At 33.8% G+C, this 72,089-nt stretch overlaps 4 protein-coding genes and 1 pseudogene across 4 annotated transcripts in view; 2 read left to right on the top strand and 3 right to left on the bottom strand.

Moving 5' to 3' along the window:
* LOC133173208 (guanylate cyclase soluble subunit alpha-2-like) overlaps positions 1-9,280 on the top strand; it is a 22,221-nt gene extending 12,941 nt beyond the window's left edge. Inside the window, exons 8-10 of the mRNA XM_061308163.1 lie at positions 1,106-1,249; positions 5,018-5,172; positions 8,849-9,280. Of these exons, the coding sequence (XP_061164147.1) occupies positions 1,106-1,249; positions 5,018-5,172; positions 8,849-9,050 (501 nt within the window). The 3' untranslated portion in view covers positions 9,051-9,280. The remainder of the gene's footprint in view (positions 1-1,105; positions 1,250-5,017; positions 5,173-8,848) is intronic.
* Positions 9,281-21,772: 12,492 nt separating this feature from the next.
* On the bottom strand, positions 21,773-27,612 carry LOC133173263 (guanylate cyclase soluble subunit beta-1-like). Its single transcript, XM_061308247.1, has 8 exons — positions 27,424-27,612; positions 26,329-26,402; positions 24,452-24,552; positions 23,182-24,181; positions 22,864-23,095; positions 22,459-22,602; positions 22,211-22,365; positions 21,773-22,124 (listed from the first exon to the last, which is right to left on the bottom strand). The coding sequence occupies exons 1-8, from the start codon at positions 27,451-27,453 to the stop codon at positions 21,998-22,000; spliced, it is 1,863 nt and encodes a 620-aa protein (XP_061164231.1). The 5' UTR covers positions 27,454-27,612; the 3' UTR covers positions 21,773-21,997.
* A 1,741-nt stretch (positions 27,613-29,353) lies between these two features.
* Positions 29,354-35,825, bottom strand: LOC133173901 (uncharacterized). Its single transcript, XM_061308967.1, has 5 exons — positions 35,770-35,825; positions 34,333-34,455; positions 33,804-33,931; positions 32,976-33,143; positions 29,354-29,589 (listed from the first exon to the last, which is right to left on the bottom strand). The coding sequence occupies exons 1-5, from the start codon at positions 35,823-35,825 to the stop codon at positions 29,354-29,356; spliced, it is 711 nt and encodes a 236-aa protein (XP_061164951.1).
* Positions 35,826-45,185: 9,360 nt separating this feature from the next.
* On the top strand, positions 45,186-51,126 carry LOC133173295 (bone morphogenetic protein 1-like). Its single transcript, XM_061308284.1, has 14 exons — positions 45,186-45,345; positions 46,339-46,447; positions 47,281-47,408; positions 47,531-47,689; positions 47,790-47,883; positions 48,052-48,167; positions 48,285-48,464; positions 48,639-48,777; positions 48,988-49,109; positions 49,434-49,589; positions 49,706-49,805; positions 49,902-50,026; positions 50,222-50,374; positions 50,690-51,126. The coding sequence occupies exons 1-14, from the start codon at positions 45,294-45,296 to the stop codon at positions 51,049-51,051; spliced, it is 1,995 nt and encodes a 664-aa protein (XP_061164268.1). The 5' UTR covers positions 45,186-45,293; the 3' UTR covers positions 51,052-51,126.
* A 17,225-nt stretch (positions 51,127-68,351) lies between these two features.
* LOC133173899 (cholecystokinin receptor type A-like) lies at positions 68,352-69,541 on the bottom strand (annotated as a pseudogene).
* Between the last annotated feature and the right edge of the window lie 2,548 nt (positions 69,542-72,089).

The following is a 72,089-nucleotide window of genomic DNA, read 5'->3' as shown; positions in this document are numbered from 1 at the left end:
CAGAATTTGATTTTACTTATTAAATACAGAATCCCATGTAATGGATACAAATGTCGAACAGGCATGATCGGACAAGATATAAATATATGGTTGATGTGGTTTGGTCGCCAAGTTAGTGACGTCCAGTATGGGTGATATCAGTTGGCGATTTTTCTGAGATTTACGATTCTCTGTGTTCGGGGTTGCTGAACAGACTTGATATAAACAGATAGACAGACATTGATATTGAGACAGGATTGCTTGATTTTTTTTCAATTTAAATGAATATTATTGAAATCTTTCTAGAGAGTGTGGAGAAAAATATTAGCACCAGGTGTTGAGGTGTTTTCAATCATGAATATATAGGTACATGTATTAAACAACACTGACTTTGTTCCATTTTACTGTGCGTTGCTGATTTAGGAAAGAATATTAAAATTATTGTGGTTATAGTGTTGGCTTATACAGCAACGACAATAGGATTGTCCTCGATTCTATATCAATCCTTTTGAAATATTTTCTTGTAACGTATAGCTTTTCATACAGGCAGTCAAACATATTGTTAACATACTTGATACAAATTAATTTCTCTGATAAACAAAGGTTCGACTGAGTATTTCAACCATGTTCTCTAAGAAATATAAGAGCTGTAACAGTTAAAGTAATAGGCTTTAAAGAAATGCTTGGATTTAAGTACAGACCTAAAGAAATGCAAGATCGATCTGTAACAGATAACATAAAGTATAGACCTTGAAGAAGGCCTGAAACAAATTAGAAAGGTGTCTATTAGACTTTGAAGAAATACATGGTGTGTTATACATAAAAAAAGTATAGACCTTGTATTGTAAGACCTTTAAGAAATGTGAAGTCTGTAAACTACAAATAATGTAAGTTTTTATACGGTCCTTGAAATGCAAGGTCTGTAACAGATAAAGTACCTTGATTCAAGGTCTACTTTATCTGTTACAGGCCTTGTTAAAATAGAAGCAAAAAATGTTAAAGCATAGACCATGAGGAAATACAAAACTTATAACGAACACATTTGTTTGTTCGTTTTACTTAAAGGACTAGATGTTAAGTAGATGATGAATTAGACCTCCATCCTAAAATTAAGTTATTGTTTTAGGTAGAAACAATAGGAGATGCATATTGTGTCGCAGGCGGATTACACCGGAAGTCCAACTACCATGCGCAGCAAATTGCGTGGATGGCATTGAAGATGATGGAAACTGCAAAGAATGAGCTGTCCCATGACGGGAATGTAATAAGGGTCAGTATTTTCTATTAAATGTCGACATATTTAAGGATTATAAAAAAATACTTGCCTTTCAGGCAATAGACAATAGTGAGTTTCCAATCAAGGGTCCACAGAGAGGCAAGGAAGAGATACGATTGTAGGCAAAGACAGTAATCAATTATGAGATAAAATTAAATTGCATAAAAGTAAAATACATGCAGAGCAAGTTCTGGTGCTTTACTATGTTATGTTAAATGATTAGAAAGGTAGTTTCCAAGTTGAAGTAAAATATCAAAATTTTCAGATGTAATGATCCAGAAATATTTTTGATAACTATCTATGCTAATTTAAAAATATACATTATATTTCCGTGCTTCATTTAGAAGTTCATAAAACGTATCTAGCTACAGTCAATGTTTCTTCTAGTAAGAGAAAGTTGAAGGAAACTGACAAAGTTCTGAAGCTAATTCTGTGTAATTCATAGCTGAAAATGAATCATTGTATTTTTTTCTTCCCGAATCATTGCTTCTAAATTGCAATATATAAGAGAAAAATCTTTTTCTTTAACTTAATGACCCACTTTCCATCGCAGCCAGGAGAGCTGTGAATTGTTTTCCACTTACCGACACAAAATGTAAATAGGAGAGACGTTCAGGTTCTAATATCTGTTCCTTTGATACATTTATTGCATTTTCTGGTCGGTTGATTTCAATGATTTAAATGTCCGCTTCTTTGCTGAATATAAGCAACAACTACATGTAGCGACATTTAAATTAGTTTGTAAAATTCACAACGGACAACAAAATCGTTGTAAGGGGTTTCAGTACAAGAAAAATAAGCAATGTATATGCACATTTGCATGATTTTATATCATGGGGATTTTATAACACTACAATTAATTTTATTTGCAACTCTCAATCCTGTTGAAATTAAAACTGCATTTTAATATGGTGAATCAATACTGACCAGTAAAAAATGTAGGAATACCGGTGAATAGAAAAATAAACGAATAAAAATTATGTGAAACATGGTTGGCATGCAACTAAATTTCGAATGATTTGGGTATAATTTAAACACAAAACAGTCCATTGCACATACTGTCCACACTTCTGCAGTTATTTGTAAGATATCTATCCATTATTGCTGCATAGAATTAGATACATAAATACACCTAAAAATATCCTTGTGTGCGGTATCTTTTCCGGGTATCATTGGTAAAGCATCACTAAACATGACATAAATTGACAGACATTATATGAACAATGACCCCCGAAAGAAAAGGGGGAAAACCAACACTACGAGGAGAATCTGGCATGTTATCATAGATATGTTGGATTCAGCTGTTATTGGTGTACTTTTACATGGCATACAGTCGAAAATAATGATCAAAGATAGCTGAAAATTAAAGTAATAATTCCCCTTAGGCTTCGTTTTGCCTTTTTTCCCTCTCAAGTATTTGTAGAATTCAATTCGAAGATTATTACTGTAACAGAGAAGTCCTTTTAAATTTAAGCGATACATACAATTAAGAATTGTTACAATAAAAGAATTTTCTATTCGATTTCAGGTTGAATTGCGATTTCTAATACATGTATATACTTTTAAAAAGTTTCCACTAATTTGTATGATTCGTGAGACTGGAAAAACAAAGCTTTGGACATTATTTTGAAACTACATGTACAAAGACCCGCTTGTAAATCATCACTTTTAATTTGCATTCCCCGTCTCAAACTTTCATAAAAAACTTGCCAGTCTGTGTGATATGGTAAGCGAGCGAAAGTAAAGCCATTTCTCTCTGATTTAGGTTCTTACCCGCTCGTTAGACAAATTCTTCAGACAGGATGCTTGTTAAGCCCTCATCAAAATAAAATATCATTAGAAGTATAATATCCCATTAAAAGTCAATAACAATATTGGCGTGTAAAAGTGTTACAAGGGAATCCTCTCCGCGTGAGCGATATGCATCTTTAGCTCAGACGTGTAGAATTCTCAAGCATTTTGTCATCTCTTCACATACAAAAATGTGATTCCTATAATCTAGATAGCCTGTACAGCAGATGTCTACGTATCAAACAAGATGTATGCTTCTGTTTATACCATCAGCCCTTTATCTCTTTTAAAAGTGCGTTTTTTGTGGAATTCTCGGATAGAAGAACACGAACATCTTTAATATTTCAAAATGTGATTTTAAAGCATTAATGAAATACAAAAATATATACCTCCTATGGATTCCGTGGAAAGATCTGTGATGGTTAAGCCAGGGATTCGGTAACATGTCTCATTACAAGACTCTGTAAACTAATCCACATCAGACCGGTATTCAGGTCAGATCAGCAATCAAAATGGTAGGCCGTATCATTCAAAGTACATTAATTAAAGGGTTTATGAATTAACACATTTTTTAAAAATCTTTTTTTCGGCATTATGACATCAGATTTTTCTGTTTCCCACTTGTTAATATATACTCAGTAACAAAGTAAAAAGTTAATATCAACTAACCTATCGAGATACACATTACAAAATTCAACCTATTTAAAAGCAAGGCTAACATATCTCTGTATTCACTATAATATTTTAAAAATGAGATTATTTTTTACAAAGAACAAAATACCCGTCCAATTCTTCGATTCTGTTCCTAACTGAGGTAGAAGGATTTAGGTCTTACAACACGTGCGAAAAGTAATCATCGGAACAAATTTATTGAGCTTCTGTGCAGCGATGAGCAAACCTGTGATTGTAGTAAAGCATGTTCCTGCCACAGAAATCTGAGAACTGTCGTTCTCCTCAGAGCAAGGACGATTTAGCACTGCAAAAACTAATTGACCTTGATTGTTGCCTTCATGTGTAACAAATTTAAGCGACATGCTTTAGAGATAAGGCAGAAGTTTTTCCGAGATTTGATACAAATAATTAGACAACTATTCACTTGTTTAGTGTTTGATGAGTGATATCTTCGTCAGATTGAGGAATTCTAAACAGTTGACTGATGGCACTCGCTGTGAAGCACACAATATTTTAAAGGCGTTTTACAGAGAAATTCATTTTAACATTATTATTTTTATATTGTATTATCCAAAAAACAGATGCTCAAAGCCCTCAATTAGATAAAGTGACATGCTTTCTAAAAATACATTGTTAATCTGTTACACTTCGTGAACTCTCTACCACTGATATAGAAGTCATTCTACGTGTTACAATGCTAAACTAAAGGCTTGTGTTAAACTGTTAAACTAAAGGCTTCCGAAGGTTTTTGAAAAGGTGCTTTACAACAAAATAAATTTAAGAGGGCTCGGTTGCCATGACAATTCTAGACTATTTATAAACCCGGGCCTGAAATAGAAGAGCTCTGTTTATAACTATAGGAAAGTGCATTAAAATGTTAAAGCTGGAACATGCTTTTTTTCTTTACTTAATGATAGTTTCTGGCTAGAAAATCATATTTCATATTTCTAGATGGATCTGCAGGCCCGTAGAACGCGCGGGGGGGGGGGGGGGGGCTCATTTTTCTACGTATACAATGTGGTATTTTGCTAAAGTAAATTTTCCTTTAGATGCTGGCTGCTTCCCCCTCCCTTATTTTATTGCTGTAAGGTCGAGCGCTTAAATATTCCAGGATTTGGACAAGGTAATTAGTTCTTTTTGGTCAGATTTTTTGGGAAGCCCCCCCCCCCCCCTTTTTGAAACCGTTGGTACGAACCTGATCTGTTGAGTAATTTGTTGATCACCCAACTTCCATGACTGTATTTTATTTATATACAAGTGACATAAACTTCACCAATTTATGTTTTTCCCTCTACACAGATGAGAATAGGAATCCACACTGGGTCTGTCTTGGCCGGAGTGGTGGGTGCGCGAATGCCTAGATACTGCTTATTTGGTAACAATGTAAACCTCGCCAATAAGTTTGAATCCGGAAGTGAACCTACAAGGATCAACATTAGTCCAACAACGTACAGGTGAGAAAACGAAGCAAGCTTTTACTTTACTTTTTATTGTATGATTAAATGATTTCTAGTTTCAGACTGGCTAAAATACAGCGTTCTAGAAATCATAAAGAGTTCTGTTTACTAGCACCTGACTTCCAAGGGAACTGAACATTTAATTTGTTCTACATTAAACGAAAAATAGATGGGGAACTTCTAAAATGATACTATGGTTAGCATTTTTTCCTCTCTCATGATTGTGTGTGTGTATGTGTGTGGGTGGATGGGTTGGGATGATGCATCATTAATATTTATACAAGGCCAACAATAAAAAAAATGATTTGTTTGAGGTACTCCGACTGACCCATTAAAATTACCCCTACCCAATCATTTTTTTAGTACTTCAAATTCTTTTTTTTTTAATAGACTAGACTTTGACCCGTGCGTGCACGGGTTGACATTGTTATGAATGCATCCATGTGCATATCGGACATTTACAAAATAGATACATCGACACATTGATATTGTAAGGTACTTTTGAGATAAACAATGAATGTGAATATAATTCTGTTTTGTTTTTTTTTTTTTTTTGTTTTGTTTTTTGTTTTTGTTTGTTTGTTTGTTTGTTTTTGCAAAATTGTTGCGTAACGGCGTAGCGCAGAATGGCTTTGACCACCAGTTAGCTATAAATCAAGTCATGAGTTAGAATCACGCCGGAGCTTACATAAATTTCACCTTTCCAAACAAATTTAGTAAAAGAAATTATGGATATTCATTGAAAATATGACAACAACAAAGAGTTCAGCACTGCTGATACCTATAAAGCGTAGTTACCATGACGACCTTTACATATTTAGAAGAACAGGCTGTCCCTTCTATATAACGTACTGAAGATCAATAACAATAATTTACATATTTCATCCACTTATTTTGAAAGTTAAAGAAATTTTTAGAGGTGAATTTAGATATAAACAATAAAATACTTTCTTTGATGGTTCACGTGGGAAATGCACGGCGCAAGCATTGCAGGGGGTGTTCACCGTATTGTTGACAGACCAGGGTCAGAGGTAATTACATGTATTTACATAACAAAGCTATAAACCTACAATAATGCTATTGATTTCACTGCACTTCTAAGAAATCTAATGTGAATTTTTTGCATGGAATCAAATATTTCTTTGCCCCTAGTTTATGTTTCATATTTACCGCGTTATAAATTTCAGCAGTGAAGGTAATAGTAAACATATGGCGAACAAATTCAAGTTGCAATCATTTAGACACATTTCAAATTGAAAATATCGGTTATATTGACGTTATTTAATTACTTCGATTTATTTCAAAGTTAAGAAATGAAAATAATGTTATTGTAATTTTTGGCGGAAAAAGAATGCTTACTTCACTAAGATGTGATTCTAGCTGGAGTTGTAACCCCCCCCCCCCCAGTGGCGGATTCAGGGGGGTTTGGGGGGGTTCGGGAACCCCCCCCCTCGCCCGATCAAAAAATTTTTTTTTACAAGTGTCATTTTAACAATATATTGCATAAATGCAACTCTATCCAAGCCCATTGTTTTACACAAAGAGGTGAAATATACAGTCACCATGCGAAATCCCTTTCCGCTTGAGCGCACACAATATACAGGTAATCAACAGTACTGTACATGCAGAGATCATGATAGTCCGTGCAGCTAGTGATGACGCAACGTCATACACTAACAACCAAAACTGCACATAGTTATTACGGTTTTGTTTTGGCTAAAGTAATATTGTTTCGAGAATTTTCTTCTTTCTTCGATAATTGAATGTTACTTTATTGAACTACGTGAATAAACTGTGATTATTATTTAATAGAAAAAAAATTAATTAATACATCAGGGACGTATACTAGTTGAAATACGTTGTGACCTGTACCAAAAAGCACATTGAAAGTATTCCTTTTGTAGATGGAAGTTACAATGCAATTTTAAAAAGCAAAAGATCTGCATTTTTTTAAAATTACAGTTGAATGATGTTGAATAAAACCCAACTAACGGTTACAACTTTGTATTAATAATGAATTGTGGTAAAACTAATACGTATAAATTAGAGGTCCTGTCAAAACAAGAATTGGCCACTTTTTTATTGATTGTTTTTCAAGACTTTTTTTCAAACATTGGGCAGGTAAGTGGGTAAAAAAAAAAATAGAATTAAAGAGTGCATTTATGTTAGAAATTATAATTACCCCCCCCCCCCAATGAATAAGCAATAATTCCAATTATTTTCCAAAATAATTTATATTTATTCTTCAATATGAAATATCATTATGTGTATATATTGCAAATTATATGAACTGTATAGTCAAGTAGTTGAAAAGAGTAATTAGGGTCTCTACACAGAATTCGAATGTTCTAAGTGTTGGAAAATTGCACATCATGCAGTTGTATTTTGGTAGACAAAGCTTCACATGCGACAGTGTGTAGGACGTGCATTTTAAAATGAAGAATTGGATATTATATAGCAAATGGCGATATTTCTAATTTTATCAGATTTTACATTTAACTTTTTCTTTAGAAAAGTCTCATTTTTCAAGTTAACATGGAAGTTAAAAATAATCCCAAAATTTTAATTTTTTGTTCAATTTCTTGAAAATTTGGGGAGGTCGGTCTTGAAAAACAACTAGGAAAAAAGTGGCCAAAAACTAATTAATTCAATCTAAAATGCTGGAAAATGCACCATTTGGAGCCATTTTTAAAGAAAATTTCTCGGGGGAGGCCCCCCGAACCCCCACCTATGGGAGGGGGACACCCCCTCCCATGCCCTCCCCCTTCGGCCCTACGGGCCTCAAAACCCCCCCACGTGGACTTCTGGATCCGCCACTGCCCCCCCCCCTTCCCCTCAAAAAAGCATAAAAGAAAGGAAGGATAAAATAAAATCGGGTAGTTACATTAATATTGCTCCTACGATCATGAGCTTTTTGCCCCCCGTTGAGATGGCCAGATACATAAATAACATATAATAAATGTGTCTCCGAGATGGCGAATGATTACCCACGTGACCACAATATCACATTTGTATGGATAAACTCAGAAAGATAATACAAATACGTGTAAATTTTCATTGGAAATTTGCTATATATTCTGTTCATATATATTTATTATATTATTATCTACTTAGTACTTCTTTTGTCTTCTCTCATGATTTGAACACCGTGATTTAGCGTGAATGTAATGCGCACGCGCAAGATTGTAAAATCCAAAAAATCCAGATGATTTCCGGAATTTTTGTGGAATTTTCGTTGATTATTAATTAGCGAAGGCTAATTGAGAAAAAATAAAAACAAATTGGTAATCTTCAAGTACCAATTATGTTTAAAAAATATATAACAAAAGACAGTACTCTTCCGATTTATCGGTATTAAAGGCCAAAAATTCGAGTCTATTATTTTAATATAGTAGTATAGATTATCTGTACATTATTTTTTATAGTTAAGGTGTATCAATATTCTAGGATAATTTTTAGATTAAAAGATTTTAATAATTTAATTTGTTTAGCTGTCAGGTGTCTATGATGAAAATTCTGTGGTTTATAAACGATTGTCAATTGCTAGAAAATATTTTTTAAAAAAAAAAAAAAAAAAACTTACCTTCCTACCTACTACAAAATTTTTAATGATGGCCCAATAAAAAGTGATTAGATGTTGACCTTTTTTTCCTAATCTATTTTTGTGTTTCAGATGCTTACAAGCGACAGAGGGCTTTATATATACCCCAAGAACCAGAGAGGATCTACCATCTGGATTTCCACAGGAAATAGACGGCGTATGCTATTTTTTGGATGGGTATGAACATCCCAGTTTCGCAGGATGTGACGACACTGAATTTGATCATATTGATTTTGCATTGCAAGAGTTAAGTATTTCAAAGGAAGTGACGTAATTATGACGAAATTCAATGCGAGGGAGAAATACCGTCCGTTTCTGTACACTTTGTTTATCGACTACACTTTTAATTTAATGTAGGTTGTATATTTCACTGTTATTAACTTAATCTGTTGACTTTTTAAAATATTAGTTTCGTTTGATTTATATGTGTATCATACAGATGCATTTTATCAATTTTGTATCTTTAATGTTTTTTTAAAAAAATAATAAGTATTTCACAGTCAGTCTTTAATTTTTTTGCTCTACAATTTAATATTTTCCAAAATCAGACATTCACAATAATTTTTTTTCTCATTATCAAAAATATGGATATACACCAATTTGATTCCAATATTGAAATATACCACTGCTCAGGATGACTGGAGATTTTGGACACATCGATAGTTCAGTACACTCTTGTAAAACGATGTTGTTCAAAATGTAATCAGCACTAATTAATCTCCTTTAAAATGCCATAAGTAACATGTGTAATGTGATATTTCAAATTTTCTGTTTCATCTTACACTAAGTACATGTATGTTTATATGTTTGCCATTTATTTGCATTTTTGAAATAATATTAATATTAAATTCACAGTTCAGTATTACGGGTATGATGAGTATCCTTAGTTATTTAGAAATTTATTCGCAAATTGTAAGTTTTATTATCCCCATGTTAGTTTACTTACGCGGAATCAGTTCTATTGAATTTCTATTGACATTCCACGAAAGTGTTCATTTTTAATGATGCATATTTTTTTCACTTCAATATCTGCGAGAGAAGTTTCAGCTGTTAATGCAAGTGACAGGTGGTTAAATTTCATATTTCATGCAATTATCTATATTTACATTCCATAGTTCTATTTATTATAAAAATAACTTTGCAAAATTCTGACCTTCATTTCACTCTAGATAACGGTTTGATCGTTTCTAACAGTGTCACCAAGGTTCGCGATTTTTGCACGTATGATACAGAACTATTGAAAGGAATGGGTTATATTCGATAAAGAACAGCGGGGCTATAGTGTAGATTAAGCTCATTAGGTTGTTATTTCTTTTTAAAAATGTAAGCATTTGAATGGTATATTTTGAAACCTTCGATGCCATGTGTCATGCGGAGGACATAAACGCTTTTAAAATTCACAAACTATTGAATATAGTATGCTATAGAAAATATAACTACTATATATGCCATGCCCCCTCAATACTAACGTGTGATGACCATTTTTTTAGCTTGTCAAGGAGTTTTCATAGTGCTTCCACCAAACTGAAAATGTTTGGTTGTGGCCCCCCCCCCCCCCCCCCCCACTAAAATTGCTTCCTTCGGGCCTGGTGTGAGTTGGCGATATAGAAGAAACCAGGTTAAAAATAAATATCGCATGTGTTTTAAATTAACAAGCATCGATTTAGCGGAAATGAATAAAAAAGAAGACTATGATTGTTATCAGTTAGTATTATTTCTTTCATCTTTAAATCAAAGAAAATATTATAAAAAAAGCTATATATAGCTATATTTATTGCAGATTCCCTATTAATCAAACAAACAACAGAGATATTATTTTGCTTCTTTAATTTGGCGCTTCTGGCCGCGGTGATCAATTTGCTGGGGCTACCACAGGGCTGCCCCACAATCAACAATCAATACAACAAGTGTGACGACCCAAATCGGGCGGATATTGCACTGGGTAGGTCACAAGTGCATGAACGTCACCAATTCAATTATCAATCAAGTTCAATCAATCAATCAATCAATTCAATTATATCAATCAAGTCAACTGCTTGTCAATTACAAGCCAATGCACAAATTCAAATCCTGAATTTCAATTAACATGTGCAATAGGATAAACATCTACATCTACATAATACAGCGTTCCATCAAACCTGATGATTATACGCTGGCCCTGCGCAAACGGACCTCTAAATTATAATTTAAAAAGTATAAATAAACTAAGTGCCATAGAAAGTATAAATAAACTAAGTGTTATGGAAAACAATTTACATTGTGCATGAAAAAGGTGTATATCTATATAATTATATATTTACATTGTGCTCTAATTAGCTCTATAAATATAAGAGCTATGGAGCATAGCTTTTGACCAGAGTTCTGAACTGGTCCAAAGAGGCTGCTGCCAGGACTGAGTGTGGAAGAGAATTCCACAAAGTCACAGTATGGGGAAAGAAGCTAAATTTATAATAATCTGTACGTGTACTGTAGGTCTGAAAATGAAGAGGACTGGTATTACGTGTGATGGTTGTTGTCTGAGGTACTAGATACAGGTTTTGATCTATAGCCACTAATTTGTGTGTAATCTTATATAACATTATCAGTCTACATATTTTCCTTCTATGATCTAATGCTGGCCAATTTAGATGGTGTAACATGTTGGAGACATCACTTGTATTATGGTATTTATGTGTGACATATCGTGCAGCTCGTCTTTGTACATTTTCTAGTTTATCTTTGAGTTTTTTTGTATGTGGTGCCCAGACTGAAGAACAGTATTCAAGGTTAGACCTGACCATTGATTTATACGCCAAAGATTTTGTTTCTTCATTTTTTATCTGCAAATTTCTTTTTAAGAAACCCAATATCTTATTCGCCTTAGAAGTTATATTATTGATATGTGGTTCCCAGGACATGTAGGATAATATTATGCCTAAATATTTTGCTGTCCTTATAGATTCTAGTGTGTGTCTTTTTAAATTATAATTATATTTTACTGGTGTGCGAGATCTGGTGATACTGAGTGAACTACATTTTTGAGGATGAAATTGCATTCCCCAGACATGTTCCCAATTAGCTAAGGAGTCGAGATCTTTTTGAAGGATTACACAGTCATTTTGATTATGAATGGGTCGATAAAGGATGCAGTCATCGGCAAAGAGCCTTGTTTTAGATGTAACAGATGATGGTAAATCATTTATAAAAATTAAGAATAGGAGGGGCCCAAGGACTGACCCTTGAAGAACCCCACTGACCACAGGCATTGGACTGGATACCTCACCATCAAGGACAACCTGTTGTACTCTGTTGCTGAGAAAAGCAGAGACCCACCTCCAGGTGTTACCACGTATCCCATAATTATCCAACTTCCTCAGCAACTTCTGGTGAGGCACCTTATCAAATGCCTTTGAGAAATCCAGAATGATCAGATCAGTCTGAGTGTTTGAATGTAAATTTTCCAGTAATTCATGGCTAAGAGTAAGTAGCTGAGTTTCGCAACTTCTCTTAGCTCTAAATCCATGTTGGCAGTCTACTAAAATATCATGTTGGTCTAAATGGTTCAAGACGTTGCTGACAACTATGTTCTAATAGTTTACAACAAATGCATGTTAATGAAACAGGTCTGTAATTACTTGCCAAATATTTTTCCCCTTTTTTGAATATAGGAATAACATTAGCTACGCCAGTCTGCAGGTACCTCCCCTTGTGCCAGTGAAATGTTAAAAATGTGTGCAAGATGTGGAGCAAATTCAGATGCATATTGTTTCAGAATACGAGCTGGTATTTCATCTGGCCAATGGAATGAGCGTAAGAATATGTGTTGCACTCCTCCAGTTGCGTTGAGGTGCGACGGAATACGCAAACACACAGAATTACCACCGCGATATCGGCTGAAGTGGACGCTGTACCCAGTAAGCAGTCATCACGGAATACGGAAACTCAAAGAATTCACCACCTTGACATATGCTGACTATATACAAATGGATCTAAATTATCCGGAATGATAGCTTGTGACTAAGGGTGAAAATTTATATATATCCGAATGTATGTAACTTATCCGGAATAGATAAATATTACTAGGGTTCTTGAAATAAACTCACTTATCCGAGACCAGGTTCGTATAAATGGTAATATATTTGATTATATACATATGCATGAAGAGTCTGTGTGCAATTTACAATGCAAGGTACCACCGGGGACCTGCGAATGCATGCTCAACATTCTATCATTTTTCTAATGTACGTATTTATGATTTATTTTATTTTACGTTAATGTTTTACGTAAATTCTCTCTCCATCTCTCGCCTTCTTTGCTGCAACTCACTTTCCCAAAACAAGTTTATTTTTTACTTTTCTCTGTTCTCCAAAATTTTCTCATCTTTCCCCGTACTTCGAGTTACCATGTCGACTGCTGTAGGGCAAACATATTGCTATTCATACTCAAAGTATGACCATTTCATATCCATCTTAAATCATGTAATTATTTCTCTCATATTTTGTTGACCTTTATTCCCCATATTTAGGTGGGCGAGTGATATTAAGTCGATTATTCGTTTTCCGTGTGATTTCTCCTCTCGAGAAAAGAAAAGATCTTAAAAGTTTTCACCATACACACAAGCAATGGCTAAGAAAAAAGAGACAATGTTTAATATTTTATAATCTATCAAACAGATTTTCAAATTATCTTTTCATAAAATAAAAGCATTTCATTGCAAGCTTTATATTTTCATTTCTAGCGAAAGGAGAAGATTAACGATTGAAATAAAGTCATGGATAAGGGGCATAATTTCAAAATTATCTAAGGTGATTTGTGCGCTTGTTTCTCTTTTGTTAAGATACTTGCATTTCGAATTTCAAATTTATATAAATGATCTGTAGCAAGTGCCTCACAGAAATAACGGAATTGGTTTTCAGAAGAAATCAACTTCACAGTCATATACATTGTTCATTAGAAAACAAAACAGGCCATCACATGCAGATACTGCCAGATTGGTTTTCAAAAAAATCACTGGCAAGTCTTTAAAATCTGACCCCAGGGAATGTGTGGTGCAATTAAGTTTTCTTGATACACATCAAGCCTTCACATGGAGAGGGGGAGGCTATAAATTCGCTGAATAAATTGACATATTATTAGCAGACCTTACTGACTCAAAAACTATTAGAAGTCTCTTGCTGTGGTCTTCAATTCGACATTTGTAGATATATCGACGACATTTTATCATAACATGTATATTCATTCATAAGTTGATTTGAAATATCCCATCCCATTGAACTCCAAATAAAAGACACCACGGAATTTCACACATCATCTTCATATATTTCGATATTTTCTAAAGAAAGACATTGATGTCAAACTAACAACTAAACTTTATGATAATCGCGAAGACTTAAACCTTTCTATCGTCAACTTCCCTTATTTATGTAACAGTATACCAGTATTACCTAGCTGCATATGAGGTTTATGTCTCCGAGTTGATTTGATACACAGGAGCATATTTTTATTTTTCTAAAAAGAGGCAGGCTACTGACAAACAAGTTGATGATACGAGAGTATCTACAATCTCGTTAAAAGACAACGTTTTACAAATTCAGTGGTCGATACATTTGTTTGCAAATAAAATCTGTCGTTAGGTCGAATGTTGACTGACGTCTTTCATAAAATTCGTTAGATCATTATTTTCATACTAAATTGACTATGGGTTTCTCTCTTTATCCGATCATAACAAAGGGCACACGGCGAGTGTGACCGGTAGACTGGGGAAGTTTACTCCTTCATGGCAACTGACGTACTTCTGATGTTTGCTCTCCTCACAATTTGTATTGTTTCATTGGACTTTTGAGCATGACTACTTTTTCATGTTAAGTTTTCGCTTGACAGAGTCATGTGACTTAATCTATCGAGGCTAAAAAGGGAGCGACTCAGTTAGATCTACGCTAAAGAAAAGAGTCTAGAAATTGCTCTTGTCAAAATACATAAACACAAAGAAAGTAATTATATGAGGATTTTCTACACAAATAAAAAAAAAATGATGTGTATGCATTATGAAAATTTTATTTTGTTGATAATCGTTAAATATAAACAAAACTACTTTGATGCGGTATGTTTTCAAAATGTCTGCGCCAACAATTGTCTACTCCCAGAAGTGTCTGATTAATTTGGATCCTGTTTAATTCAGACCGTGTTCAGAAGTGTTACAACTATGAAATTTACAATGTTAAATTTTAACTTTCATTAGACAGAATTGAATTTTTATCTTAGTTTAATAACACCGTGGAAATCTGCAGCAATTATGATTTTTTTAAACACAGGAAATTGATTAATTTGACCTCATTCCAACATTCATTATTTTTTTTACGCAATAAGATATTCTTATTTGGTAAGAGAATGTAGATAAAGATTGTTCTTGCATGTATTCAGATAACTGAGCTAGAATTTAATAAAAAATAATACTGAGAATCAGTTATCAACATTTTTAGCTCACCTGACCGAAGGCTCAAGGAGCTTTTCTAATCCAAGGATGTGTCGTATGTAGGGGATTAGGTAGGGTGGGGCAACAATTGGCAATCAAAAATTAATAAAGGAATATATAGTGAAGAACACACAGCAAAGCCATGATTAGTCATATTTATATGAAAGCATCCTCAGGTAGTGTAGATTCAAGTTTATTTCTGGTCATGATCCCCCCTCCCGGGGGGGGGGTGTTAGGTCGGGGCCATAATTAATGGGCGATCAAAGTTTGGAATATATAGGAAAAGTCTTTAAAATTCTTCTTCTCAAGAAAAGCAAAGCCATGATTTCATTTTGTCATATTTATATCGAAGCATCCTCAGGTTTAAGTTATTTTAAATCATAACCCTCGGGGTTACTCATAGTGTCTCGGGTGAGCGTTGTGACCCATTAGCCTCTTGTGGTTTGAAACGCATTGTCTACGTATCCAATTTAAAAGAAAAAAATACTCCCAAATTATTTACTCACCAGCAACTCTAATAATTCGAATGATTGCACAAAGAAATAGTCGACTGGTTCCCAAACACCCCATTCCAACAAAAAATAGCGTTTTGTAGGCAAATTTTACAGCTAAATCGTTATGCCAATATCCGATTTTTCCAGCTTGGCTTTGGAACTCAATGACTGCATCGACCGAAAATCAAGAAAACATGGAGGGAAAAAAAGGCTCCTGTATACTGACTTAAATGTTCCGATCACTATCAAAGGAAACAAATAACTAATTTTTAAAAATCAATAGGGTATAATGATTTGTCATCCTTAATCACTTAACCTTCTGCTTTAACGGCAAAATAATACACATTAATGGCGATGAGAGATATAGGGTACCAACAGATGAAGTGTACGTTTTCTTAACGAAAACGCATTTTGAAAAATTGTCTGACGTACTAACCTGCAATATGATCGACATTACAAACACATATTGTTCAATTTGTTCCTTTAAATTGTAAATCTGGTACAAGTTAACCGTGATGAAATGTTAATTTGGTACAAGTTAACTGTGATAAAATGTAAATCTGGTACAAGTTAACCCTGATAAAATGTAAATTTGGTACAAGTTAACCTTTATTAAATGTAAATCTGGTATACAAGTTAACACTGATAAAATGTAAATTTGTTACAAGTTAACCTTTATTAAATGTAAATCTAGTACAAGTTAACCCTGATAAAATGTAAATTTGGTACAAGTTTTAAAACATTTATTAAATGTAAATCTGGTACAAGTTAACCCTGATAAAATGTAAATCTGGTACAAGTTAACCCCTATAACTCATCTCTTGTTTGGAGATCTCATAAGTTAAAAAAAACTATTTTATAAGAAATTCTAAAACGCATCCCGGACAAAATAGAATTTTTTGTCATCGAAGACATGAAAATGTCCGACAGTGCTGAAAATTTGGCTTTGAAAGACTATTAAATTTCCTGAAATGTTTGATGATATTTAACATGATTTGTATATTAAGCAATTCCTCGTATCATTGAACTAAAGAACAGTTGAAGTATCAGAGATTTACTATTCCTCTTGATATCCTAGCGATCTAATGTTCAAATCGTAAATTCATTAGAATTGAAGGATCTTTGATCTACGTTGTAAATAATGATGCATAAATAATGATGTAATGTATCTTGTTCCAATCCAGACAACACTGCATAGTGTAATACAATAGGACGACGCTATAGTTTATGAAAATTAACAAAAGTATTTAAATCACAATTATTGAAGATTAGTATCTTCTATTATAAATAATACTAGTACTTTATTCAGTTTAGACCGGTTCAGTGCATTTGACTGAATATTTCCGTCAATTAGTGATACTGGAACAACCCCCACCCCCACCCCCTCCCGGTAAGTGGGCGTCACACAGTAACCGAGCTGCAAGATTTTTTTTTAAAGAAGCATTGTCATGTGCATTTAACAAACGGAAAATATTTATTACAACCCAAGAAGGATAGTTTGTATAAAATCCATTTTTTCGTAGATATTTTGTCTGAGCATATAAGTCTTTGAAATTTGCTATATATTGATGATAAATGTACTAAACCGAAGGCAGTGATTATTTTTCACTCTAGACTACTTGTCCACGATTTTACCGGACAACCCTCGTATTTCTTTTACGGTACGCTCTAAAATGACTCATTTTTACTTTTTTTTTTTACATTATTATCATAGACCCAAATGAAAATATACACTCTATGGAAAAAAAAAATTGAGGAATATTACTTAATTTGGACACGGTGCCAAATTTGGCCCCAAACGTACCGTGTCCTTTGAGATAAGAAGTTCGTTGCCGTTTACTACAGAAATATATGCTGCATTGAAAGTAGATTCGCGACAAGTTGCTGAGGAAAATTACGAGGTTCATGGCCCAAAACCTTTACCCTTACTACATGATGTTGATTCACATATAAACTTGTTCACAACTCAGATTGTACGACTTATTACCAAGATCCAGTCATCATTTCACATATCAAAGGCATGTAACACCATGAAATAACCGTTCAATTAATACTAATCCTACAGATTAAAATATAAATTTTACAGATTGTATAAATTGAGAAATTTATAGATTAAAGTGTTAATTTTACAGATTAAGATGTTAAATTACAGATTAAAATGTAAAATTTACAGATTAAAGAGTAAAGTTTACAGAATTAAAATGCAAAATTCATATATTAAAGTGTAAAACTTACACATTAATGTATAAGAGAAATTACACATTTATTTGACTTTCAGCGGCGGATCCAGGAATTTCATAACGGGGGGAGCAGTAGAAGGCAGGGGGTCTGGGGCTGCATTGAAGCCCCCAGCGGGTCCAGGGTAAATAAGAGGTGTTTTTCCCTTGATTTTAGGATAATACAAACAAAATTTCAAAAAAAAAAATTCAAACGGGGGGGGGGGGGGGGCACGCCCGGCGCGCCGGCTCTGGATCCGTCTTTGTCTTTTACAGATTAAAGTGTCAATGTGGCACTAATATGCTTCAGAAACTAATATCATCAGCTCTAATTATATTGATTCCTAGAAAAAAAAAACAAAAACGGAAGCTTAAATGATCGTTGTGCATGGACGATGAAAGGCGACAACCATTGATTAATAAACTTTCCATAGGAATCGGTGGCACCGTCTTACGATTTCGAAACATAAATTAAAGCTCTATCAGCAACTGACATCAGGTTTTTGTTTGTGTGTTGTTTAACGTCCCTCTCGAGAACTTTTCACTCATATGGAGACGCCACCACTTGCCGGCGAAGGGCTGCAAATTTTTGACCTATACTCGGCATTTAGGCTCATTGAGCAGTGAGGGATCTTTTTCGTGCTAGCACCTACTGCGACACGGGACCTCGGTTTATGCGGTCTCATCCGAAGGACCGGTCTCAACGTCCCACAGCGGGATTCGAACCCGCAACGTAAGGATCAACTCCTTACTCCGCGACTCTAGAGCAGACGCTCTAACCACTGCGCCAAGCGGGCGACCTGACATCAGGTCAAACCTATGGAACGCCATGGGTGCGTTATGTTAGGTGTTTTATTATATGTTGTGGGTCTTTTATTATATGCTGTGGGTCTATTATTATATACTGTGGGTTCATAATTATAGGCTGTGGGTCTGTTATTATATGCTGTGGGTCTAAGATTATATGCTGTGGGTTCATAATTATATGCTGTGGGTCTTTTATTATATGCTGTGAGTTCATAATTATATGCTGTGGTTTCATCATTATATATGTTGTGGTTTCATAATTATATGCTGTGGTATTCTTAAATTATATGCAGTGGTAAATTTTTAGAATAAATGTCCCTTAAACGAAATGGCGGCAGATTCTTTTTCAATAAACGAGTTGGTTTGATGTAATATTTGATATCAAGTTTCTGACAATGACTAAATCTGTTACCTTTGTAAACCATTGTGTCCAGATAATGCACGGATGACTGAAATATATCAAATGTGAATTTTAGGTGTTTCTGACAATTGAAAAGGATGTCGAGATACTCCTGAATTTCTTCTTTTATTCCATTGGAAATAATGAATCTATGATCCCTAAATCTGCACTGAAACAGAATTTTGTTGACATTAAGATTCAATATACTGAGTAATCAGGCCCGTAGGAAGCAATTTCAGTTGGGGGGGGGGGCAGATATACATTTTCAGTTGGAGGGGCACTATCAACTACCAAAAATATTGAGGGGGCACAAGCATATAGTAGCTATGTTTTCTATAGTATTTTATATATCGGCAAAAATATTGAGGGAGGGGGGTACCCCCCCCCCCCACCCGGTTCCTTCGGCCTTGGTAATTTCGTACATTCTCATGTCTGAGATTTCTAAAAATTGAACCCTCGCGTCAAAGGATTAAAAAAGTGTATTTTAAAGTATTGGAATATATTAAAAGCAGACCCAACATGCAAGGACTTATTCAAATGGGAATCTAGCATTGCGAATAGTAAGCATAAAAATATAGGAGGTCTATTGAAAAAATCAAGTTTACAATAAATATGGAATCTCTAAAATGGGCCCCCTGATTATGCATATTTTGTTGCGAAACACTCTACAACAACTACCATCATAGAATAATAATAGACCAACTGCATATAATTATGAATCCACAGCATATAATAAAAGAACCACAGCATTTAATAAAAGAACCAAAGAATATAATAATAGACCCACAGCATATAATTATGAACCCACACCATATAATAATAAAATCACAGCATAAAATAATGAAACCACAGCATATAATAATGAAACCACAGCATATAATAATAAAATCACAGCATATAATAATGAAACCACAGCATATAATAATGAAACCACAGCATATAATAATGAAACCACAGCATATAATAATGAAACCACAGCATATAATAATATATTGACCCACAGCATATAATAATAAAATCACAGCATATAATAATGAAACCACAGCATATAATAATAGAACCACAGCATATAATAAAACCATCTTACATAAGGCAGCTATGGCGTTCCATACAAACCACTGGTTTTTGAAATATGCGGTAACGGTTGTAAATCTTTCAAATCAAGAAGCTTTCACAGAAATCGTTTTAAGTTAGTTCTTTGTGGTCACTCAGGCCGATATTTTTTTATCTGCAATTTTAAAATAGCTATTGCAAAAAATTTCAGAGTCACGAATAAAAAAAAAATTGTTTAAGAAAGTGAATCCAATTTTCTTTGTTTTACAATGAATTCGTGAAGCCTAATACTACATGTCTATTTGCTCTACCTACACATTTACTAGAAATTCAAAACTATATCAACCGAAAATTCTTCAATGTTAGCATTCAAGAGTTTATTTACCTTCAGATACATATCACTATCGTAAAGCCAGCGTTAGGCTGGTTATGAATTCCATATAACGATGTGGAACTTCTGTCACATTTGACGAAATAAACGATAAAATAATGGAGAAACCGGCTTAAATTCGGATTGGAAAGCTTTCTTACATGGATAAGTCACCGCTACCTACAATCTTTCTCCTATACGAGTTGGTTACATAAAATTTGCATATGCCCGACAACAAAAGATCGCACGCCATCAAACACCGATATCTGGTTCTAATACCATAAATAAATTGAAGTGGTAAATATTTAAGTCCTTGACACAAAGATCGAATTAAGAAATGGCATTTTTTTCAAGAATACTTACTCATGTTTCGAAAATAAGACGCAAATTTTGTCTTAAAACCAGTCAAAATGGACTTACATGTAACATTGAATAAAAAAGAACAATTCTTCAAAATCAAAATTCTTCAGCCGTTTGTTTCTACGGGAAAACCCCTAGTAGTAAAGTACATGTATAAGAGCATTGTACAACCCCCATATTTCTAAATAGCATTGGTTTTCAGAAGGTTAGATAATAAAGTGTTTTATTTACATACGTCTTGTCATTTCGTTTGCCATCTAATAAGGTTCAAGATTTGGATCAGAAGTTTAAATGAATTTCTATTCGGAAAGGTTGGGATATGTAAATAACCAGTATTTAAGTTTATATATACACACGCAAACTTTTTCAATTCGAAATTCAAACATTCGTTTTATCAAGACTGATCATGATCCTTTACCCAAGCCTACTTTTGTTAATTAATAAAATCCTCATGAAATCTTAAATTCAAAAGGAAATGACAGCTTTTTCTTGTTCATCACGAAGCTTAGGCGCAGTAAGAAACAGTTAATGGTTAATCTCCGGAGGGATATAACAGAGAACAGCAATTTCATAAAGTCATCCTCAAAATGTATCCTTTATCTTTATGGCGACTAACGGCATCCTGTCTCCGACCTTTACTCGGCAAATCGCTCATGTTAACTGCCTGAGGATACACAGCAGCATCAGATTTGAGCTGTTTTATTCTGGGATTGCAGGCACAGACGTAGCTCTATGATGATACATATCATCTATGCGATTGATTAGGGTTAGGTCCCAATTCATCAATGGCATAGTAGACTAGGGGATGTGGTACCAAGATTTTTTCTTGCATCAAAAGCAAACAATGGTTTTTTCTTCATTTATTCCGAATAAATATCGTAAAGTTCAAGAAAAAATACGAATGACTAGAAAATAATTAATAAAACCAAAAAATAGTATAACGATACAAACACCTATAAATATTAATCACAGTAAGGCTATTCATTTCTTGTATGTGCTACGATTAGCATCTACGCGCCCTATCCTCATCACTGTTGTATAACTACTGGTAATTCATTTTTTACAGAAACTTATTTTTTCATAACTTTTCGTGTCAAAAAGTAGCACTCCATTGGTTCGGGTTTTCCCTTCATTTTCACGAACCCCCTGTGCTCAAATTCGAATTCAGGGTCAAAATTCTCTGGAGAGGTGAGAAATCTAAAAAATAAGGTGAATATTACTACATACATATATATACTAATACATATATAACAATAATTTCAGGATGAGTTTATCTAATTTACCTGTAGGCAAATTCTGATACATTTATCTTGCCCTTCACTCCTGTTGTTTCGGTACGACTTGTAAGATTCACGGTGTTTCCGAAGAGACAGTATCTGGGCATTCGCTTTCCAATAACTCCCGTTACAACTTCACCAGAGTGGATCCCAATTGTAATCTATCGGTGAAATGTGTCATTATTTATAAATTTCAAGTTTGAATAAACTGTGGCAAATAGACAATTTGTTTATCTTTATTTACAGGGTCTTACCATAATTTTGTTTCCATATGGATCTTTCAGATGATTAGATATATCCATCATATCTAATGAAAGTCTGGCAATACTTCTCGCATGATCAGTGCACGGCTCTGGAAGTCCGCTGACCGCCATGTACTTGTCTCCAACAGTTTCAACCTGGTACATACATTAAATCTAAGTCACATATCTCGGAAATAGTTGAAGTATGACAGAGAAAATCAATTTATTTTGTCCATCTGTGCAAATATACCTAGTATTAATTTTCAGCATCATAATCTCTATTGAAAATTTATCTAATCAACTCTTTTCACTTTTTGTTAAGCTTTTCAAAGTTATGGATTTTCAGTTTATGTAATAAATGTGTACTAAATACTTTAATCTTCAAATAAGAACAGTTTTTCTTTATTGGTTCGATACCTTGTAAACGTCAGTATTGGTTTTTAGAAGGTCATCAAACTTGACATAAATTTCATTCAGGTAGTTAATGATCATGATGGCCCCCTCAGCATCCGAGTGCTGTGCACAGAATTCATTAAATCCTACAATACCACTGAATAATAAGGTGACGCCTTCGTGTTTGGAAGCAGGAACTGGGCGATGATGACGCAGTTCGTTAGCCACTGATATTGGCAAAATAGAGTACATCAATCTAAAAACCATAAAGTTTGTGTTGATGTTTAACATCTCTTGCTTATCAGATAGGGAGAAATTTCACATACGTTTTATAATAAATACCTGTCTGTTTTGGCTTTTTCATCCTCTAGTTCGCGGTAGGTCTGTTGCAGTTGGTCATTAAGCACTTCTAGATTCTGTGCTAATTTGTAGTCTGCCTCAAACCGCTCGGAAAGCAGCACAAGGTCCCGGGTGGCGTCATGAAGAGGGATGTCACTTAAATAAAGTCCCTTACGATGTAAATCATCCAGATTTGTCACACTTGGGGAACACAGAAATAACATCATATCGGATTCCGGAACATATATCATTTGTCCCTTTAAACGCATGCGCGAAATATCATGTTGCTCAACGATATTTGTTTGAATATAAAGACCATCGGAGTCCAGTATCCCTGGCTTTGTTCGCAGCACATATACAGTGTTAATATGCGAAAGAACATGATTGAATTCAAAATCCATATGTGGACGAATCATCTCAAAAACTGAATCGACACGACAGTTGTCCGAACCCGTCTGAGGAATAACTCTTTGTAGCGATGAGCCAGCTTGACGGACAACCATATTACGATCATACATGAAATGAAATGGAAACGCCCGACAAAATGTTGAAGGACTGATCTTCTTCTTTTTACAGAACATATGATGTTGACCAGTAAGAACTGGGTTTGACACGTCCATTTGCTTGTCTTTATGAGTAATGGCAAATTGCACATGATCACAGTTTTTTGATTTGTAGTTTATTACTTCCACATCGACCTCGGACTCGTGAAGTTTATGGGCGACTTCTTTGACGATACCTATTACTATCGGTTCCAGTCCGTCCCGTTCCGAGTAATAGTGAAGAATTAAAGCTCCATCTTCCTTTCGTTCCGTGCACCGGAAAGATGGTGCACGCATGCCCGGATATATGGTGGCAAGATGGTCATGCAAGGCGTCTAGGTTTTGTAAAAAATCTCTTGTTGTGCCTCCTAAAACTTGTAGAATCTTGTCATATCCTGACTCTTGACAGAACTCAAAGAACATTTTCCCAAAGAATTGTAGAATATCCGCGGCGGGTAAATCTGTACCAAACATCATAATTAAGTCAAAGGAAATATAGTGTTCTTATTAGTGAACAAAGCTTTATTGGGAGACTCTATCCTCAGTTACTGGAACATGACAGATAATTCAAATAATTCATAAGAACTGATATTTTTTAATTGCTACTAATTCTTTCGATTTCGAAGAAAATCCTTTGCCTGTTTACTGCATGGAAAGTGAATACTACATTTTCAAGGATTTCCACACACACATACCCACACACACCCACAATTATATATATATATACTTACTAAGGACCTTGGAGGCAGCACCAACAAGATCGTATGTTTTCACATCTTCATACACCTGCCGTACCAGAAAATGACCCTCCATTTCCAAGCCTGCCTCTTTCCTACCAAATTTAAAATAAACACTAAGAAAAACAGCTATTTCCGTTAAAAACTCTTTAAAACGGATGGAAATCGTGATTAACAACTGATATTGATTTTTTTCTCTGTCAGAAAATTTCACAATGATATCAGATGTCAATTAAATATAAAGATAATAGACAGATTATAGTTCTGTTCATAATAACAAACGGATACACGATCAAATTTGCCAGAAGACGATTTTTTTTTTTTAAATGATGGTACATGGCATTGTATATATAAAACCAGGTATTAAACTTTTGCAGCATGGTTTTGTAGATCGCTTGTCCTATAAAATATAACTAGAACTGCCAATAAAATATAAATGTAATTTAATAACACTCAACTGCATGCCTTGCATGAAGTGGGACACGTAGTGTTTCTAAGATGAGTAAGAATTACAATAAGAGAGCAGATCCAATATTCCCCCAGCATCAGAGGTACAATGGTGAAGAAGATTGAATTATAGGCAAATATTTGACGATGGTAAATCAAATATATCCGAGGGTACTTCAAACCGAAAATTGATTTACATCTGCAGCGGAGAAATTGATCCGACAGAAGAAAAAAAACCCACAATGCACGAAAGGATCGGCGTGTCCATGCCGAGGACAGAGCTTATTTCAGTAGACTTCAGACTCTGTGTTCTACCTTACAGAACATTATCATTCTTATTTGAGGAGTGTTGAATCTTAAAAGTGTAAATATCAAATCATTTAGCATAATTTATACTTATAGACTACCAATTACAAAAAGAGCAATTGATATTATATTTTGCTTGGTTAAATAATGTTTTATTAACATTTACAAATGCTAAAAATGCATTTTCAAATTAAATGACATGTACATTTTTTGGAGGTAAGCAAATACATTGTACATTTTAAAATTCATAATTATATGTAATTTTTATTAATTTTTTCTTTCTTTCAACTTTTTGAAATATATGCATTTGTACAGCCTATGTAGGCCCCAAAGGGCAAAGACTTACAATCTCATGTATTCGACCAATCCTTAATTATTTTTTTTATTGAATTTTTCAGTAACTAGCCGCTGATATGGTTTTTGCAATAACGGTTGAAACAAGATTAAGTAGTGTTAAAAAACAAACAGTCAAAGTACAAGTCCGTGTACTTTAATAATTTCAAACACCTACTGTGACCTACACCGCTCGAAGTGGAAAAGTTAATACACGAGCTAGCATCTTTCCAATACTTTCAAACACAACACCAAAAAGCTCTTTTACTACAGCAGATCAAGATTTAGGAATACATTATTTACAACTAAACATGACAGCGATACTTAGTTTTGTCAGTGAACGTACTTGTGTCAAAGTGTCGGAGCGAGAGCTAGTTTCGCTCTAGCATATATACATTTAAAAAATATTCTTTGGTATATTGAACTTTTAATTGTTTAACTGAAGATTTTAACAAAATAATTTTTTTGGCCTTTGATTTTAGTATTAAAATAAATAATTGCCAATAAGAAATCGCGCTGAACTAAAACCAATGGTGTATACAGTATTATATGTATGGTAATGGAGCAAACAGTAAAAATAGAGCAGACAATTAATGATACAGAGCAATGGCAAAAAAGTATTCCCGATAGTGAATAGCAGACAGAAATATTGTTAATGGCATGTTATAAGGAAAACTAAAATTAGAATTCAATGGTGGAAGGCATCGATTTAAATTTAGATACAAGTATTCATAGTTCGGCCAAAAACAGTCACGTCATTGTTGCTTAAGGATTCCTTCACTTACTTGATATTTTCCCAAGCTTCATCTCCAAAGTTCCGGACCACCAGCAACTCCAAGGCGTAATTCACAAAGCCGTACTAAAAAAAGAAAGAACCTTAGTGATCAGTAACCATATTGAGAAAGAAACCAACACGTTAACCGTACAGAGTAAGAAAATTATTGGTGAACACACGTTAACCATACTGATAATAGAGAATTGTGATGAACATAATCATTAAAACCATACTGAAAACAAAAACAAACCCAGTAATCACGATGAACTTTATTAATGATGATTGTATATGTTGGCGAACATGTAAACCTTACTGAAAATAAAGAACCTCAGTGATCACGATTCTGTAAAACCACTGAAAAACCAGCAGTGAACATGATCCTGTTAATTAACTATACTGAAATTGAAGAACCTTCATGATCGCGATCATGTTAACTTTACTTACATTAAGGTAGGCTTAAGACTACAAATTCTTGTTAACTAATAAACCTTTGTGATTTCAAGTTCATTACCATAAGTAGAACGAATTTTAATGATAAGAAATTCACGATAATCGAACAGAATCTTCTTGATTACAATCGTAAACAAAATGATATAAATAATTCAAAGCTTGTGAAATAAGTAGGCATTCTGATTTTCCTATTTATAAATTATAGGAAGTGCGTTTAACTGTACTAATAATTATTGTTTATTTAAGAAAATATAAACGTTCGAAACACTGCCAATTTGTTTTGGGAAGAGATTTTTCTACCGGATTTTGCAACATATGTTATAGGGCAACGTATTTATTGCCCGCTGTTGACTGGGAACGTACTTATTAAAATCATGAATCTATTGACTTACTATGACAGAGTTACACATTCCTTTGGTCTACTCAGATAGATCTTATATTTTCAGTTTACTATATCATAGGAATACTCTACATCTAAGTAGAGACATAACAACGTCCTATAACATTGTAAATTTAATTAACACTTGAAAATTTTTCTTCTTACAGCGTCAGTTTGACGGGGGAAAAGTCTTATAAAATAAGTCAAACAAATTCATCACTCTACAGACTAACTGAAGATAAAGTGCAACTCACAGTACAAAGCAGTGATACTCACCATTTTGCTGATGTTACCAGTCGCCCGCATTCATCACTCTATCGGCCAGTTCACTGCTTTCTGCGCTGTTTGGCTTTCTGCAATACTCTATCGTTCTCGTTTGATTTTACAACCTCGGAATAAAGCGCCGTTATTTACAATATACGGAATCCTTCCACTCCAAACGAACTCCCGCTTTTAAGTGGAAATTGCTTTATGTAAATTTTATCAGATATAAATCTTTAAAATGCTGGCGAAATATTGAGGGTGAGATTTCCTTTCTTTTGTTGTTAAAGGTATATAACATAGATGTGAGGAACAATTCGGGGCACGGGGAGGGGGCATAGAAAGTAGTGGGAGATAAAAACCGGACAGTTGTATTAAAGTATTAAGAATCAATCAAAGCGCGTGGGAACTCATCACATGACAAATATTTTAATGATAGCGCAACGGCCCTTTTATGTGGCATGCGTTACTAAGGTACTTGCATCTGAACCGAGCAATGTCATTTGATTATCTCTGTTTCTCTCTGTTCGGATGTTGGATTAATAATATAGTCTTATTTCACACCTGCCAGGTAAAACATTTGTCCACAATGAGGATCCAAGATGAAAATCAATCTCAGAATATTGTAGAGTGATATATGATACTCTGAAAACCGCGTAGTACCAAAAGACGGACGTGTAACACTGAACATAATCCTATCAACCTATGTCTTATTTAGCTTTTATGCATGTTTTCTGTATTTTTGTATGATTCTTTTGAGATGTAATGAGACGTAATGATTATATTAGCCTCATGTGACATTTATCCAACAGGATATTGTCACAATTTCTATAGTTGCCATAATAGTTACATTTCGTTGGTTCCACATCATTTGCCGTCTTTCAAAATATACAAAAAACCTGGACCCATAAATTTATTTATAATTCTTCAAGTGGGTATATTTTAAAACCGCATGGAATGCATAAATTTTATTGATTCTGTTTTATGGAGGTGATAAAGTTAACAGAGCAGTATTAATTATTCATCCCTTGTTTATAGCCTCATATACGTCCACTTCTCGTTTCATATTGAAATGTTTCAATAAAATTTCAGACCCCCTCTGTACTTTAAATTTTTAAGTCTGAAATGGAAAATTTAATCCCTGAATTCAGAGGCGGTCCTTCCTTTCCCTCGATCATTACTGTCTCAGTATGACATTTTCCAGGTCTGTCAGCGATTTGTCAACGATTGCGGGTTCCTATTTGTTGTCAGTGTATCGCGGTTGTTAATTGGGAATTGAATGTACCTAATTATTGGAGCCATTCAGGAGAGTAATAACCGGAATCCCGGACATATTTTCATTTAGCGAATTGTTGCCATCGTTAAAGAATTTCTGCATGTAAAGTTACGCACGAACAAACGATTACCATTTCAACTGGGAACCCCTCAATTGTCCACAGTGTTTATTTTCTCATCAACCGAACAATATTGGAATTCTCAAACAAAACCTGTCTTCCTAATCTATCAATCAGTCTAATTTTTAATAAACATTGTCATAACGTATGATAAATAATGTTGAAAATCAATACAAGCCAATCTACTGCCAAATTCAAATCGCAATTTTCTAAATTAAAATCACTATGTATCTCGCCAGGATGAAAGCGTAAAAGGAGTGGATAAAGAGGGACAACTCAAACAAATAGCCAGTATCACCAAACAATTTGGCCTTGCAAAAAATTATCGGCCTTGAGTGTCCATATCAAGAATCATTTTGTCATCTGCAGTTTATTAACATTTTACATTTAATTGTACCGAGAAGTAGCTTCTGCATCTTTTCATCGCATCATGCTGTTCACAAAATGCTATACATTTAGTTATTACGTATACGGTCAATAAGTGATACATGTAAAACAAAAACATTCTATAGTTCCTTCGATGTGTAATTTAATGGGAGAAAAACTCTCCATCAAAGTGTTGACATGTTTTGTTTCCTGTTTGTTCTATAGAACAGGCCTATTCTCCTATTTGGATCTCCCGTGGTCCCGTTGACCAGTCCACTTTGGCTGTCCGTCTCCTTGCCCTTGTCCCTGCTACAGGACAGGACCGCAAAGATGGCGATAATGATGATAACCAAGGCGCTCCCACTAGCCGCCAGGGCGATCCCTATTGTCTTCTTCTGGTTGCTCGCAAACCCATAGTCATCTGAAACAGAAGTATGATTATGACCGTCAGCTATTAATCAAAGTATCAATTTAGAAGCAGGATTACCGAATTAAAATATGTTGTATTATAAACAAATCAACGTGTTTAGACAAATGCTGAAACTACAATGTACTAGTATAACAGAAAGATGTCATTTTCTGGAATTATAATATTATAATTTACAACAATAAATTTATTAAAATATTTCCAGGATGCACATAACAAATGAATGAAGAATTTCATCACTAAAACAATTTCAGCATCATATAGAACAGAATTATGTAAGTTACATTGTCCAAATAATTTCAAACGTTTCTTTGTGTATCTAAGTCACGTATATATTTGGTTATCTTTCAAAATAACTTGAGTTTCTTTTCTTTTCATTTTGTGAGGTAACTGTCGGGTTATGAGGAGGTCAGAAACTTTCCGAATTCTCATTATAACATGTTCTGCACTTTACGCGAAATAACAATATACCAAATTCTACAATCATAAGTCATAAAACAATTAAAAAAGCACGTTTTTTAAGATCTGATCATAAGCAACAATTATTACTCTCTCCTTGTAGTACAAAGACATGATCAACACCGTGACAAGAATTTACACCAGCAGTTCCTCTGACCTTGTCCAAATGACCTTAATTTAGGATCATGACACATCTACTAATCATAACAAGAGGCCCAAGGGCCTTAATGGCCTGAGTGTAATACAACCCTGAGCAGAGAATATTTTCAAAGAATTAATGCATGTTCACTAAATAATCAACAGAATCCCACCCTAACACCTAGGGGCCAGGAATTTCACAATTTTGATGGAGGAACCCTTACTCATCATAATTATGCACTTAGTTTATCTGCTAAATACCCAGGTGTAGAAATTTTCAAAAAATAATGCATTTTCATTATTTGATCAGAAGAGCCTTATCCTAATACCAGAACCCCTGACCATGGGACCCAGGGATTTCACACATTTGGAAGAGACACCCTTGTTCATTATAACTATGTATTTAGTTTGTTTGCATTTGAAAGGGATACCCTTGCTCATCATAACCATACAATTAGTCTGTCTGCTTAATATATATACAGAGAAAAAAAGACGTTTTTGAAATAAACAATGCATTTTCACTTTATGATCAATAGAGTCTCACCATTGCACTAGAACCCCTAACCCTGAGGCCATGAATTTTGTTATTTTGTTTTGATAAGAAATCTTTTTACCTACTTCACACGAACAATTGACTCACAGGTAGTACTGAAATCCCGTTAAAAAAACTTTGAAAGAGGCATCTGCTCATTTTAAAAAGGTCTCTACATTGACTTTTTTCTTCCTTGTTCATTCAGACAAGTAACCAAGACATTAACTTGTCTGAACTTCAACTTCACTTGTCCAAATGTTTTTCAATAAAGATCTAATACTGTCAACTTGAAAACTAAAATAAAGTCCATTACATATGCTTGATTGATTCGTGATGTTATTGATAAAAACAACAAACACACAAATTTTATACAGACTTTTTGTCCTGACAAAACATAAATGTTAACAAGTGAAACTGTCAACATCAAACAGAATCCAATCTTCATAAGTTCCATGCCTTCGCAGTAGTATACAATTAGTGAACTTCGATTCCGATCGAGTATGAACTCAAGTACATAGCGATCCATATCGGGATAGAAGTTCGGTTTTTATATACTGCTTCGGTCTTTAAACTACCGATAAAATTTCAAAAGTCGTTCTTTTCATTATTTGGAGACTTATTTACATTAAAATGCACTTGTCCAGTCGGACAAGTTCTCAGCAATATTCAATTGTCCGTAATTTTTTTTCACTGGTATCGGACAAGCGTAAATGTCGAACCTTGATAATCATGCAATTAATTTGTCTGCTAAATAGCCAGGGACAGGGAAGAAACTTTTCAAAGAATTAATGCATCTTCACTATATGGTCAATAGAGCCGCGCCCTAAAACCAGAACACCTGAGTCAGGGGCTATCAAATTCAAAATTTCGGAAGAGGCACCCTTGTTCATCATAACAATGCACTTAATTTGCTTGCTTAATACAGGAAGAAACAGAGGAGCAGAGAGGATTCTCTTAGAAATAATGCATTTTCATTATTTAATCAATAGAGCCTTGCCAAGAACCAAAGCACCTGACTCAGGGACCATGAAATTCACAACTTTGAAAGAGGGATCCTTGTTCATCATAACCATGCACTTGTTTACTTGATGCATATTCACTATATAATTAATCAATAGATAGAGCCCTGCCCAAACACCAGTCCCCTGACACAAGGTCCATGAATTTCACAAGTCTGAAAACACTCTTTCCGATCATAATCACAAGGGGAGGAGAGAAGATTTTTAAAGAGTTTATGCATTTCCAGTATATAATCAACAGAGCCCCACCCTAACTACAGAACCCCTGACCTTGAAGCCATGAATTTCGCAATTTTGGTAGAGGGCTCAATGCTTATTACAATCATGCCAATAGTATGACTGCTTGAAATCTAGGAGTAAAGAAGATTTTTGAAAATTGCATTAATTTTGATGTTTTAGCCCCACCCGGAATGAAACGCAAACATTCGTCAGGCAAACTTTTGTTTGAAACCTTCCACGAATTCTTTTGCTACCATGATTCCATGTGATAATGGCAATATATCAGACCCGCAGTTATCGTAAAATTTTAGTTCTTGTGGAGAGCTTAAAAGAAATAAAAAATAACTGCACGCCTTTCGTTAAAAAACTGCATTTAGACTCCCTTTATAGAAATGCAACTAATATACGACGTCATGCGACGTCACAGTCTAAACTGTGGATCCATTCGGCAAACCTCGGCTGATTCCGTCACCTTCATCAAACCTCGGCTGTACGAGGAAACTTGATATGCGTCTCCGCTTAACACTTGTGATAAGGCTGCCTGTTTACCGCTTAGGGAAAACGTAACGCTTTGAAAACGATAATAAACATGCATCTGATATGCGACAAAAATTTTCAAAAGCATTTAGGTAACACTAAGAAAAACACTTACCGAGAAAAATGCACTTAGTATCTTTACATAATCACATGTTTGTTAACGGATCGAATTCAGCACACTGTGCACGTGTATATGTAGGGCGCAGCCATATTGGGTATAAAGTAGCTCCGGTTCAATGGAGGTTTACGTGATACAGCCGAGGTTTGATGAGGTACGAATTGGCCGAGGTGTGCCGAGTGGTACGAATTGGCCGAGGTGTGCCGAGTGCTGTGGATCGTGCTGTTTGAAGTTTAAAAAGGCGGATCAAAGTTTCAAGTGTAAGCTGTGTATAGGTTTTTGATGGTACAACTACGCTCGCCCCAACAGACACACCGTAAACCATATCTTAATTTTTAGGAAATCCAAAGAATGAAACCTATATCATTTCTGGATCTGTGTTGAATGACGAAGCCGCTATTTTCATACGTGTAAAACCGGATGAACACATGCTGGTGGATCGGATATGCCAAGCGCAGGGCCTCCGTTACATTTCCGTCCTCCTCCCTCATCTTCCGGAAGCCAAACATTGCTGAGAAATTATATCCTGTAAAACAATACCTAACATCATTCTAAGCCAAACATCATAATCTTCCCATAATAATCAGTTAAAATCAAGATATGTATACTAAATTCCAGCTTGAGAACACTTTTGAACTGTACTCGGAAACGGTTATTATTCTTTTTTTCGCAGTTTCATAATAGATGAAAAATTCCAATATTCTTGACTACAAGCTACCTTACTGATTATACAAATGACCAATTTTCCTACTATTCCTTCTTAATCTGGTTTCTTCCTGTAGATTATTCTGACCATTGAGACCAAATTACAAACTTCACGTGGATACGCTTACAGATAACTGCAGCCTTGATCCCAGTGACCATGGTTTGAACAAAGAAAGTACACCATGCATATATTGAAAGAATTTATTTAATTTCAGACTACCCTGACACTGTGATTGTCGAAAAGATGATTTTTTTTCACAACCCAACGTTATTTGAAGTATTCAAGAATATTTCCTTCTGATCAGGTCAAGACCTTCATTTGAACAACCTTGAATCTCTTTAATCCCAAAATTCTTTATGGCTAAAAACTAATAATTTGAATGTAAGATTTATATATAGGACTGGATTTGACATATACGAGTGCCTTATGAAACCACCTTCAAATCGTCACATTGCGTAAAACGGTGTAACTGCTTATTACCGTCATAAATGAGGAGACAGGACTTTCCCACGGTACACGGCTGGTCATATTGAATGGTTCTCACTAGATAGAGCTCCATCATCTCCCCTGGCTGTCCCGTGATCCTCCAGTCATAACAAATGTCGTACCTGATGGAAGAAAGTGTTAAGGTTCATAAACCCTCTGCCCACTCAAAATGTAGCTTTAACTTTTATGATTTTCCTAAAGAAATGTATTTTAAATACAAACGTTTCTATCACAGCTTGCGGGGTAGAATTAAACAAATAAGACATTTCAACTTGACAAATCTATAAAGGAATAATAGGCATTTATGTAATTAAGAGTTATCTCTCTTCTCAGAGTATCAATGAACCTTAATAACACATACACTATAACGTACAATCTTTCAATCTCTTCATATTGAATCTTAAACTACATGTATATTAATACGAAAAAAAGAAAGTCTTCGAGTTTTAAATAGTGATCAAAATATATTTGTTTTAAATCAGGACATGAAAGCACTATTATTTTATCATTTTAAATATCTTACGTGGAAGACGGTGCGTTCGTTATTGGGAAAAAAATTCTCCTTGCAGCAGACGTGGCGGTTACGTCAAGAACATCTGATGAGTTGCTGCATGATGCCTCTACACCTGAATAAATAAGGAGAAGACTTGTATTTAATCAGCAAATATATTTTAATAAACTTAATTGTTGAAAAACCACAAATGTCTCATACGATTATGGGATTCAGATGGTGCGATAGTAATCCGGATTCCATGTGTAATAACAACGTAAGAATGCATCGAAACTACAGAATGATCACCAGAAAACGTTTGCCTCTTTCTCACTAAAATATTTATAGTATTTAAAGGAGAAACTTAAGAAGTACTGTACTACAGTATATTCAAGAAGTGGTGTAAATCAGACGTGGATACTTAAAAACTCCAAAGAACTTTTAGAAAATTTGAAATCATAAAATTTTAACAAATTCAATAACATCAAAACGTACGACTTTTCAACACTTTATGCAAACATTCCCCACGATAAATTAAAGTTAAAGTTAATCAAAATTAAAGACATACACAACGTACCTTACCTACTGATAATTTTTCAAGATATTCTTAATTTAAGATAATAGTGCCATCAGATGTTCGTAGACAAAAAAATCAGGATACATTACCAGGGATTTTGAAAAGATATCTATTGTTAAATTCGTTAAATCAGATTCAACAACCAGGGCCTATAGAAAAATTTGTATTAATTCGATATAACGATTTGTGCGAATTTATATTAACGAATTTAAATCGTTATAACAAATTAGAGTATTCGTTTAAACGAATTTAATTCGTTATAATAAGTTTTAGAATTTGTTTTAACGAATTTAATTCGTTATTACAAATTTTTGAATTCGTTATATCGAATTCAACAAATTTGTTTTAACAGATTTAATTCATTAGAACGAATTCAAAGAAACTGTTATAACGAATTAAATTCTCTATAACAAATTCGACAATTCGTTATATCGAATTCAGAAATATTTTTTGATAGGTTCTAAATGGGCTTCCGTACATTTACCTATTTTCTGTGCAAATGAATAAAGGAGTTGTTGTGTGTTGGAGGATGGAGTCTGCCAAGCATTCCAACACACTTAAGAGACCATTCTTTCCTGTTACGACAGATTTAACTAGCACATGTTGTAGGACTATTTTTTTTCTTTTACCAATTCAATGTGTCTCTTTGGATGTTGTTAGAATAAAAAAGGTTTATGAAATAGGGGTATGCAAATTTTACTAGTTCATTTCAATTTTACCCCAACATTTATGTCAAAAAGTCCATCCAGGCAGCAGCTTGTTAGAAGTATGAGGTACATGTATTTGGTATTATAAACAGTGCAAAAAATTAAAAATTAACTTTAAATATCTGTACCTAACATATGCACAACCCAGACTACAGACAATGGAACAAAACACATGGAGGCCCTTACTCCTCTCCAACACCTTCCCAGGGAGATAGGATATAATTTTTAGCGATGGTACCCATGGGTACCAATTGCGCCCCGTTAATAGCAGACCTATTTTTGTATTCATATGAAGCAGAATTTGTTCAAAATCTTGTATGTGAAAAGAAGAAAAGACTTGCTGTGACCTTCAACTCGACATTTAGATATATAGACGACGTACTGTCATTTAACAATGGTTATTTCCATTCGTAGGTCGATACGATATATCCCAGTGAGCTTGAAATAAAAGATACCACAGAGTCTGACACATCTGTTTCATATTTGGACATTTTACTTGAAAAAGACGTTAATGGTAATCTAACAACCAAGTTTATGATAAACGTGATGACTTTAACTTTTCAATCATCAACTTCCCTCACTTATGCAGCAATATACCTTCATCCCCTGCAAATGGGGTTTATATCTCTCAGTTGATTCGATACACAAGAGCATGCTCTACGTATGAACAATTCCTAAAACGAGGTAAGTTATTGACAAAGAAGTTGATGAAACATGAATATCAGCAGTCTCGTTTAATGTCGTCAACAAATACAATTTATCATTAAGTCAAATGCTGACTGACGTTTTTCATACTGATTGTAGGCCATTATTTACACACTGAATTGTCAACGGATTTTTCCGTTATTACCCGATCATGACAAGGAGCACACGGCGGGTGTGACCGGTAGGCAGGGGATGCTCACTCCTCCATGGCACCTGATCCCACCTCTGATGTTTTAGAGGTCCATGTTTGCTCTGCTCCAAAATTTGTACTGTTTAATGGACTTTTGAGCTTGAATACTGTTCATTATCTCCATACATTTCATTTCCATATTACACAAACATTCTGTATTTAATGCTTTGTATTATATATTCTGTCTGATTGTAGAATTTAATAATTATGTAATGTTTGCGATTAACAAGTTGCACCGGAAATTTATCTATTCGAATACTGAATATCACTAATTTATTTTCAATACGAGGCATCACTTATCAGTTATATCACATATTCTAGTAAGTGATGATACTTATTAGTTATATCACGTATTTTAATAAGTGATGATACTTATTAGTTATATCTTGTATTCTAGTAAGTGGTGATACTTATTAGTTATATCATGTATTCTATTAATTGGTGATACTTATTAGTTATATCACATATTCTAGTAAGTGATGATATTATTAGTTATATCACGTATTCTATGATACTTATTAGTTATAACACGTATTCTAGTAAGTGATGATACTTATTAGTTATATCACGTATTCTAGTAAGTGATGATACTTTTTAGTTATATCACGTATTTAAGTAAGTAATGATTCTTATTAGTTATATCACGTATTCTAGTAAGTGATGATACATATTAGTTATATCACGTATTCTAGTAAGTGATGACACTTGTTCCTGTTTGTGATGTTGTAATCAATAATTTTTTGTTTGTGATGTTGTAATCAATAATTTTTTGTTGTAATCAATATTTTAAATTAATGGGATTTAATCACTTAGGATTATATCCATTTATTTATTTGTATCGTATTCTTTCAGAGTGTGAATGTTTTTGTAGCTAACTACATCATTAAAAAAGTGGGGACCAGCATCTTAAGGAAAATTTACTATAGCAAAATATTATATACTCAGAAAAAGGGGGGCTCCCCTGCGTTCTGTGGGCCTGGGTTCACTTGCATTTTTAGGGACACCATTTTACGTCTCGGCTGCCTTATTTGAGGGGTCGTGGCCAATTCAGCCAAATAAAATTAATATGTCGATTTATTATTGTTATTTGTCACTGAATACAAATAAGGCAATTAGCATTTTGCAATCCCTGTTTTTTTTTCAAGTCATTTTCATCTTTTGATAATTGGGGAAACTACTATACCTATTCAAATACACGAAGGTAAAATCAAATATTCGAACAAAAAGTACCATGAGCAATCTCACAAAGTGATATCTATACAACATTTTTTTAAATTGCTGCATCCACTGTTTTTCTATTACATAGTCATGGACCAGACACAAAATACTGGTGACTTTGAACTTACCCATATGACCTTGGGTAGAGGTCTTGACAAACAGGTCATGTATATTTTTGTGTCGAGTATGAAATTCCAATAATTTTTTCTCAAGACAAAATTTATACACTTTTTTCAGTCAGTGGCCGAGATCATTCCTAAAAGACATTAAATCAAGGTAATGGCACACCCTCAGGTAAAAAGCAATCTTTGTGTCAAGTATGGATTTCCAATAATTCCTTATTACAAAGTTATGGTCCTGATACGATTGCATAGACAGACAGATGGACAAGTTGATTCCTATATACCCCCAGAACTTGTGAAATTTTTATATCGCTACATGTAATATCAATTATTCGAATGATAAGCCGGAGAGGATCATTTCTGACAAGGTAAACAAAATTAATTCGATGGTTATCTCGATATAACGAGTTACAGGTAGTATCTCGTTATATTTACATTTCCAATGTCTTTGTCCGAGATAAAATTACAAATTGTAAAAATACTTTATTTCTACATAAATCTACTGGTTCATCGATAGGCGCGGTTAAAAAAGAATCACGTGCGGGGCGGGACAAATAGAGACAGAAGCGGGGCTATTAGCACGGGAATTTGCAGAATCAGGAGCATGTAAATATAAGGAATAACTGTCAGATTTTTTGGATTCATGACGATGATCAGTCGATTGGCTTGCGTGATAATTTTATGCATAAACGCCTTCGGCATATCACGCAAGCCACTCGATTGATCACATCATGAATCCAAAAAATTAGACAGTTATTCCTTAAATATAGAGTCAGTTATCTCATTCATGATTATAACAAGTTAACCATAACGAGTTAGTTATCTCGCTTTAACGAGTTTGTATCTCGTAAAAACGAGTTAGTTATCTCGTTATTACGAGTTAGTAATTTTTTATGCACACTATAAACAAATTTTATCGCCTCGACTCAGTTTATTTCCAATACTTGCATTCTTTACTAAGAGGTATCAACTCTGAAGAAAAATTATTATCTCGTTATAACGAGATAACAAACTACTTATATCGAGGTGCTAAGTAGTTATAACGAGATAACTAACTCGTTAAAAGGAGATAACTATCTCTTTACAACAAGATTATTATCTAGTTATAACGAGAAAATCATCTAGCTTTATTGAGTTAAATAAAGTTTTTTTTCATCCTCTCAAAAATGAATCCGGTGTAACAAAGAATTTTGATACAAAAAATACGGCGCCTCAGCCGAATATCAAATGTTCTTGAAAAACATTTCCGTGACCAAGTTCGAAAGGTGAAAATTCGTATAATTTTCAAAAACAATAATAGATTTAAATGTTAAGACATAATAATTAGACAGACATTGAGTTATTGATTTTTGTTTGCTAATTTACCAGGCGAAACGAAAAGAATTGAAAAATATCGAGAAATTTTACTTACTTGTACGCTGATATATTTCCAGGAGTACAATTATCAGCACTGTGGTTCGTATGTGCATTTGAATCTGAAGAAAAAGAGGGGAAACAACATTATAACCTTACAAGAAAATCTGTTATCGGTTAGTCGGGAAAAAAAATAAAATACGTGTAAATTTGAAAATAATTTCTTTCAAATTTAATTTTAAAAAACCCTGATCCTTTTTTTTTTGTATGTGTTATGGCTTAAGGCTCTCTGGATGAGATCACGGGGGTAATTGGTCGGTTTATTTTTTAAACACCATCATGTCGTTAACCAGTCTATACAGTATTTTATTCAATAAATCGACGTCGAGTACTGTATTTTATTATATACTTTATCCTCTCTATCCTTTACAGTTATTTATCTAATCATAAGTTGTTTCGTTCTTTGTAAATGAGATATTAATTAAAGAATAGAACGAAAATGGCAACACTAGTCTTACAAGTTGATTTAAAACCAAACTGAGCGTCATTAACATTATTACATTCTGACCATTAATATTGTTTAGAACAGAGATACAATGTTAACATAGGTTGCTGACCAGACTGGTTCCTCTATTTATCAGGGTCAGAATTATATCCCTTTTTAAACACGTACAATTACCGTTGACCAAAATTCAGGGAGAAACCCTTTATGTTGAATACATTTAAAAAGTATGCAGAATGGGCACAAAATATTCTTCAAATTCAATGAAATATTTATTGGGTATAAAATCTTCCTCATGAGATTTGCCTCTTTTTAAATTTTTAATAACAATTTTAGTTTTATTAATATCAATATCTTTATTCATTTCTTCAAAAATACATTCATCAACATCATTGAAAAATTCATTATTAATATTCTAGTGTGAAAATGATTTAAAATTTTCAAAAACTCACTCAATGTTGCATTAGACCTCAAGTTGGATTTTCGTTAAAATTTTGCAAAAAAATTGCTTGGGGTTATTCTTCTTTAGAATCTCTAACCTTTGACCTTCATGTAATAAAAATTGTCTTTTTTTAAACCAATTTTCTATGATTGACCACTTTTATAAAAATTATTTTTTTTAAATGCTACAATGCAAACTTTATGCAATGATATTTAATTAAGCAATAGATCAGACTAAGATCTGATTATGGTGACAATGCAGAATGAACTCGTGTGATATCTGGTCTAAAAATTATTAATATCTCTGATATCTCAAGTTTGTTTCACGGTTTTCATATTGTGGTCCTTGTTCATAGAAATAGGAATATAATATTTTATACTGTTATGATCAAACACGGAATACTACTAACAGTCTTCTTGCGTTATACAGCTCACTTGTAGAAAAAAAAACGTCAAGAAAATGCGTACTTTGATACGGTTAACCGGTCGGAACGTCTTGCGGTTAACCGATCAGTTATTCTGTATTCATTTGTCACCCCTAGTTAATTTCTTTCTTTGCAATTCATTTCTGCACAAATATATGCATTTCCTTAATATTTATCTACACTTTTCCACTGGTTTTCTTTTAAGTCAATTATCCACTTCAAACACAAATTAAGCAACCTTTCCATATTATGCTGTTAGAATGAATGGCTATTTGTAAAGCAAACCAAGGTTGCAAACATCGGCGGGGGAGGAGGGAGTTATTTTTTTCAAAACTTTTTTTTTTAAGTTGAAAGCTGTCGAATTTGTTTTTCAATTATTTTTCGAATTTGTTTTTGAACTATTTTGTTTTTGATTCTTGACTCGGTTCCATGCTCTACTCAACGATGGCACACTGAACACAGAAATGTGGAATCATGGACTCACCCCGGAGACTTGGCCCCACAAATATTGTATTTTGTTAAAAGGCTTAGAGCTTTTATAGGAAGATTTTCAAAGGTACTCTGAACAATAAATGTTCAATACTTGACCGTCTTAGCCCTACACTCGGACCTCGGACCTGCAACATCCTGTGTGGACTTGACCCTGGAGCCAGGGGGTGGTGATTTTTACTTATTTGGTAAAGACTAACTGCTCTTTATTCTAATGCAGACAGTTTGCCTGCTTGATTACAGGAGTGTAGAGGAATATCTTTAAAGAATCCATACATTTTGATGGTTTCGTTCCAACTCCTTAGGCCCATGAAATTCATTTTTTTAATTTCTCTTTATCCAGAGATACTCAAATCTAAAACTAATGAAACTGTTTCGGCCAATTTAGAGAAATGAAAATGATTAATAGTTTACGAACAACGCACTCGGGTGACGGTAAAAGAACAAGTGGCGTGTATAACCGGATTACGAGTTTACTGTGAACATGTTTATAAGCTTAATATAGACTTGAAGTTCATTAATCAGTCACAGTCAATAATTTCACTACAAACAATGATAAGATATTAAACACACACAAACGCATATTATTGGTATAAAATATGGACTTGGAATATAAATGTCACATTCCTTGTGAATTACAGTACTGATAATTTTCTGATATTTATTTACTTGAAGAAAATATATGCATACATTCATAAAATGCCAATAGCTTTGACTTTTCGCTTTCCATATTTTCAACAGTATGTCTTGAATATTTCATATTTTTATAGGGTGCCACAATACTTGATCTGTTATGAACTCCTTCGCGACCTTTTTTAAATTGCTGTTTACAAATTCTTTAAATTACATGTATTCAGACGAATACCTCTTTGTCTTCAGTTTAGAGACTAGACTAACCATTTAATTTTCTGGATAATAGAACTTTGTACAGTTCGTTTAAACCATTATAACTTTGTTTATAACGTTGTTATGCCTTCCGATGACAAATCTTATTCTCTCCAAATCCGGATTGAATCTTTCAATTTTTTCCCGTGCTTGGAGAATTGGGGTATATTGGTGACCTTAGAAATTGTAAAATTCATGCCCCCTTCCCAGCTTGTCAAGCGTTCAGACCCCAGGTTGGGCAAAGTTGGTAATTCATTGAAAGTACATTACATGTTTGAAAATCTTCATAGTTCACATAAACATTTAGCAAACATATTGTGTGCACAATTATTATAAGCAGCTTGTCCTCTACAAAAATTGTAGAATTCATATACCTTGGCTCCCAGGTATCAGAGTGAGGCTTAATGTAATCAAATTTTTTTTTACATAGGGGCGTATTACATTTTCACAAATTTTTAACAATCTCATTTTACGTTTCCGCAAAATGTTTTGTTAGGTTTTGACAAAGTAATATAAATGTATTGCTATTGATACTGACCTCCCACAGTTTACCTGTGGTCCCTGACAGCACCAAATTAACAAAGACTCAACTTGACTTCTTTATAAAGAATTTGCAAAATATACGAATCAAGAAGTTACCATGATTGAATTTTAAAGGACTGTCGATTACAGATTAGGTGTACAAACAGACATGTAAGATGTTCTGGCACCATTTATACCCGACGGAAGTTGTTACAGTAGCATATAGAACACTTTATGAAATGCTACAGCTAGGGTGCCATTTTGTATTGATAGTCAAAAAGTAAGAATCGATATTTTATGCACTACCATATTAACTTTCATGCTTCATTTTTATGTAGTGCTACGGAGTGCTATTTTTTTTTCATCAGTATGTGTTATTTCATCAGTATGTGTTATTTTATCAGTATGTGTTATTTTATCATTCATGTTGCACAGTTTTATTTTATTGATAGGCATGTTTAATTTATAATTCTTTACCTGTGTGCCAGAAATCCAGGTAACATATATGCGGAACCGTAAATGCCGTAATACAATGGGTTTTTTTTTCTTGCGTAATCGTAACTTTGTTCTTAACAGAAAGATAATATCAATTTGTGGTGCCCTGCCAATAGTACCTGTCATACAGTAAAGGAATAATAATTCAATCTAAAATGAGAAAAAAAAAAAACAAACCGTGAATTGTTTTTTTAATTAAAAAAATTCAAATGCTGAAGGTAGTCCGATCATCAGATTCCGAAAATCAGTACTTTGGTAATATAAAATACTGATAAAAATGTCTCTGAATTTACAAAGTAATATGTTTTACCCATTGTATTTCTTAGCGTTCATCATTATAGTTAATCATATTATATAGAGAAAATTATCAAATCTCAAAAATATTTTAAGGAAACACGAAAAAGGCACCAGCTATGCATTTTTTAATTGAAAATTGGACAATAAATATAATTTAGGACAATAAACTACATGTATCCAGGCTTTTGGAGAATGTGGTCATACTTGTACGGTATTTTCGTTCTATTTACTTCAATTGTTATATAATAATATAATGTAAAAAGCTTGTGCTTTCATTGCAAGACATCACAGATCACTCCTAATTTCATATTATGCTAATCAACATTGGATTTCTAAGGCAAGATTAAAGGAAATTCAATTTCTCTAAAAATGTATTTATTTTTGTACTTTTATGGGGTACAAATGTTAATTTTGTTTCTAAAGAACCTTGAATCATATTGAGATTGATAACATAAAAATTGTTGCATGATAAGATTTTAATTTCAAACTTCATTCATAGACTCTTTAAATGAAATGATAATTTTAAGAGTTATCGTTCATAGCTGAGGATCGGACATCCTTAACCACCAACGAATGAAAGAAAACCGATATTAATTTCATCAAATAATTAAGAAATTATAGTAATCTATCCAAAACATTCTATAGTACTGGGACTAAGAGTCCATTTTTGTCATTTTGATATATAATCTTACCTCATATGAATTTAACAACGTGCCTGTATCCGATGAGTTGGTGCTTGTACACTACACGAGACGCGCACGGATGTCTTAGACTACGATATAAATATTCAACAATTCTTTAACAATTTCAAAGAAGCGAAAGTCCGATTATCTGCTTCTACTGTGTTAGTCATCTCATTACAAAAAATTTAAACACCGACAATAAAATACTTCCTGTAAATATTTTCTTAACCGTTTAATTAAGTTCTCCAAGAATTATGTTTTGCCATTGAAGGCAGTGTACAAAGAATGGTCGATGTCTTGTATGGACCGTAGGATAATTTTTTTACTCCTATAAAAATTTTTCTCCAAACTTTAAATAAGGACTTTTTAAGTCATCCTTTCTCTCCCTCTCTCTCCCCTATCGGTCACTTTGAGATTCTACACACACTTTTGGAATCCCTGTCATTAATAAAACTGCTTAATTGTCTGGTAACAAATAATCAACTGTAGTTACTATTCATGTGAATGTACATGTAACCCCCCCCCCCCCCCCAAGATCCGCGCATGATATTAAAACTCCAATTCTATCTTTAAGATTTTTGAGTAACATACCAGAATTTTCCTAAAATGAATCATAAGATGGCATTTCAAAACTCCTCCACTCCTTATACCCCAAACTTTATAAAGTAGTAAAGAAAACAAGTTTGTTCCATCCCTATGAACGATATTTACCAAAACGTTCATGTGTGGATCGTGAAATTTTCTTCAAGGGATCAATTCCCACAAAAAAAGCTCAAATATTTTCTTTCAAGACCTCCCCCCTCCCTAGAATTTGCAGAGGTATTAAAAGTATATACTGAAACAAATTTTAAAAAAAATGACCTTCGACCCCCCCCCCCCTTAGAAAACGTGGACCCCACCATCACCACCACGAAATAAGTGTTAGGTGTTTTTCACGTTTGGGAAATGGATTGTAGTTTTTTTTTTTGTTTTTGTTTTGCTTTTTGCTTGTCGAGAAATTTTTGGGTTGAAAATTTTTTTTTGGACTGGAGTGGACCCCCCTGGAAAAAATTCCTGGATCCGCGCCTGAATATGATTATCTTTCTGTCAAGCAGATCTATCTTATAACTGAATTCTCTAAACAGGAACAAGGCATTGATGAAAATTACGAGAGCGTGATGATATTTATAAACAATTTAAAGGGAATACGGTCAATGAATGAACGTAACTAACGTCTCATACACAATCCCGAGTAACAATAAAGAGATCGAAAAAACACCATGCTCAACGTTTAAAGGTCCCAATAGCAGCTTTGTTCTGTTGTCAGATCTCTGTATACTAAACACAACATGGCAATTCCATGGTCTTGATATCTCTATTAAGCCAAACTTATTTTTCATCAAAATGGAGAAATTGATAATATGGTGCTATGTATTTTGCAGTTTTTTCGGCTTTGGTAAGTTTTTTCTATTATAAGGTGTTTTACTAAGTAATCAGATTTTCTGACTTATCTTTTACTTTGGGATTTTTGACGAGCAATATAGGCAGAGACAATCAATGGATCAATATTTTGAATTTAAAATTACATTTCCTGAAAATTAGATGTCGACAATCAAGATGCATTGAAGACATGAATCATATTCAAATGATTTTGTTCCACTTCTTATTTCAATACTTGTACTACCTGAGATGTTGTTGTGTTATATTTGGTATATCATAATCTAAAGACACGAATGATGCAACAAAATGTGGTTCTGTTGAAGGAGAGTTTACACTACTTTACAAATGAAAATAGATCACAATTTGAGCTAGACAAGCTTCAAAGAGTATCCGTCTTGATGCTTTTTTACCGTTATGATTCGCATAATACTGTCTTTTATTAATTTTCAATCTAAAGTTGAAAATGATTACATGACAAATTATTAAAACTTAACTTTTTTTGAATTATTAAAATAAATTACATATTTCAAAGATAAACAGGTATATTGAAAAACTGTAAGTTTTTCTCCATGACAATACCATATGCCAAATTACACGTAAAATTTTCGTGTTTCCAGAACAGTCTTCTTCCCTTTATTGTAAGGATTTGTTCATTGAATTGAAAAGGTTGTTTAAAATCGAAGTTCCATATTTAAGGTTAGACTGAAAAGACGTTATAGAGAGAAGAGAATTCGATTTAATATTCAATCATTCCATTAAATGATGTTATTGTGGGAATTGATATAGTCATATAAGTTTTTTTTCCCCACAACCTATCGCTTCAAAAAAGTTTGGGGCAAGTTTCATTCTCCTGTTAGTTAGGTGAATTGTTCAAACTTTTGCAGTTTTACGCTGTAGACAGTTACACGAACAATTCTTGATTTGACATGAATGAGACGTTTGAAATTCCTGTATCCAAGATTTTCAATAAGATCGGAAACAACATCTCTTTCATTTTTTTTTCCGACAGCCCTTAGTCAATGCAGTGCTAATAACTTGGTGAGCACTGAGAGTCTTCCTGCTGCTACCCGGACCCTCCAGACCTTTAGTTCCCCAGGATGGAAGGTGTCCTATTACTCGTGAGTAACTTGACCGTATATAACACTCAATTGCTTATATAGAACTATCGAATACCTCATGGAACATGACTGAATAACACCCGAATAACACCAAAATACAGACATTGACTAAATAACACCCAAATACAGACATTGACTAAATAACACCAAAATACAGACATTGACTAAATAACACAAAATACAGACATTGACTGAATAACACAAAATACAGACATTGACTAAATAACACCCAAATACAGACATTGACTAAATAACACCCAAATACAGACATTGACTAAAAAACACCCAAATACAGACATTGACTAAATAACACCCAAATACAGACATTGACTAAATAACACAAAATACAGACATTGACTAAATAACACAAAATACAGACATTGACTAAATAACACCAAAATACAGACATTGACTAAATAACACCAAAATACAGACATTGACTAAATAACACCAAAATACAGACATTGACTAAATAACACCAAAATACAGACATTGACTAAATAACACCAAAAATGATACCAATATATTGAAATCTTATCGATCATTAAATGTTTGTCAAAAACTGAAACCATGTGGATGGCTTTGACAAAAACACCCTAATACTGATACCTTGCATATGGAACTTTGCTAATTAACTAAATAATATCCAGAATCGGAAGCTTATCAGTTTTAAAACAACTTTTTATCGACTCGATAAAAATGATGCATAACTTTCTTCGACTACATGTATATATTAATTCTATTGTATAATGCGTGTAATAGCAATGTGAATTACAATATCTCAGTATTATATCAAACAAGCTGTGTTCTAAAAATACACCGACCTTCTACAGGAACATGGACTGTAAGTGGCAGATAACTGCCGGGAATGGTAACCGTGTCGTGGTGGACATGCGGGAGTACATTATAGAAGATGGCGAGGGACCAGAATGTGTCTATGACTTCCTCCAGTTCTTTGACGGTTAGTTTAGACAATTAATCTCACAAGAAATGCAAAAAGCCGGCGTTTTTACTTATTTTAATTTCTATATTAAAATTTATACATGTATTTAAAGATTCTGAAGTAATTCTGATTAATAACAGGATCCAGCACTAGCGCCCAGTCCGTGACGGTCTGCGGTACAGCTCGTCGGGGCAGGATGTTTGTGTCCACTGGAAAAGATGCACTTATCCGACTTAAAAGTGACTATAGTTTAGAAATGGCCGGCTTCACAATGAGATACTTCATCGGAAAAATGGAAGGTTCTTAAACTTATGAAGACATGTATAAAATTATCGAATCACTCTTTTGGTAGTTAAATCTAAAGTTTTCAAAGTATTATCATTTGAAGATATCTTGTAGATCAGGGTGGCTGTGCTTCTATCGTTGTGAGTTTGACAGCAACCGGTACCGTCCAATACCTGACTAACAAACAATGGCCGGACTCTTACGACGAGTAAGGGAACCTTTATTATTTCATTTTTATTTGCTTTAAACAAATAAATTTCTTGGGAGAAACACCTGCTTAAAAAATTTACAAGTGGGAAGAAACTATGTGATATACTTACTTGTCCATTAAGAACTAAGGATACTGAGGATGCTATATTGTTTTTTTTTTAAACAGAGGGTCGTTGTGTCAGTGGCGCATCACCTCATCTGCAAAGGTAGAAATACAGATTCTGTTTTCTGATCTGATGAGCGGAGAGGAATGCTACTCGGACACGCTTGATATATATGACGGTATGGATATTTCTCTAAACACGCTGAACAATGACTTAAACTTAGATAATAAAATCATAATTCATTAAGCTTACTAGATCCAAGGTCAAGTGAGTCTCCTCTCCATATTTATTTCAGGGTCTAGTGATGCCTCCACCCCTCTCACCCAGACATTCTGTGACAGCAGAGATACATTTCCCAGTAGGAATACTTTGACATTTTTAACCAGTGGTACGGATGCCTTTATCAAATTCAGATCCATTCGAAGCGGCTGGACAAGACATGGGTTTGTCTTGAGCTTTAGACAAGAAGGAACTGGTAAGATAAATTTCTCTGTAATAAAATAAATGGTTAAGACCAAAGAAAACTTACTTGCAACTTGTTTTATTTTTCCAATGAATAAGCTAAAGCTTTGATAATAAACATCGAGAAGAATGAGAAAACGAGTTTGTGTATTGTTCCCACATTCACTAAATTTATCGACATTTATAGCTGCTACCACTACCCAAGCCCCCACGACGACCACCACACAACCACCGAATGACGTGTGTAGCAGTGGTACTATACAGCTAACAGCCACAAACGACACACAATATATACAGTCTCCAAGCTATCCAATATTCTACTCACCGTAAGTAGGGCTTAGACACATTATCTATGGTTGCCTCTGAATCAGATACAAGCCAGATATATATATATATATATATATATATATATATATATATATATATATATATATATATATATATATATATATATATATATATATATAGTTTAAGTGGATTAAAACCTTGAGTAATTTACCTTTGCATGGAGTTAGTAAATGATATTTCCACCACAGGAACCTGATATGTTCTTGGTTGATCCAGGGACCGGAAGGAAGTCTGATTCAGCTGAAGGTTATAGATTCCTATCTGGAAGACAGTGAGGACTGTGTAGGAGACTCTGTTAACATCCATGATGGTGAAAATTTACCTTAGTTTATATATAGATTATGATAACGTATTCATTATATGTCTGGAAACTATCAACTTTATGAAATATAGTTTAGTCTGAATTTTCTAGAGAAAATAGTACGTATAATCTAGAAACTCACTGATGACATGGTTCCTATCGTGGTTCCTATTAACATTTAATTGAATTATAACCTTTAAGTACTCATTATGTTGTTAGTTGTCATCTCTTTTCAGCGCTGGAAATTCTGTAACTCCTTAAAACAAATATTTCTTTCTTACCTGTGTAGATAAATATTCGTTCAATGAAGTTTGTTTTGATTCATAAACACAGGCGGCAGTGCTGAGGCAGCTGTGATTGCTACATACTGCGGGGAGATCTCTAGCAGCGTCAACTCCACTAGCAACAAGTTGTACATCCGGTTCCGGTCGGATGGATCCGTCGGTCAAAGAGGGTTCAATCTGGAGTATACAGCCCTTACAGACTACTGTAAGTCGTCGATGGTATTAATTCGTGCACAACAATGTAGATGGCGTTGTTGCATGGAAATAATCAGGTTTTTTTGCTTTCAATAATAATCTCAAATCTCAACACATTTTTTTCAGCGGCCCCATCTTGTGTTCCACCTGCAGGAGTAACAAATCTTGTTGCCAATTCTACAGCCCAGTATTTTGAATCACCTAATTACCCTAATAACTATGATAAGTAAGTGTGATAAATTTTTTAAAGGAACATTATATTATGTTCATTCTCAGTAACACTATCTAGTTAATGTTATTACTCAAATTGTTGAATTTTCAGCTCAACAACAGTTTACTGGCTGATTCACAATCCCACTGATAGTGGTTATATTAAGCTTGAAGTAGAGGATTCTAGAATTGAGGCTAATCCGTCCTGTTCATTTGACAAGGTTACAGTATATAGAGGTAATATATTTATGTTTGTGAAAGATCTGAACTGGTAATTACATTTTAAGTGATGCTAAATATAACCATGTCAGATATGACAAATAGTTGTGTATCTTTATCACTCGTAAATGTAGTAAAAGTTGAATATCTTGAAAACTTCACCCCTGCATCACTTAATTCTTAATTGTTTTCTCTATACCTTGTTTTCCCCAGGTCCCTGCACTACGTACCCTGTCCTGGATTCTTTCTGTGGGGTGGAGAAGCCCACCATCACCCAGTACACTGGCTCCTATGTACTAGTGGCCTTCATTACGGACTCCACTGCTCAGTTCAAGGGATTCAGAATCAAGTACTACGTCACCACAGGTAGTATTACCTCACCAGTGGTAGAAATCCAAAACTGTATGCATTAATAAGAAAAAATTATAAAGTTGATTGGACTTGGCTGATATATTTGTAAACATAAATTGTATCAAAAACTTTATAACCTACTAATTAAAGTACATGCAGTTCTTTTAAGCTTTAAGTTTTTGTTAGTATGGTTAACAACCTATAAAGAATTGAGAATTTTATTAAAAGAGAGATTGCTACAAGTACATATATAATCATATATAATATATACTATATTTACTGTAAAATATACGTGTTTCAATCTTCCAATTTTGTCTTCCATAATTGCAGAGAGAGAAAAGACCAGCACTTTTTGGCAAGATGTTGCACTGATAGCTGGAGTAACTATTGCGGCTATTGTTGCTGTCGGATTAATAGCAGGGTTAGCAATAGCAATAAAGAAAGGAAAACTCCCTGGTATGAAATCGGGTAAACCTAAAAAGCGCCGTCTATCGGTGTCTAGTGTTAGTAGTAGTAGTAGCGATAGTGACAGTGACAATGACGCCAAGAAAAAGCGCCGCCCAAAGACCGCGCTCAGATCCAAAACGAAAGTAAAACTACCACCAGTTCAGTCATCCAATGTGGACAAACTACCAGACTTACCCATATCAAAACAAAGCAAATTGCCACCTATTTCAAAGATTTCTAAGTGATTCTGTGAATACTGCATTTATTGTATAATGCCCGGATTGATGCAAATTGACAGTGTGTGGGAATTTACTTTAAAATTGAATTTGAGATTGTTATGTGAATTTGTTTGAATGGCTTAAAAATTCATTAACTTTATATATGATGTCTCTAGAGATTATAACATTTATGTAGTATGTCTTAAAAGTCTATTATCTCTATATATCATTGCGAATGAATTAATTTGCTTTTGTTAACTACATTGCGAATTTGTTTGAATGTTTTTAATATTCATTAGCTTTATATACATGTACGTGTATTATATCTTGAGAGATTATAAATTTTATGTAGTATGTCCGAAAAGTTTAGAACTTTATATACTATTGCGAATTCATTTATTCGCTTTTGTTAATTAAATTGCGGTTTTTTTAAATTACATTTGAGGAGTTGTTTGAAACAATACTTGGCTGTAGGATATTATGTTCTAATTTTTTAGGTCCCCGCTAAGCGTATATAGGACCTAAGATCAAAAGGCAATATAAGCAACCGTTTTCTCCTCAATCACTAAGAGGTTATCGAAAGTTTCTTAGATTTTTGAAACCTAAGATTACTTAAGTTTTGTTTATATAATTTAAAAAAAGTCTTCAAGGTTTATTTCAATTTTATATACATGTAGATATTTTTATATTTCAAAATAATATTTGTAGACATTTCTTTAAATATGTACATTTATGATGAAAATTGAGTAATTTTTGTCACTTAACAATATGTAAAAAAGCTATCACGCTGCATTTGAATCAAAATTAACTTAAGCTTTAATCAATTGAACGAGAAATGTATTAGTCTATTCAAATAACAGCTTAGATTTTTAAGAAAATAATTGTTTGTAATAAAATTTTTATTTAAAATACAATACTGCTTTCTTTACTTGAGAATATTCGTAAATATCGAAAAAATAAAGAATAAGATAGCATGTTGATGTTCAATTTAGACATGAATTGCCCAGAGAATGATACATTTTTAATGGGAATGTATTTGACCTTGAATCGTTCAAATGACCTTGGTTAAGGTCCTCTGATTTAACGAATCATTGTAAGCATGAGCTACTGATGGTTCTCCATTACAATGAGGTATAATATGTATGCTGTTTTGGATCTCGTAACAAACCTCTATAACCAGGCAGAGCGCATGCGTGAAATAAATTTCCATCGAGATCGGAAAACAGCAGAGAGGAAATTCGGAATATATAATGGAAACTAGTAATGCGGAATGATACTATAGTCAGATGCAGAAATTTTTGCATAATTCGATCAACTTTTATTTAAAAAAGCAGAAGAATAAATTAATCAACTTTAAAGTTAGTTTTTATTTATTTATTTATTCAATTATTAATTAATTAATTTATTTATTTAATTTATTTATTTATCATTCTTATAATTAATTAACTAAGTAACTGATTAATTTATTAAAAAATATATTATTTGTATTTTTATTTAAATTCATTTATTACATTCTTTCCTTCATTTATTAATTATTCCATCCATTAATTAATTATCTATTAATTAATTCATTGATTTATTAATTTGTATGCATGTTTGTTTATTTATTTATTTATTTATTTATGATTCTAATAATTAAGTAATTGATTAATTCATTAAGGAGTTCATTTATTTGTTTATTTATTATATTCATTCCTTCATTTATTTCGTATTCTATTAATTTATTTATTTATTTATTTATTATTTATCTATTTATTTATGCATTCATTTATTCGTATTTTTATTTATTTTTTTATTGATTGATTGATTTATTTTTGCATTTATTTATTGATTTATTAATGCATTTATCATATATTTCTTTTATAAATTAATTATTTTTACAGGGTTTGTATACTTATTACCAGGGTCTGTTTATGTATTGCCATAGTTTGTATACCATCACCAGGGTCTATATACCTATCACCAGGGTCTGTATACCTATCACCAGGGTCTGTATACCTATCACCAGGGTCTGTATACTTATCACCAGGGTCTATGTACCTATCACCAGGGTCTGTATACCCATCACCAGGGTCTGTATACCCATCACCAGGGTCTATAAACCTATCACCAGGGTCTATATACCCATCACCAGGGTTTGTATACCCATCACCAGGGTCTGTATACCTATCACCCGGGTCTCTTTACTTATCACCAGGGTCTGTATACCCATCACCAGATTCTGTATACCTATCACCAGAGTCTGTTTACCCATCACCAGTGTCTGTATTATCTATCACCAGGGTCTGTATACCCATCACAAGTGTCTGTATACCCATCACCAGGGTCTGTATACCTATCACCAGAGTCTATGTACCCATCACCAAAGTCTGTATTATCTATCACCAAGGTCTGTATACCCATCACCAGGGTTTGATACCCATCAACAGGGGCTGTATTCCCATCACCAGGGTCTGTATACCCAACACCAGGGTCTGTATACCCATCACCAGGGTCTGTATACCCATCAACAGGGGCTGTATTCCCATCAACAGGGGCTGTATACCTATCACCAGGGTCTGTATTATCTATCACCAGGGTCTGTATACCCATCACCAGGGTCTGTATATCCATCACCAGGGATTGTATTATCTATCACCAGGAACTGTATATCTATCACCAGGGTCTGTATACCCATCACCAGATTCTGTATACCTATCACCAGGGTCTGTATACCCATCACCAGTGTCTGTATTATCTATCACCAGGGTCTGTATACCCATCACCAGGGTCTGTATACCCATCACCAGGGTCTGTATACCTATCACCAGGGTCTGTATTATCTATCACCAGGGTCTATATACCTATCACCAGGGTCTGTATACCTATCACAAGGGTGTGTATGCCCATCACAAGAGTCTATATACCCATCACCAGGGTCTGTATTATCTATCTACAGGGTCTGTATACCCTTCACCAGGGTCTGTATACCTATCACCCGGGTCTCTTTACTTATCACCAGGGTCTGTATACCTATCACCAGGGTCTGTATACCCATCACCAGGGTCTGTGTACCCATCACCAGGGTCTATAAACCTATCACCAGGGTCTATATACACATCACCAGGGTCTGTATATCCATCACCAGGAATTGTATTATCTATCACCAGGAACTGTATATCTATCACCAGGGTCTGTATACCCATCACCAGATTCTGTATACCTATCACCAGGGTCTGTATACCCATCACCAGTGTCTGTATTATCTATCACCAGGGTCTGTATACCTATCACCAGGGTCTGTATACTTATCACCAGGGTCTATGTACCTATCACCAGGGTCTATATACCCATCACCAGGGTCTGTATACCCATCACCAGGGTCTGTGTACCCATCACCAGGGTCTATAAACCTATCACCAGGGTCTATATACACATCACCAGGGTTTGTATACCCATCACCAGGGTCTGTATACCTATCACCCGGGTCTCTTTACTTATCACCAGGGTCTGTATACCCATCACCAGATTCTGTATACCTATCACCAGGGTCTGTATACCCATCACCAGTGTCTGTATTATCTATCACCAGGGTCTGTATACCCATCACCAGGGTCTGTATACCCATCACCAGGGTCTGTATACCTATCACCAGGGTCTGTATTATCTATCACCAGGGTCTGTATACCTATCACAAGGGTGTGTATGCCCATCACAAGAGTCTATATACCCATCACCAGGGTCTGTATTATCTATCAACAGGGTCTGTATACCCATCACCAGGGTCTGTATACCTATCACCCGGGTCTCTTTACTTATCACCAGGGTCTGTATACCTATCACCAGGGTCTGTATACCTATCACCAGGGTCTGTATACTTATCACCAGGGTCTATGTACCTATCACCAGGGTCTATATACCCATCACCAGGGTCTGTATACCCATCAACAGGGTCTGTGTACCCATCACCAGGGTCTATAAACCTATCACCAGGGTCTATATACACATCACCAGGGTTTGTATACCCATCACCAGGGTCTGTATACCTATCACCCGGGTCTCTTTACTTATCACCAGGGTCTGTATACCCATCACCAGATTCTGTATACCTATCACCAGGGTCTGTATACCCATCACCAGTGTCTGTATTATCTATCACCAGGGTCTGTATACCCATCACCAGGGTCTGTATACCCATCACCAGGGTCTGTATACCTATCACCAGGGTCTGTATTATCTATCACCAGGGTCTATATACCTATCACCAGGGTCTGTATACCTATCACAAGGGTGTGTATGCCCATCACAAGAGTCTATATACCCATCACCAGGGTCTGTATTACATTGTATCTATCAACAGGGTCTGTATACCCATCACCAGGGTCTGTATACCTATCACCTGGGTCTCTTTACTTATCACCAGGGTCTGTATACCTATCACCAGGGTCTGTATACCTATCACCAGGGTCTGTATACTTATCACCAGGGTCTATGTACCTATCACCAGGGTCTATATACCCATCACCAGGGTCTGTATACCCATCACCAGGGTCTGTGTACCCATCACCAGGGTCTATAAACCTATCACCAGGGTCTATATACACATCACCAGGGTTTGTATACCCATCACCAGGGTCTGTATACCCATCACCCGGGTCTCTTTACTTATCACCAGGGTCTGTATACCTATCACCAGATTCTGTATACCTATCACCAGGGTCTGTATACCCATCACCAGGGTCTGTATACCTATCACCAGGCTCTGTATACCTATCACCAGGGTCTCTATACTTATCACCAGGGTCTGTATATACCCACCACCATCTATAACTATCATCAGGGTCTATATACCTATCATCAGGATCTGTATACCAATCACTAGGGTCTCTTGACCCATCACCAGGGTCAGTTTATCCATCACCAGGTTCTGTATACCAATCACTAGGGTCTCTTGACCCATTACCAGGGTCAGTTTATCTATCACCAGGTACTGTATACCAATCACCAGGGTCTATATACCCTTCATCACGGTTTTTTCTTCCATCGTTCAGGGTCTAGTTCCCATCTTTTTAGTAGGGTGATCTTCAACATAGTTTGCATTATGAAAATGAATCCAATTACTTTTTAGGGTGTATTCATAAACGTAACATCTTGTGGAGAACGTATGAGTTGTTTAATGAACTATAATGATTTTATTGTGATTAAGATGCCTTGACTCTAATGTTATATTGATCTTATTTACTTTTTATTTTGTAGTGTAAGCCTGTCAAGGAGGAAGCAAAGACTATAGAAACTTATAACAATGGACAAAGATTTATATTTGTGTGGAACTATCTTTACATTGTAAATGCCAATGTATCCTGATTCCTCTATTGCATAAATCGAGAGAAATCTAAAAATTCCATTATGTTGTTTACTTGTTCCAGAGAAAATGTGAAGATATACATATCTACATAATTAATCAATAAAGTGTGAAATGGTAAAAATTATCATAAAAGAAGAGCAACCAACACAAAGTTCAAATTTCTTCTATGTTCATGATGATATGGAATGTCTTTAATCGTTTTTTGTTGGTTTATTTTTCCTTTTTGGTTGGGATGCAATCGTCTATGGCATATTGTGACTTTCGTGGCGGCTCATCATATTTAAAATTATTATATATTTTTAAAGTGGGATGTTCTGTTTAAAAGCTTAGGACCAAGGATCGAGTTATGATTTGAAAGTCGATCAAACTTCAATGTCAAGTTTATGAGGTTAAAAATCAAAGTATATTTGGAAGGTCTTGTTACAGCTATGTTCATGTACAAGAAAATATTAAAGTCCTGTCTCATCAGGTGCAAAGCTTTGGCCAGGATTAAAAGTTTTGTAAAAAGAAAGTCAAATGCCAAGGTCAAAGATCTTAGGCTATATACATTCCAGTGACTTGTTATAGTTTTGTCACGGGTATTGCACAGGTCAATTATGAAAACATATAGCTCATTCCATACTAAGCTTAGGTCAGGGTTATTTTTTTTTTATAAGTATATCAACTTTCACTGACAAGGTCATAAGATAAAAAAAAATAAATTCAGAAAGATTTTGTAATTCGTAATTCATATGTGGAATATGAGAGTCCGATCTTCTCAAAATTATTATATATTTTCTATTAGATGAATATTTCTTGAAATTGATAAACTAAACAAAAAATTATGACCAATGTTCAATTTTTTGTGATGAACAAACACATAGACTGTCCCGGCGTATTTGCTTTAGCAATGGAGAATAATTGAATAAAATTCCATGAAAGATAAAATGATAATTATGATAAAACGTTTTATTTGAAGTATTGATATGTATATCTTTCCAAATTAATTTTATTAGCAATACATATATTCAAAGAGTAAGGCGTAGATAGTGTATTAACACCCCCCCCCCCATCCCACCCCTCCATTTATTTTTGTAAACTTTAAAATATCATGCTGGCAATTTTTTTATGCTTGCTAAAATAAAAACTGATATATGAATAATTTACGGTCTAAAATTATTTCATATAAACACACTGCCCACACGTTAGGTGCCTGCAAACATCTATGTGCAACAGAGGCAATTGATGTTACTTTTTTGTATATATGAGGTAAAAAGGTTTTTTTTTTTGGTTATAAATACCTCCTGCATTTACAAGTGAGGTTTGAAATATTAAAATTTTATTTTAGGAAAATGTTCCGAATATTCGACTATCGTTCGAATAATGTTATCGAATAGTCGACTAAGGAAAATAAATATTTTGACATCCCTAAAAATACACAGTAACAAGATTTCGAATATGAACTTTTCGCATAATTAAATATGAATCACAGGGATTTTTTAAATATAATTATGAAGTATACACAATTTCAAAAATAAATCACAAGATAATCGAATATGAATTACAAAATTGAGTGTGTTTGTTTCTTATCTGACTATATCTTTGCGATTTCAAATAATTCTCCCATGTATCGTACATTTTTGGGCAATTTCATAGAAAGTCAGTTTTTCTAATCATGTGCAGGCAAACACAATCTTTGATTAATGTGTTAACTGTTGATTCTACTTGTTTTATAAACAAAATATTTCATAGAATTTTCCTACTAGATGTACAATTTGCAACCAGTTTAAGTGTTCTCAATTCTTTAATTTATTGGATAAGATAAATTAATCGAACGCTTTATTCGCATTTTTATGCCCCTGTATCGAAGATTCGGGGGTATGTAGTTTTGCCCTGTCCGTCCGTCTGTCTGTTTGTCCGCAAAAACTTTAACCTTGCCCATAACTTTTGATTGGTTGGAGCTATGACTTTCATATTTTACATGTGTATTCCTTGTGACAAGACCTTTCTCTGGGTACCACCATATTTGACCTTGACCTTGGAGTTTGACCCAGTTTTGCAAAATTTTATCAAACTTTAACCTTGGTCATAACTTTTGAAAGGTCGGTGCTTTGGCTTTCATAATTCACAGGTGTATTTCTTGGGAGAAGGCCTTTCCTTGGGCACCATTAATTTTGACCATTTGACCTTGACCTTGATTTTTGACATACTTTTGAAAAAAAAATAACCTTATCCATATCTATTCAATCGTTGCTACCGGGGCTTTCATATTTCACAGGTTTATTCCTCGGGACAAGACCTTACTTTGGGTACCAACATATTTGATTTGCGTTTGAGAAAGTTTAACCTTTGCTGTAAGTTGCCATACGGGGGCATCAGTGTTTCACAAACACATCTTGTTTTCCGTAACGGTGATTTTTGTACATCAGTATTGGGGGAATTCAAATTCATACTTTAACATAAACTCAGTAGGAAGGAAAATATTTATACAACAAATCAAATAATTTGCAATTATAAAATGTTAACTTGTTTTATAAAAGATAAAAAATTGTAATAACAAATTGTTAATCTGAAATTATAATTTGATGAATTGTAAATACAAATGAAATAAATAAAATCTGTAGTATTTAGGTGCCTTGAAAATCTATAGTGAGGTCGTTATTATTGGTCGACCTTTCCCTACACCTTGATTTACATGTTTAGGCCTTGAAATAAATTCCAAGCAACACATTCCAGACAATTATTTAGCCATCCTTCTTTATTTATCATGATAGTTAGACTGACAACACTTTGTTATAAATAGTGACTTTAACCCACTTCCCCCAATAAAAATTCATGTAATCGATAGGTTATACCTCCTTAAATTTAAATTGAAATTTAAACTCAAATTTTCAGTGCAGGCGTACATTAAAAAAATATTTTTACAAAGTCGCAAAGTCCAAATGTAGACTTCAAAGCTAAGTATGCATGAAAGTTTGATATGTTTGATGTCAAAGAACATATCGTATTAATTTCTCGAACGGTCTATAACATGGTCATTTCAGGCCAAAAATAAATAAACAAATTAGTGAACAAATAAACGTACAAATAAACCTCACTTTACAGCAAAGGACTTTCTCTTCTTTAGTGAACAAAATTATCTAAAAACTATAATGGTTATTATCGAATATTTCAATTTAATTTTGTTTGGTATTTCAAATTAAAACAAAATGTGTTTGTGAAACACTGATGTCCCTGTATGGCAGCTTTTGACAATGGTTAAAGTTTCTCAAATGCAACTCAAACTCAAATATTAAGGACATACGCAACGTACCTTACCTACTGATAATTTTTCAAGATATTCTTAATTTAAGATTATAGTGCCATCAGATGTTCGTAGACAAAAAATCAGCATGCATTACCAGGGGTTTTGAAAAGATATCAATTGATGAAAAGTCTTGTATAATTCAAAGAAAAATATACAAAAATTATTAAACATATATTCTAGATGTTTTGTTTATCCAAATTTGTTTTAGAACAGCATATATAGACATTAAAATGTAGCACACAGTTCCTTTAAGCATTGGAAATCTTCAACTCCAGGGAAAAAGACAATAAAGTTCAAACTACGTTGCGTATGTCCTTAATAGCTGAAAAATGTTGTTACCCAAAGAAAGGACTCTCAGTGAATATATCTGAGAAATAAGAAATTCCAGGCACTAACCATTCAAAAGGTTTAGTTCAGGTTAAAGTTTTTTAAATGTGGGTCAAACTGCAAGGTCAAGGTCAAAGGGTCAAATTAAAGGTACCCAGGGTAAGGCTTTGTCATAAGAAATACACATGTAAAACATTAAAGAATTAGCACCAACTGTTCAAAATATATGGCCAAGATTAAAGTTTTTCAAAAGTATGTCTTATTCCAAGATAAAGGTCAAAGTTTCAAATATGTCGGAACCCAAAGAAAGGATTTGTCACAAGGAATACACATGTGGAAAATAATAGCCCTGATACTAATTTCTCAAGGTTAGAATTTTTAAAAGTTGGTAAAACTCAAAGGTCAAGATCAATATTTTTAATATCCGTTCAAAGGTCTTGCTACTATGAATACACATACTAGTATAAAGTATGAAAGCCCTTGCACCAACTGTTGAAAAGTTAAAGCCAAGGTTAAAGTTTGGTAAATTCTTGAAAAAGTGGGAAAAACTCAAAGATCAAGGTCAAAAAAGTCAAATATGTTAGAACCCAAACAAAGGCCTTATCACAAGGAATGCACATGTGAAATATGAAAGCCATAGGTCCAACCAATCAAAAGTAATGGGCACGTTTTTGCGGACAGACAAACAGGTGATGGGTATACAGACCCTGGTGATAGATGTACAGCTATAGTGATAGATAATAGAGACCCTAGTGGTAGATAATATAGACCCTGGTGATAAGTATACAGACCCTTTTAATAGATAATACCGACCTTGGTTATAGAAATACAGACGCTAGTAATAGATATACGGACCCTGGTAATAGGTCCACAGTCTCTGGTGATAGATATACACACCCTGGTGATGGGTACATACAGACCCTAATGACAGATAATACACACCCTTGACATAGATTTACAGATTTAGACCCTGTTCATAGATACCCAAACCCTGGTGATGGGTATACAGACCCTGGTGATGGGTATACAGACCCTGGTGATAGATATACAGATCCTGGTGATGGGTATACAGACCCTGGTGATGGGTATACAGACCCTGGTGATAAGTATACAGACCCTGGTGATGGGTATACAGACCCTGGTGATGGGAATACAGCCCCTGTTGATGGGTATACAGACCCTGGTGATGGGTATACAGACCTTGGTGATAGATAATACAGACCTTGGTGATGGGTATATAGACTCTGGTGATAGGTATACAGACCCTGGTGATGAGTATACAGACCCTTGTGATGGGTATACAGACCCTGGTGATAGATAATACAGACACTGGTGATGGGTATACAGACCCTGGTGATAGGTATACAGAATCTGGTGATAGGTTTATAGACCCTGGTGATGAGTATACAGACCCTGGTGATGGGTATACAGACCCTGGTGATGGGTATATAGACCCTGGTGATAGGTACATAGACCCTGGTTATAAGTCCACAGACCCTGGTGATGGGTATACAGACCCTGGTGATGGGTATATAGACCCTGGTGATGGGTATACAGACCCTGGTGATGGGTATACAGACCCTGTTGATAGGTATACAGAATCTGGTGATAGGTATACAGACCCTGGTGATAAGTAAAGAGACCCTGGTGATAGGTATACAGACCCTGGTGATGGGTATACAATCCCTGGTGATGGGTATATAGACCCTGGTGATAGGTTTATAGACCCTGGTAATGGGTATACAGACCCTGGTGATGGGTATACAGACCCTGGTGATGGGTATATAGACCCTGGTGATAGGTACATAGACCCTGGTGATAAGTATACAGACCCTGGTGATGGGTATACAGACCCTGGTGATAGGTATACAGACCCTGGTGATAGATAAAACGGACCCTGGTGATGGGTATACAGACCCTGGTGATGGGTATATAGACCCTGGTGATGGGTATACAGACCCTGGTGATGGGTATACAGACCCTGGTGATAGGTATACAGAATCTGGTGATAGGTATACAGACCCTGGTGATAGGTATATAGACCCTGGTAATGGTAAACAAACTATGGCAATACATAAACAGACCCTGGTAATCAGTATACAAACCCTGTAAAAATAATTAATTGATAAAAGAAATATATGATAAATGCATAAATAAATCAATAAATAAATGCAAAAATAAATCAATCAATCAATAAAGAAATAAAAAATAAAGAAATAAATAAAAATACGAATAAATTAATGCATAAATAAATAGATAAATAAATAATAAATAAATAAATAAATAAATAAATAAATAAATAAATAAATAAATTAATTAATTAATTAATTAATAGAATACGAAATAAATGAAGGAATGAATATAATAAATAAATAAACAAATAAATGAACTTCTTAATGAATTAATCAATTACTTAATTATTAGAATAATAAATAAATAAATAAATAAACAAACATGCATACAAATTAATAAATCAATGAATTAATTAATAGATAAATAATTAAAGGATGGAATAATTAATAAATGAAGGAAAGAATGTTATAAATGAATTCAAAAAAAAAAAAATACAAATATATATATTTTTTAATAAATTAATCAGTTACTTAGTTAATTAATTATAAGAATGATAAATAAATAAATAAAATAAAATAAATAAATAAATAAATAAATAAATAAATAAATAAATAAATAAATAAATAAATAAATTAATTAATAATTGAATAAATAAATAAATAAAAACTAACTGTAAAGTTGATTAATTTATTCTTCTGCTTTTTTTAAATAAAAGTTGATCGAATTATGCAAAAATTTCTGCATCTGACTATAGTATCATTCCGCATTACTAGTTTCCATTATATATTCCGAATTTCCTCTCTGCTGTTTTCCGATCTCGATGGAAATTTATTTCACGCATGCGCTCTGCCTGGTTATAGAGGCTGGTTACGAGATCCAAAACAGCATACATATTATACCTCTTACAATTGGATCAGATAGTTACCACCTCTTATTCATGATTTGTCCTATCTTTTTGCCGAGTACATGCATAAAATTGAAACGAATATCAATTCAGTAGTTGTAACTAGAATTTTAAACTTCCAATCTCTCTGACTTTGTTCAGATGACTCCCAGTAAGGAAATAATCATAAACTTTCTTTGTGTCAAGTTCAAATATGATGATTAAGGTTTATTTGGACAAACAAAGAGACAGACAGAGAGAGATAGAAAGTTCTAAAACAAATATCGATATACAATGAGATCTTTGATCTCGGAGATGTGACATCTAAACTGGTGTGCGAAAAGATACAACCGGAGTTTGTCGACGTCAAGTCAAGTATGCACTCAATAAGAACTTTTATTCAGATTCTTAGTTCAATGAGTTATGCTTATGATAACAATAATCTTATTGTAGAATTGATAGATCTGATGATCACATTTCGGTAATAATAGGCGGAGGCCTTCCACAATTTTTGAAATTTCGGAAAAATGATATGACATACAAACTTTTGAAGATAAGAACAGTGATCAAAAGTCCATTGAAACAATAGAAATTGTTAGCAGAGCCAACACGGACCTCTGAAAACAGAGGTGGGATCAGGTGCCATGGAGAAGTAAGTTTCCCTGTAAACCAGTCATATCCACCGTATGCACTTTGTCATGATCGGGTAAACGGAAAATTTTGCAGATTCAGTGTGAAAAAAAAAATGAGCGAGCAATTTGCATGAAAGATGTCAGTCAACATTCGACCAAACGAATGACTTGTATTTGCTAACAAGGTCATTGTATCGACCATGGAATATGCGAAATGTTGACAATAAATGAGAATATTGATATAATCAACTTATTTTTAATAGTATGCCTCGCTTTAGAAATTGCTACATACAATAATAAGGGAAGTTGACGATTGAAAAAGTTGAAGTCATCACCTTTATTATAAAGTCTAGATGTTAGTTCTCCACCAATGTCTTTCTCTAGTAAAATCTCCAATACGAAGTAGATGTGTCAGACTATGTGGTGTCTTTTACATGTATTTCGAGTTCAATGGGATACATCAAATCAAAGTGATGACAAAAGAGTGAAAATAATAGTGCTAATTAATTTGATAAGACGTCATTGATATATTTAAACGTCCAATTGAATGCAACAGCAAGGGACTTCTTCTTTTCATGTAGAAGTTTTTAAATTAATTCTACTTCATAAGAATACATAAATAGTTCTGCTAATAACGGACACAATAACTACCCATGGTAATTCCAACAGCGTGTTGCAAGACAGGCTGTAGCCTTTTTCACAAAAAATTCTAACGACTAAGATTGAAATTTGACAACTCTGTAATTTCTTTGTTCAGTAAAGAAAATTAATATTTCAAAAGAATAAATCACAATATACTGTAATAGAAATAAAAGATTTTTGTAACCTACTAGAATTTACGTACATATATAAGAATTGGAAAATTTGAATCTTGGTCGTAAGATTTTTTTGTGAAAAGGGATACTGGTCTTTAAAATCTACATAGATATTGTCAAATAGAAACTTAAACATCTTTTTAATATCAGCCTCGGAGTACTTGTGTGTAGAATCAGAATGTTTTTTTAAAAATAAGTTTGCAGATGACCAATGACAAGGTATGCAAATTTACGAGTTCCATATGTATTAGAGAAGCAGTTTTCTATTATGTCAAGAAGCGGTCTTTAATTTCATCTTGGGAAATCGCAGCATGAAGAGTTGAAAAGTTATGCTATTGATTTTGTTAAAAATTTGTGATTTCAAAGTTTCTAAAAGTTCCTTGGCGTTTAAGTATCCACATTTGATTAATACCATTTCTCGAATATTTTGTTGTATATTACTCCTGATGTTCCTCCTTCACTACTGTTAATGTTTTGGTGAGGAGTAATGGTAGAGACTTGGTAGAACATTTACTAGAACCCATTATGCACCTTTGTTTGTGTAGACTTTTTTTTTTAAAAGAAAAATATATCACGTCTTCAATTCAAAGTGGAAAAATTATGGAAAAGAGATATATTTTCTGATTTGATAAGAAATGTTTATGGGTACTTTGGAATCATTATCATTTCTATTATTAAAAGTACTTGTATCGAAGCCATTGTAAATCATGACAATATTTTATCTTCTTAAAATTTACCATTTCTAAGCTGATGGATTTTCTCAAAAGAAATGAATTAATCTCATTATAGAAAGTTTGCAACTTTGACACCCGATAGTCACTATTGATTAATGTATTGTTTTATCTGCAAATACCAAAACTTTGATTAAAACTTATTTTCCGGCATCTAATTTGTACACAATTTATCAACTTTATATACAACCAGCAGAGGCTGAACAAAATATTTTTTTCAAAATTTATTTTATATGTTGATCAAAATATTCTGATATTTGTTGCACAATTTGATAGTCTATTTCCCAGAATTTATTTTGGGTTTTGATCTGTGGAATTTTGTGAACGCTGTTTCTCTTTGAATAGGTGGTCTCGTTTTACTCCCCATCTTTCCGTCTTTTTGATTGTTTATATTTAATTTTTAAATTATCTCAGATGTGTGAAATTTGGACTGGTTAGTAAAACGTCAAATGTTTACGTCCAAATGTTTGGCTCAATCTAACCTGTCAATTCATTTTTTATTATTTTTATTTTTAGATATGTCTTTGAATATATACATCAGATTATTGTTACAGTAGTAATCAATCATTAATCGGTTTTCAAAAACTCCAAAGAACTTTTCAAAAAATTTAAAATCGCTAAATTATTCAAAAGTCAGTAACATCAAAACGTACGACTTTTCTACACTTTTACAATCATTCTTACGATAAGTTAAAAATAAGGCTTTTTGATATCATAGACAACTGCTTCTTCGATAAAAATGGAAGTCGGAAATTTTCTTAGATTAGTCATCAAAAAATTTGTTAAATATCACTCTGATTCTACACACAAGTACTCTGAGGTTGATATTAAAAGGATGCTGGAGTTCCTCATTGACAACATTTTTGGAGTCTTCCAACAAACTGTTGGAAATTCGATAGGCATTAATTGTGCTCTTTTATTAGCCGATCTGTTTTTATATTACTATAACGCAGAATATATTTGAAAGCTTGAGAAAAAAACCCCACTTGCTGTGGCTTTCAACTCGACATTTAGATATATCGACGACGTATTATCAATTAACAGTCATACGTCGACTTCCAGTCATATGTCAACTCGATATATCCCAGCGAACTTGAAATAAAAGACACCACAGAGTCTGCCACATCTGTTGCATATTTGGATGTTTTACTGACTATAGATGACTATAATAAGTAAATTGTATGACAGGCAAGAGGACTTCAGCCTTTCTGTCGTTTATTTATGTAGTATCACCTGCATCACCTATCACCTGCATATGGTGTTTACATCTTCCATCTTATTCTATACTTAAGAGCATACTTCGAGTGCGATCAATTTTTAAACTGAGGCATGTTACTGACAGATAAGTTGATGTTACGGGAATTTCAAAAACCTCGTTTAAAGTCAGCATTTCGTAAATTCTATGGTCGTTATAATGACCTTGTTAGCAGATGTAACCTATCAGTGAGTCGTATTTTGCCTGACGTGTTTCATACCAATTGTATGAGGCCTTTGTTTTTTTTTAATGAATTAGACTACGGAATATTCCGTCTACCTGATCAATACATAGGGCTCATGGCGGGTGTGATCTGTCAACAGGGAATGCTTATTCCTCCTAGGCACCTGATTCCAACTCTGGAATTTTCGGGGTCCGTGTTTTATGCCCACTTCACAGCATTTGTATTGTATGTGGATTTTTTCTTTTGATCGATCACTATTCGTTATCTTCACCTTTTTCATTCAGGAAACTTTTATGCTTGTATTTAGGCTAATGTTAACCATAGCTGCTTATACGAAAAAAAATCCTAATGGAAAATCTTTTGCTTGTAATAAATTGTTCATCAACAATTGTTTTCCTTCTAATGTGAAAATACTGATAAACAATAATAAAGAATAAAACAAAAATAGCTATAAATGTCCAAGAGAGAGAGAGAGAGAGAGAGAGAGAGAGAGAGAGAGAGAGAGAGAGAGATTAAAAGCTATAAATAGTGAACAAGTAAACCGAGTGTATGTTTTCCTTCATGCTGTCATGAATGAATAAAAATTTTATGTAAATTGCCATTGGTTTTTGAAGATGATAGAGAATAACCATTGGTAAGATATACTAAGGAAAAACGTGTCTTACCAATTTTTTTCTTCTGATAAATGCATGCATAACGCTTGTTAGACTCTATTTGTTTCCTGTATAGCTATTTTTCTTTAAGTTAAACAATTTTAAGAAAAAGAGAAAATTATATGATCTTTATATGAAATGCTTTAGGCTTATCCTTAAAGAATTAAAATCCTTATCAATGAAATAGGTGAAAATAACAAACAGTGACCATCTCAAAAAACCTCCAACAACACAAATCTGTGAAATGGGCATAAAAGCATAGGCCTCTGGAAATTCAACTATTAATATGATTTAAAAATTTCAAAACCGGATGGGTGTGCTCAGTAGTAATGGATAATCTTGACAAATCTCAAAAGTGATAATATATCTACAAAATGTAATGTTTTAATTGATAAAATAAGATACAGTGATTTAAAACTTTTATTTCAGTATCATGCCTGTACGTTTGCACAGATTCAAATCAATCTCAGTTATAAACATAATATGATAAAATTTCCTTTACCTTGTACATATCGTTATTATTATCTGCGTTTTTTTCCATGGCAAAACCTAACTACAAAGACTATAAGCAGGATAACTAATAAATATTCTTTAGAATCTGCTGTATAATAATTGGAGTTTAACTATTATGGATACAGCAATAAGGAAACAGATCTGAAAGATATGAAATTTTTATCGAAAGCTTTCAAGTCATGTACAAATGTTCAAACATTGTTAAATATGCTTTCAACTTCTAAATTATGCATTTCTTTCTGAAGCAAAAACAAGTTTTATCATTTTTTAGGGAAAACGGTTTTTTTTTGGTTTGGGGGGGGGGGTTGCAAATGCTCTATATGGTTGGTTCGACAGACGTAGAGCTTCCTTCCTGTCCCAATTTTTAACCATCGATCTGGTTTAAGGATCCGGAAGCAGTTTGAGACTTAAGTCAGAATTCGTACATTGAGTTTTGCTATAGAGAATATAAAATATAAAATTTGAAATGTAAAAAATAGTTTCTTTTCAAGATTTTAATTTTGATTTTTCAATTTTAGTAAAAATAAATATCCATTTTATGAGTAACTGAAATTTTGATCCTGAGGCCTGGACTTTCACATAAAAAAAATTGTCCATACTAAAAAGTAACCATGTGATTTGATATTCTCCCTCATCGGCAAATTTTAAACAGTTTCTTGATTTCTTTTGCAAATATACTGTCTAGGAATGCGTAAATAAATGGATTTGTGATATTGTTGATTATATACATCCGATACACAAACAAGACGCCAGCTCTTGCAGAATCTGAAAATTGCTCCCAAAAGTTTGGATTTCTTGCTTCCATTAACATAATAATAAGTTTTGGGATATAACAGATTAGAAAAATGACGGTTATGAGCATAAACATAAGGGTAAATTTGTAGACAACTCTCCGATTGTCTTTCTCTTTCCGTTGCCTTACACTTGACTTATGAGGATTTGATTTCCTGTTAAGTGTGAAATCTGTTGTAAAACTCGTTTCTTTTGTCTCTAAGGAAGTTTGAGAACATATACCGGATAATATTGTGTTGTCTGTCTCAATAGAATAGGTCTCATTTTCTGTGCCACTAATTGGATCGTCACTGGCATGAGATTTCTCGATGTTCTTGGATTGTTCCAAGTCCGAAGAGGCTTTTTTCTTGTATATGGTATTCATAAATGTGAAATGCCTGAGAATAGTATATCCTATTTTGGCATAAAGACAAATAAGTGCAATAATTATTGCAACTGCTGTTAGAAGAAGGACGCCTCCGAAAATCAAGGACCCCGTTTTGCTGACAGCCTTTAATCTGCTGCATCGTAGCCCAACGATCCCTTCTTCATCATTTGAAAATGGAACTGAACCATTGAATGAGTCGTAGGTATAGCTAAAAGAAATGCTATTACAAGCCCCACAAACAAAGCAATTCTCTTCCATTTCATTGTCATTTGTTTTTCAAGAGGTTTACAAATTTTGCGGTATCTGTGTACAGCAATTATCAAGAGAATCAAAATAGAAGTAAATGTTGTAAATGCTGCAAAGAACCACCATGTCTTACACAGGTATGTGTTATCAAATTTGGCTTGCATTAAGTTAAGGGCGATTCCAAATGAAGCACAGACGAAAGAGGCACACAGGTCCGCTGTAGCAAGATATGGAATAAAATACCTCTCTTCTTTGTTGTCCTTCATTTTAACACCATAAATTAGGATAACAGTTAAATTTCCCACAAGACCTGCTAAAATATACAAAGACAAAAGCACGTTGTTCGGAATTAAACCTTTTGCTAACAAATTATTCCAAGTGTCCAATTTCTCAGATATGGACGTACCATTATCCATTTCTAAATGCCTGGATATTTGACCTCAATACGACCTTCCTGGTTGAAAGCAGTTTTTAAAATTATTTGCGCATGGTATCAAGACATTTCTCTCTCAGTAAAATGCATATTCCAAATAAAAAGAATTATCGCCGGGCTCTCATTTTTGTTACAAAATAGGTCTTGGAGTGATGTTGCTGACAAGAATTCAGTAAGGATTTAAAAACGTCTTTTGTGATTAAAATGATTATATATTAACACTCATATTCTTTCTGTTAAACAAACAATTAATGATACTTCTCTGAACATCAAATGTCAAACAGATGAAAATACGTTTTTAGATGTTGTATAGATTATTGATTTTTTAAACATCACCACTTAAATTTTTAAAAATAGATTTAATCTTCACATTTCTTTCCGTTCATTCCTAACTTGTTTTATTTCCTTGAATTTTATTCCATACTAGTCTGTTTTTTCCTATTTTCTTTTTATATCAGAATAATTTGTTTCAATCCAATTGACATTACACCTAAATTTAGTACACCTTAAAGTGAAATGTGAAGGGAAATTGTCTAAATTTTTTAACACTTTTAAAATAATAGAATATTAAATGATAATGAATAAATTTTATGACTAGCGAAGTTATACTTGTCGAAATGTGAAGATGATGAACAGTGATTAATCTCATAAATCCAGTAAACAAAACAGATCGTGAACAGGGCAAAAACACGGACTTCTAACACCAGAGGTGGGATCAAGTGCCTAGGCGGAGTAAGCATACCCTATTGACTGGTCACATACCCTATTGACGCGCCATGAGCCCTATAAATTGATCAGGTACCCCGTAGTCAAATTTAGAATGAAACCAATTACCTAACAAATGGTATCAAAAATGTCAGAGAAACTACGACCCAACGCTAGTTTGTAATTACAAATAATTAATAGATATGGAACTGTAATCAAGCTGAAAAATTCATTGAAACAATACAATTAATTGTGAGCAGATCAAACACGAACCTCTTAAATTATCAGATAAGGGGTCAGGTGCAGTGGAGTAGTTAGCTTACTTTGTACCAGTAACAACTTGTTATTGTCGGGAAACAGAAAACCCCACGGACAATTCAGGGGAAAATAATGGCCTAGCAATTTGTATGAAAAAGTCATTCGACGTAGCGACAGATTGTATTTGCAAACAAGGTCATTGTATCGACTATATAATTTGCAAAATGTTGAGTTAAATAAATTGGTACAATTTTAGTGGGTACTCATGTATTCCGGAAGTCTTTCCTGGTATACATATAAGCAAAATCAAGAACCATAACTTTAAACAGATGAATAATGATTTTTTTCGTTTTAAACATTATATTTTTGATTATAATTTTAAAAGGAGGTTGTGATTGCACCCAACACACCCCTTTGGCGACGATCTTGGTACCTGAAATTGGATACATGAAGTTTAAACTTTTCTGAGTTTACCTTTATTCTATAGAAGGAAAAAAAAATCAGATTTTCAAATATCAGAAAAAAATTTGAGGTGACACTCCTTGGAAAGACAAATAACGTATATAAGATGCATATCGTTACAAAAAGAGTGGGGTGTTATAATGGTAACCTCACAATAAAACTTTATGATGTGATGAGTTCAACTTTTCTATGGTCAACTTCCCTTATTCATGTTGCAATATACTATTATCACCTGCATATGAAGTTTATGTCTCCCATTTGATTTGATACGCAAGAGCATGCTCTACGTACGAACGATTTCTAAAACGAGACAAGCTATTGACGAACAACCTGATGAAACAATAATATCCACAGTCTCGGTTAAAATCTCTTTGCTTTTATGTTATTTGTTCCTTTAGTTTAAAAAATTCTATTTTAAATGAATAAACGTAAATAATTTAGGCTAGACACTAGTCTTTAATGTCTTGGCTTTATTTTATGTTTGGTCTTAAATGAGTACTAACATCTATAGTTTATAAGGAGATAAATGGTTGATTCTACAAAATTGTACTTCATTTTAGTAGGATGAGAGATCTTGCTTTAATTTTTTGCAATACAATGCCTTTTTTGGATTTCATTTTTCTTTTTCATGTTTTTATGTTTGATATTGTATAAGAGAGGCTATTCCTATATTTTTTTTCAGTTAACATTACAAGAAAGTGTGACAATTTAAAAGATGTCTGTTTATTTAAATGTCAGAAATTTACAGAAAGAGTTTTTAAAAACGAAAATGAAACTTACAATTAATTAAAGTTTGTATATAATCATAGTATGTATCGACTTCAAATAACACAGCGATATTTGTTATACCCCATTCATACGACACGATTTGCATACCTCAGTATATTATACACATATGTAAATTTACTTACATGTGCAATTTTTGTCGTATGAACTGATTTGCTCATATGCAAATTATGCACAGTTGAGTAAATTTGCACCTGGTCAGGACAAGGTGTAAATTAACTTTTGCATACACGTTGTCGCAAAATATTTGCTCCCGTGTGTAAAATTTGTCGTATGAACACGCAGCAAATTTACTTATGTAAGTTTTTCGTCATGTGTAT

The sequence above is a fragment of the Saccostrea echinata genome, unplaced genomic scaffold (assembly GCF_033153115.1).
Source record: "Saccostrea echinata isolate AGI-Se365-2 ecotype Australia unplaced genomic scaffold, CSIRO_AGI_Sech_v1 ptg000056l, whole genome shotgun sequence".
NCBI classification, from domain to species: Eukaryota; Metazoa; Mollusca; class Bivalvia; order Ostreida; family Ostreidae; genus Saccostrea; species Saccostrea echinata.
This window is presented reverse-complemented; position numbering and strand designations above follow the sequence as displayed.

What these genes read in the sequence shown, in the direction of transcription:
- LOC133173263 (XM_061308247.1), bottom strand. Translation starts at nt 27,453, where the DNA reads ATGCGGGCGACTGGTAACATCAGCAAAATG. An exon ending in CTGGTAACATCAGCAAAATG is followed by an intron (nt 26,403 to 27,423) that starts GTGAGTATCACT and finishes TTCTTTTTTTAG; the next exon opens with TACGGCTTTGTGAATTACGC. An exon ending in TGCTGCCTCCAAGGTCCTTA is followed by an intron (nt 24,182 to 24,451) that starts GTAAGTATATAT and finishes TGTTTGGTACAG; the next exon opens with ATTTACCCGCCGCGGATATT.
- LOC133173295 (XM_061308284.1), top strand. Translation starts at nt 45,294, where the DNA reads ATGGAGAAATTGATAATATGGTGCTATGTATTTTGCAGTTTTTTCGGC. An exon ending in TTGCAGTTTTTTCGGCTTTG is followed by an intron (nt 45,346 to 46,338) that starts GTAAGTTTTTTC and finishes TTTTTCCGACAG; the next exon opens with CCCTTAGTCAATGCAGTGCT. An exon ending in CTCTGTTAACATCCATGATG is followed by an intron (nt 49,110 to 49,433) that starts GTGAAAATTTAC and finishes TCATAAACACAG; the next exon opens with GCGGCAGTGCTGAGGCAGCT.
- LOC133173901 (XM_061308967.1), bottom strand. Translation starts at nt 35,825, where the DNA reads ATGGGTACCATCGCTAAAAATTATATCCTATCTCCCTGGGAAGGTGTT. An exon ending in CTGTCTCCTCATTTATGACG is followed by an intron (nt 33,144 to 33,803) that starts GTAATAAGCAGT and finishes ATTGTTTTACAG; the next exon opens with GATATAATTTCTCAGCAATG. An exon ending in CAGATCCAGAAATGATATAG is followed by an intron (nt 29,590 to 32,975) that starts GTTTCATTCTTT and finishes CTTCTGTTTCAG; the next exon opens with ATGACTATGGGTTTGCGAGC.